Raw genomic sequence first — 61,520 nt, 5'->3', positions numbered from 1 at the left:
TTGTCTGTATCTTTGAGACTTGATTACCTGTAAAGACTCGCATTCCAACCATTATTTTGTAAATTGAGTTTGTGCCTTTATATGCCCTGTTTGTGAACAGAACTCCCACTCACCTGATGAAGGAGCAGCGCTCCGAAAGCTAGTGGCTTTTGCTACCAAATAAACCTGTTGGACTTTAACCTGGTGTTGTGAGACTTCTTACTGCACTCTTAAAGCGCCATATTCTCCTCTTAAAGGGACAGCTCCCTCCAGGGGAACACATTTCAATAACTGCTGCTTTAATACTAACTTATATTTCTTCTCCCATTGCTCTTCTCTGTTGTATATCATTCCAAACATTTAAAATCCAGATGTGTAATTTAAAAGAGACTTATATTGGGCACATTTCCCAACACCAAGTCTCACTTTCCACCGAGGAGGAGCCATTCGGTCCCTCGAGTCTGTTCCATCATTCAGCTAATTCATGACTGATCTGGGTCACCTACCTTGAATCTGTTAATACCCTTTGCCTGGAGAAAATTAATCAGCCACAGTGAGGCCAGCACTGGATGAGGCTGGGAGCTGTACATCTCCCTTTGGAACGCTCCACCCCACTGTGGACTGTGGATGCTCACTCGATGAGCATAGTCCAGGCAGAAATCAATAGAACTTTGGGTGCCAAAGGAGATGGGGATAATGCAGGGAGGTGGAGTTGAGGTAGATGATTAGTCATGATCTTATTGAATGGCAGGACAGGCTTGAGGGGCCGAATGGTCTACACTAGCTCCGATTGAGAGAGCTGTATGCCCTTGAAGAAGTGAAACCAATCAAGGCACTGTTTTGTTTTTAAATCTGTTTGAGTCCAAAGTGACTGAATTATTCTGCCACCTTGTCTCTGTCACTTCTCTGGGCTAATCCCATGATCCAGGAATGTCTCCTTTGGTTAATGTTGTCCCTTGTACTTCTACCTGACAGGGGAGTTGGCACTTCCTCCACAGCCGATATGGCGGATTGGCAGTCACACTTTCGGAATGAAGATGAGGAGGATCCAGAGGAGGCAGAGGAAAACGAAGGTAGGTCAAATGTGAACCCTAGGTTTACAACGGCACGGTGGCACAGTGGTTAGCACTGCTGCCTCACAGCGCCAGGGACCCGGGTTCAATTCCCGGCTTTGGTCACTGTCTGTGTAGAGTTTGCACATTCCCCCCGTGTCTGTGTGGGTTTCCTCTGGGTCCTCTGGTTTCCTCCCACAGTCCAAAGATGTGCGAGTTAGATGTATTGTCCATGCTAAATTGCACCTCAGTGTCAGGGGGGCTAGTTAAGGTAATTGCATGGGGATAGGGCCTGGTGGGATTGTGGTCAGAGCAGACTTGATAGAACAAGGAATTCTCTGCCCACTGAGGTGGTGGAGGCTACCTCGCTGAATATGTTTAAAGCGCGGATGGATGGGTTCCTGATCGGTAAGGGAATTAAGGGTTATGGGGATCAGGCGGGTAAGTGGTACTGATCCACGTCAGATCAGCCATGATCTTATTGAATGGCGGGGCAGGCTCGAGGGGCTAGATGGCCTACTCCTGCTCCTATTTCTTATGTTCTAACATAGAACAGTACAGCACAGAACAGGCCCTTCGGCCCACGATGTTGTGCCGAGCTTTATCTGAAACCAAGATCAAGCTATCCCACTCCCTATCATCCTGGTGCGCTCCATGTGTCTATCCAATAACCGCTTAAATGTTCCTAAAGTGTCTGACTCCACTCTCACTGCAGGCCATTCCACACCCCAACCACTCTCTGAGTAAAGAACCTACCTCGGACATCCTTCCTATATCTCCCACCATGAACCCTATATTTATGCCCCCTTGTAATAGCTCCATCCACCCGAGGAAATAGTCTTTGAACGTTCACTCTATCTATCCCCTTCATCATTTTATAAACCTCTATTAAGTCTCCCCTCAACCTCCTCCACTCCAGAGAGAACAGCCCTAGCTCCCTCAACCTTTCCTCATAAGACCTACCCTCCAAACCAGGCAGCTTCCTGGTAAATCTCCTTTGCACACTTTCCAGCGCTTCCACATCCTTCTTATAGTGAGGTGACCAGAACTGCACACAATATTCCAAATGTGGTCTCACCAAGGTCCTGTACAGTTGCAGCATAACCCCACGGCTCTTAAACCCCTGTTAATAAAAGCTAACACACTGTAGGCCTTCTTCACAGCTCTATCCACTTGAGAGGCAACCTTCAGAGATCTGTGGATATGGACCCCAAGATCTCTCTGTTCCTCCACAGTCTTCAGAACCCGACCCTTGACCTGATGGGCCAAATGGCCTCCTTCTGCACTGTAGGATTCTACGATTCTAACATGCTGTACACCTCTCGATAATAAGAACATTCGAGGCTGATGAGACGGGTTTTTGATAGGAGAGGGAAACAGGCAGGGAAGTGGAGTTAAGGCCACAATCAAATCAGCCGTGATCTTATTGAATGGTGGAGCATTCCTGTTCCTGTTTATTATGTTTAAGTACAACACACTGCGCACGTTTTGATAATTCTAACCCTGACCTGAAACCATAGCCTCAATGAGTGACAGAACAGTACTCACCAGTGCTTCCCCCAGATGTTATATAGGGTGGCACAGTAGTTAGCACTACTCCCTCACAGCACCAGGGATCCGTGTTTGACTCTCGGCTTGGGTGACTATGCGGAGTCTGCACATTCTCCCCGTGTCTGTGTGGGTTTCCTCCAGGTGCTCCAGTTTCCTCCGGAAAGATGTGCTGGTTAGGTGCATTGGTCCTCTGGTTCTTGATCCTTCCACCAATGGGAACAGTTTCTCCCTCTTGACTCTGTCCAGATTCCTCGTGATTTTGAACTTTTCCAAGGAAAACAGTTCCAACTTCTCCAATCTATCCACATAACTGAAGTCCCTCATCCCTGGAACCACCTGGACCTTTTCTGAAACCGTCATATCTTTCCTAAATTGCAATCTCCAGAATTGGACGCAATACTCCAGTTGATGCTGGACCAGTGTTTTGTAAAAATTCATTTTCACTCCCTTGCTGTTGTACTCTGTGCTGTTATTTATAAAGTCCAAGATCCCATGTGCCTTTTTATCCACTTTCTCAACTTGTCCTGCCACCTTCAGTGATTTATGCACATATACACCCAGGTCTCTCTGCTCCAGCACCCACTTTAGAATTGTTTGTTTTATTTTATATTGTGTCCTATGCATTCTTCCTCCCAAAATGAATCAGAAAGAGGCTATTCGGCCCATCGAGTCTGCACCGACCACAATCCCACCCAGGCCCTACCCCCATATCCCTACATATTTACCCACTAATCCCTCTAACCTACGCATCTCAGGACACTAAGGGCAATTTTTAGCATGGCCAATCAACCTAACCCGCACATCTTTGGACTGTGGGAGGAAACCGGAGCACCCGGAGGAAACCCACGCAGACACGAGGAGAATGTGCAAACTCCACACAGACCGTGACCCAAGCCGGGAATCGAACCCAGGTCCCTGGAGCTGTGAAGCAGCAGTGCTAACCACTGTGCTATCGTGCCGAATCATTTCGCGTTTCTCAGCATTACATTTAATCTGATACTTGTCCATTCCATCAGCCCCGTCTTTGTCCTCTTCAAGTTTAACACTATCTCCCTGACAGTTCACAGTACTTCCAAGTCTTTCTTAATTCAATTTTTGCAAACACATTTCCAGCTTCATGACAGGTGGCACCGTGAAGGTATTCCTCCCATGTGACTCAGCCACAACTTCAGAAAGATCTGAATCCTTTCTCTCTCCACAGACACTGCCAGACCTGCTGAATTTTTCCAGCATTTTCCATTTTTATTTCAGATTTCCAGCATCCCCAGTTATTTGATTTTATGAGATGAGTAAAACGCTATCATTAAGAAACCCACCAACGCCTCTATTTTCTGAGGAGACTAAGGAAATACAACTGGAAGAATGCTTTCGATGATGCATCTGTAGAAGTTGGTGAGAGTCGTATGTCCGCCACGACTCTCACCAACTTTTACAGATGCAAGATAGAAAGCATTCTTTCTGGTTGTATCACAGCTTGGCGTGGCTCCTGCTCTGCCCAAGACTGCAAGGAACTACAAAAGGTCGTGAAGGTAGCCCAATCCATCACACAAACCAGCCTGCCATCCATTGACTCTGTCTACACTTCCTGCTGCCTTGGCAAAGCAGCCAGCACAATCAAGGACCCCACACACCCTGGACATTCTCTCTTCCACCTACCAGGATGTTGCCTGGTATGGAGGGTCTTAGCTATGAGGAGAGATTGGGTAGACTGGGGTTGTTCTCCTTGGAAAGACGGAGAATGAGGGGAGATCTAATAGAGGTATACAAGATTATGAAGGGTATAGATAGGGTGAACAGTGGGAAGCTTTTTCCCAGGTCGGAGGTGACGATCACGAGGGGTCACGGGCTCAAGCTGAGAGGGGCGAGGTATAACTCAGACATCAGAGGGACGTTTTTTACACAGAGGGTGGTGGGGGCCTGGAATGCGCTGCCAAGTAGGGTGGTGGAGGCAGGCACGCTGACATCGTTTAAGACTTACCTGGATAGTCACATGAGCAGCCTGGGAATGGAGGGATACAAACGATTGGTCTAGTTGGACCAAGGAGCGGCACAGGCTTGGAGGGCCGAAGGGCCTGTTTCCTGTGCTGTACTGTTCTTTGTTCTTTGTTCTTTGTTCTTCCGTCGGGAAAAAGATGCAAAAGTCTGAGATCATGTACCAACCGACTCAAAAACAGTTTCTTAGAATCATAGAATCCTACAGTGCAGGAGGAGGCCATTTGGCCCATCGAGTCTGCACCGCCAACTATCCCACCCAGGCCCTATCCCCATAACCCCACATATTTACCTTGCTAATCCCCCTGACACTAAGGGACAATTTAGCATAGCCAATCAACCTAACCTGCACATCATTGGAGTGTGGGAGGAAACCGGAGCACCCGGAGGAAACCCACGGGGAGAACGGGCAAACTCCACACAGACAGTGACCGGAGGCTGGAATTGAACCCGGGTCCCTGGCGCTGTGAAGCAGTAGTGCTAACCACTGTGCCACCGTGCACCCCTGCTACCATCAGACTTTTGAATGGACCTACCTCGCATTAAGTTGATCTTTCTCTACACCCTAGCTATGATTGTAACACTACATTCTGCACTCTCTCATTTCCTTCTCTATAAATGGTATGTGCGCAAGAAACAATACTTTTCACTGTATACTAATCCATGTGACAATAAATCAAATCAAACCAGAGTGACACCCCCCCACCCTCCACCCCTGCAGTCTTTCCGGGGCCTTCTCTGAGTGATGTCACTGCAGTTCTAGCAGGTCGTTTAGAAGGTCGTTGAGCCACAGCTATCAATTTTTTTTTACAAAAGAGAATGTATTACATCCACTCACAGAGATGTCCAGCTGTTACAAACACCATAAATCCCTCCTAATACAAAGAAGCGTGTAGTGGTTGGAGAATGATCACAAGCTGCGATTACTCAGTTTTGTCACTGGCCGCTCTTTTCTATCAGTTAAGGTTGTGACGTGTTGATTTATGTTTCAGAGGACGTTCGATACGCAGGCAGGGACAGCTTAGTCTTCCTCATTGATGCCTCGGAGGCCATGTTTGAAATGAATGGTGAGGCCACTTCAGCATTCGACATGACTATTCAGGTAAGAGGAGACCAGTGACAGTGCTGTAGGTGACAGTCGTTAAGTATGTTCAGGGCTGAGGTAGACAGATTTTTAATCAGTCAGGGAATCGAGGGTCTTGGGGATAAGGCGGGAAAGTGGAGTTGAGGATTATCACATCAGTCATGATCTCATTGAATGGTGGAACAGACTCGATGGGCTGAATGGCCTCCTTCTGTTCCTATGCCTGATACTCTAATGGTCCTATAAAACCAGATGTCTGTCTCTCCCTCACATCTCTGAGAGACACACACACACAGTCCCTCTTCTTGAAAACATTCAAGGCACATTTTTACCTCAAAAAAGGTTTTTGAAATTTGTCCTGATGTTTTTCAAAAATACTGCGAAGAAAATCTACCGTACAAAAGGGACGGCACGGTGGCACAGTGGTTGGCACGGTGGCACAGTGGTTGGCACGGTGGCACAGTGGTTAGCACTGCTGCTTCACAGCGCCAGGGACCCAGGTTCGATTCCCGGCTTGGGTCACTGTCTGTGTGGAGTTCTCCCCGTGTCTGCGTGTGCTGAGTGTTTTAAGAACATAAGAAATAGGAGCAGGAGTAGGCCATCTAGCCCCTCGAGCCTGCCCCGCCATTCAATAAGATCATGGCCGATCTGATCATGGTTTAGTTCCACTTACCCGCCCGCTCCCCATAACCCTTAATTCCCTTATTGATCAGAAATCTATCTACCTGTGACTTTAAACATATTTAACAAGGTAGCCTCCACTGCTTCAATGGGCAGAGATTCCCTACCCTCTGAGAGAAGAAGTTCCTCCTCAACTCTGTCCTAAACTGACTCCCCCTTATTTTGAGGCTGTGTTCTTGTTTCCTTTCTAAGTGGAAAGAATCTCTCTGCCTCTACCCTGTCGAGCCCCTTCATTATCTTATATGTCTCTATTAGATCTCCCCTCAGCCTTCTAAACTCCAACGAGTACAGGCCCAATCTACCCAATCTCTCCTCATAAACTCACCCCCTCATCTCCGGTATCAACCTGGTCAACCTTCTCTGTACTCCCTCCAAGGCCAATACATCCTTCCGCAAAGGTCGGTTGATAGTGCTGCTGACTGATTAGACTCTCTCTACTTGCAGTGTGTCCACAGGGTTTACACCAGTAAGATTATTAGCAGCGACCGTGACCTCCTGGCTGTCGTGTTCTTCGGGACTCAGAAGCACAAGAACTCTGTTGACTTCAAGCATGTTTATGTCCTCCACGACTTGGACACACCAGGCAAGTTTATCCCCCAGATCTGGAGCAAGTCTGTTTAAACTCGGTGTGGGGTATGTCCCTCCCTTGGGACTCTGCTCTGTGCAAATTGTGGTGTAGGTACGCAGCTGGGAGCAGTAAAGTGACAATAACCAGGCAATCTGATTCAGTGATGTTGATTGAGAAGTAACTATTGGCCGGAATACTGGGAATACACTTCAGAAGTATTGACTGTAAAGCATTTTGGGACATCTGGGATTGGGAAAGGCGCTATATCAATGCATTTGGTGCCTTTCGGTTGCACTTTTCACATTTACCCACCGTCTTCTCATTGGATCACTGATATGAAGAGCAGGCAACAGGCATGATGGACTGAATGGCCTCCTCATCATCGAATCCTACAGTGCAGAAAGAGGCCATTCGAGTCAACACTGACAACAATCCCAGGCCCTATCCCTGCAACCCCATGTCTTTACCCTGCTAATCCCCTGACACTAAGGGTTAATTTAGCATGGCCATTCCATCTAACTACGTCTTTCAGACTGTGGGGGGAAACCAGAGCACCCAGAAGAAACCCACGGGGAGAACATGCAGACTCCACACAGACAGTGACCGAAGTCGGGAATCGAACCCGGGCCCCTGGCGCAGTGAGACGGCAGTGCTATCCACTGTGCCACCCGTGCCATCATGTATGTAAAATTCGATATTTCCTTGATCCCACTTCCTTTGTCCCTCTGTCCAGTTGGGTTAACATCCTTTCTGCCTCAGCCACAAAACTTGAAAATAAATTTCACATGTTTACAACTCACAATTCTCCAGGACTTGTCTGGACCACAGGAACGGAATGAATATTCTGCAAATAAGAATAGTCTATTTGAAACTCCAGATTTAACGCCCATTCTTGGACCTAATTGCTAATTACCGCAATCTCAGCCGGTCCAGAGCCGCTAAGCGGACGGCTCAAGTCCAGATGAGATTCTGTTTCCGTGGAGCAGAACATGTGTCTCCTCGAGTCCACTTCCACTGGAGGTGTGGGGAACTCTGGCTGGCACCATTTTGCAGAACGGCTCAGACTGAGGTTCAAAACGCACAAGTTTTGGATGCATTGTTTTGAGGTCCTGGTGGAATAGAAATATTGTGGTTACAAATGCAGGTCAGATGCTGGGAACTCTGCGGGGAGTAACTCACCTTCTGACTCCCCCAATATCTGTCCACCATCTACAGGGTACAAGTCAGGAGTGTAATGGAATACTCCCCACTTGCCCGGATGAGTCCGGCTCCAACTTCACGCAAGAAACACGACACCATCCAGGACAAAGTGGTCCACTTGATTGGCATCACATCTACCACCTTCAACACTCTCACTCTCCTCCACCGAGTGGCAGCCGTGTGTACCATCTGTAAGATGCTCTGCAGCAACTCACCTAAGGCTCCTTCAACAGGATAAAGTAGACGTGGAGCGGATGCTTCTGCTGGTGGGGCATTCTAGGACGAGAGGTCATAGTCTTAAGATAAGGGGCAGCAAATTTAAAACAGAGTTGAGGAGAAACTACTTCTCCCAAAGGCTTGTGAAACTCTGGAATTCGCTGCCCCAAAGTGCAGCGGATGCTGGAACAGTGAGTAAAATTAAGGAGGAGTTAGACAGATTTTTTAATTGGGAATGGGTTGAAAGGTTATGGGGAGAAGGCAGGAAAATGGGGATGAGGAGCATATCAGCCATGATTGAATGGCGGAGCAGACCCGATGGGCCAAATGGCCTAATTCTGCTCCTATATCTTATCAACTTATGAACAGCACCTTCCAAACCCATGACTTCTACCATCTAGAAGGAAAAAGGCAGCACATATCTTGGAACTCCGCCACCTGCAAGTTCCTCTCCAAGCCACTCACCATCCTGACTTGGAAATATATCGGCTGTTCCTTCACTGTCACTGGGTCAAAATCCTGGAAGTCCCTCCCTAACAGCACTGTGGGTGTACCTACACCACAGGGACTGCAGCGGTTCAAGATGGCGGCTCACCACCTACTTTCTTGAGGGCAATAAGAGATGGTCTAGCCAGCAACACCCACATCCTATAAAAGAAAAATTAAAAAGCCAAGAGGAGGAGGAGAGTTCTAGCCCCAGGATCCTTAAGTTTGAAAGTGTAAGAGCAGGTTTCTGAGGCCTCTGTCCCTAATAGGTCATCATCCTGTATCTATGTAAAAAGAACATGGGCCATTCCCTGTTTTTTATTCATTTGTGGGACACGGGCGTCGCTGGCTGGGCCAACATTTATTGCCCATCCCTAGTTGCCCTTGGAGGGCAGTTGAGAGCCAACCACAGGCGGTTCTGTGGGAGTGAACGAGAATCCAGGATGGTAGTCTGCCTCCCTGGTGCCGGGGTACTGGATGTCTCCGAGAGGGTAGGAAGCATATTTAAAAAGGAAGGTAGTCAAACGGATGTGATTATACACATTGGTGAAAATGATGTAGGTAGGAAGAGCAGGGGGGTCATACGAGAGAAATTCAGGGAGTTGGGTGCTAAGCTAAAAAGTAAGGCCTCCAGGGTAGCAATCTCTGGACTGCTCCCGGTGTCTAGTGCAAGTGAGGCTCGGAACAGGGAGATTCTACAGTTGAACGCGTGGCTAAAGGACTGGTGCAAGAGGGAGGGTTTTTAATTCATAGATGACTGGGAAATCTTCAAGTCAGGATGGCAACTGTACAGAAAGGATGGGTTACACCTTAACTGGAAGGGAGCAAATATCCTGGCTGGGAGTTTTGCTGGAGTGTTTCGGCAGGATTTAAACTAGTGTGGCAGGGGGGTGGGGAACAAAACAGTAGGTCAGTAAATACTGAGGCTGGGGTTGAGCTGGGGGCCAGGGCAAGGCTAGCTAAGAAGAGGAGCACTCTGGAGGAGGATGACCTGAGTGGGCCTGGAGGTCTGGAGTGCATCTGCTTCAATGCGAGGAGCGTAACGGGTAAAACAGACGAACTTAGGGCCTTAATGCTTATGCGGAATTTGGATGTGGTTGCGGTGACGGAAACTTGGTTAAAAGAAGGACAGGACTGGCAGCTGAATATTCCGGGGTATAAGTATTTTAGGCGAGACAGAGGAGGGGCTAAAAAAGGTGGGGGAGTAGCGATATTAGTTAAGGAGCATATTACCGCGGTGCAGAGGGTAGACAACTTAGAGGGGTCATGTACTGAGTCGCTGTGGGTGGAACTCAGAAACAGGAAGGGTGCAGTCACTATGCTGGGGGGTACTACAGACCACCCAACAGCCCACGGGAAGTGGAGGAAAGGATATGTCAGGAGATTCTGGATAGGTGCAGAAAAAATAGGGTTGTTGTAGTGGGGGACTTTAATTTCCCTGGCACAGACTGGAAAGTGCTTAGAGCTGGGGGTCCGGACGGGGAGGAATTTGTAAAATGCGTACTGGAAGGTTCTTTGGAACAGTATGTAGATAGCCCGACTAGAGAGGGGGCTATACTGGACCTAGTTCTGGGAAATGAGCCCGGTCAGGTCGTCAAAGTTTCGGTAGGGGAACATGTGGCAAATAGTGACCACAACTCTGTTAACTTTAGGATAGTAATGGACAAGGATGAGTGCTGTCCTACGGACAGGGTGCTAAATTGGGGGAAGGCTAACTATAGCCGGATTAGGCAGGAATTGGTGGATGTTGATTGGGAGAGGATGTTCGAGGGTAAGTCCGCGTCTGGCATGTGGGAGTCTTTTAAGGAACTATTGATAAGGCTGCAGGATAGGCATGTGCCTGTAAAAAGGAAAGATAGGAAAGGTAGGATTCGAGAGCCGTGGATAACCAGGGGAATTGAGGATCTGATTAAAATGAAAAGGGAGGCGTACGTTAAGTCCAGGCAACAGAAGACAGATGGAGCTCTGGAGGAATACAGAGAGAGTAGGAAAGAACTCAAACGGGGAGTTAGAAGGGCAAAAAGAGGTCACGAGATGTTCTTGGCAGGCAGGATTAAGGAGAATCCTAAGGCATTCTATTCATACGTTAGGAACAAAAGAGTTGTCAGGGAGAAAATCGGACCTCTCAGGGACAGAGGAGGGGAATTATGCTTAGAACCCAAGGGAATAGGGGAGATCCTAAATGTATACTTTGCATTGGTATTCACGAAGGAGAGGGGCGTGTTAACCGGGAGTGTCTCGGAGGGAGGTGTTGACCCGTTAGAGAAAATCTCCATTACAAGAGAGGAAGTGTTAGGTTTTTTAGGGAACATTAAAACTGACAAAGCCCCAGGGCCTGATGGCATCTATCCTCGACTGCTCAGGGAGACGAGAGATGAAATTGCTGGGCCTCTGACAGAAATCTTTGTCGCTTCTTTGGACACGGGTGAGGTCCCTGAGGATTGGAGGATAGCGAATGTGGTCCCGTTGTTTAAGAAGGGTAGCAGGAAATTATAGGCCGGTGAGCTTGACGTCCGTGGTAGGGAAGTTGTTGGAGAGGATTCTTAGAGACAGGATGTATGTGCATGTAGAACGGAACAATCTCATTAGTGACAGACAGCATGGTTTTGTAAGAGGGAGGTCGTGCCTTACAAATTTGGTGGAGTTTTTTGAGGAAGTGACAAAAACGGTTGATGAAGGAAGGGCCGTGGATGTCGTCTATATGGATTTCAGTAAGGCATTTGACAAAGTCCCACATGGCAGGTTGGTTAAGAAGGTTAAGGCTCATGGGATACAAGGAGAAGTGGCTAGATGGGTGGAGAACTGGCTTGGCCATAGGAGACAGAGGGTAGTGGTCGAAGGGTCTTTTTCCGGCTGGAGGTCTGTGACCAGTGGTGTTCCGCAGGGCTCTGTACTGGGACCTCTGCTATTTGTGATATATATAAATGATTTGGAAGAAGGTGTAACTGGTGTAATCAGCAAGTTTGCGGATGACACGAAGATGGCTGGACTTGCGGATAGCGAAGAGCATTGTCGGGCAATACAGCAGGATATAGATAGGCTGGAAAATTGGGCGGAGAGGTGGCAGATGGAGTTTAATCCAGATAAATGCGAAGTGATGCGTTTTGGAAGAAATAATGTCGGGAGGAGTTATACAATAAATGGCAGAGCCATCAGGAGTATAGAAACACAGAGGGACCTAGGTGTGCAAGTCCACAAATCCTTGAAGGTGGCAACACAGGTGGAGAAGGTGGTGAAGAAGGCATATGGTATGCTTGCCTTTATAGGACGGGGTATAGAGTATAAAAGCTGGAGTCTGATGATGCAGCTGTATAGAACGCTGGTTAGGCCACATTTGGAGAACTGCGTCCAGTTCTGGTCACCGCACTACCAGAAGGACGTGGAGGCGTTAGAGAGAGTGCAGAGAAGGTTTACCAGGATGTTGCCTGGTATGGAGGGTCTTAGCTATGAGGAGAGATTGGGTAAACTGGGGTTGTTCTCCCTGGAAAGACGGAGAATGAGGGGGGATCTAATAGAGGTGTACAAGATTATGAAGAGTATAGATAGGGTGAACAGTGGGAAGCTTTTTCCCAGGTCGGAGGTGACGATCACGAGGGGTCACGGGCTCAAGGTGAGAGGGGCGAAGTATAACTCAGATATCAGAGGGACGTTTTTTACACAGAGGGTGGTGGGGGACTGGAATGCGCTGCCAAGTAGGGTGGTGGAGGCAGGCACGCTGACATCGTTTAAGACTTACCTGGATAGTCACATGAGCAGCCTGGGAATGGAGGGATACAAACGATTGGTCTAGTTGGACCAAGGAGCGGCGCAGGCCTGGAGGGCCGAAGGGCCTGTTTCCTGTGCTGTACTGTTCTTTGTTCTTTGTTCACATTGCTGTGGCTCTGGAGTCACATGTAGGCCAGACCAGGTAAGGACGGCAGATTTCCTTCCCTAAAGGACATTAGTGAACCAGATGGGTTTTTCTGACAATCGACCATGGTTCATGGTCATCAGTGGATTCTTAATTCCAGATTTTTTTTAAATTGAATTCAAATTCCACCGCCTGCCGTGGCGCCATTCGAACCCGGGTCCCCAGAACATGAGCTGAGTTTCTGGGTTAATAGTCTAGCGATAATACCACTGGGCCATCGCCTCCCCTGGTGTGTTTAATAGATTGATGTTCTAATCTGACTCTCTCTGTCTGGGCTCAGGTGCTAAGCGAGTACTGGAGTTGGACCAGTATGAGGGGGAGAAGGGGAACAAGTCCTTCAAGAAGAACATAGGCCACAGTACCGATGACTCGTTGAGTGATGCTCTCTGGGTCTGCTCCAATCTCTTCAGTGACGTCACGCTGAAACTGAGCCACAAGCGCATCATGCTGTTCACCAACAATGACAACCCACATGCTAAAGACAGCTCCAAAGCACGACTGACCAGAACAAAGGCCAATGACCTGCGAGAGACAGGTAGGCAAACCACTGTTACCATCAAGCATTTGTCAGCGACTGGTTCAAAGACGTTGAATCACAAAGTCCTCACTTAAGATTGCAGTTGCATTGCCGTGAAGTGCAACTTTATGTGAAACAACTTTAAACAAATCAGGTTTTCCCATTGAAACCAATGTGAAAGCTGTCTTTAGAGTCTGTAGGACATTTCTCAACATGATAACCTGTGAGTGAAAATATTTAATGTTGCTGAATTACTATAGCGGTCGATGGAACAACTTTTGAAATGAAATCAATTTAAAGATATAAATATACTTCGCTCCGGTTTTCTGCCCATCATGCTTGCCGAATCTCCCACGTGCCACACATTCCACTCGCTGACCCTCCCTGTCGTTGCCCCTCCAGCTCCCCGCCTCTTCCACTCCCTCACCTTTCCTCTTGCTACCAGCCCTCTGGCTTATGGCTGCCGCCCCCCCCCCCCGATCCTTGACCCTCTGGGTCACTGCAGACCCTCTTCCTCAGCTTGTCACCTGAGAGCAGAGATTTCAGAGGGTTATCGGACTGGGGTGCAGGTCGCAGAGACGGGGAGGGCTGAGGCAATGGATGGATTTGACAAGATTGAAAATAGTGCTTCGCACAAAATTGGAGCGTAAGTAGGCCATTCGGCCCCTCCCGCCTGCTGTGCCGTTCAATGAGATCATGCCTTGTACGTTTGTGTTTCAAATTCCACATTCCTATCTACCCACAATAATCTTTGATTCCCTCGCCAAACAAGAATCTCTCTACCCCTGCCTTAAAGATATTCAGTGACCCCCCATTGCCTTCTGAGACAGAGGCCGGAATTTTACCGGCACGCCTGCCCTGATTCCAGGGATGGGCAAGGCTCGGAGAACGGCATTCTCCGTTAGTCTCGGGCGGGATCGTACGAACCTCGAGTGGACGTGCCAGTAAATTCCGGCCAGAGAGTTCCAAAGTCATGCAACCCTCTGAAAGAAAAAAATTCTCACCATCTCTGTCCTAAAAGGGCGACCACTAATTTTAAAACTGTGCCCGCTCGGTCTGGACTCTCCCACAAGAAGAAACATCCTTTCCATGCCCACCTTGTCCAGACCATTCAGGATCTTAGTTACTTCAATCAAGTCACCCCTCACCCTTCTAAACTCCAGTGGAAACAAGCCCAGTCTGCCCAACCTTTCCCCATAAGATAAACCGCTCGTTCCAGCTATCGATCCAGCAAACCCCCTCTGAAACGTCTCCAACTCATTTACACACTTCCTTAAAATCCCATGGAATCCCTACAGTGCAGAAGGAGGCCATCGAGTCTGCACCAACCACAATCCCACACAGGCCCTATTCCTGTAACCCCACATATTTACCCTGCTAATGCGCCTGACATTAGGGACAATTTAGCATAGCCAATCAACCGAACCTGCACGTCTTTGGAGTGTGGGAGGAAACCGGAGCACCCGGAGGAAACCCACGTAGACACGGGGAGAATGTGCAAACTCCACAGACAGTGACCCAAAGCTGGAATGGAACCCGGGGGTTTGTGGCGCTGTGAGGTAGCAGTGCTAACCGCTGTGCCACCATACCTTCAATAAGACAAAAACTGCACACAGTATTTGAGATGCGGTCTCACCAATGCCCTGTGTAACTGAAGCACACCATCCTTACTTTTGTGTTCAATTCCTTTTGTAATAAGGAATAACATTCTATTAGCCTTCTCATTTACATGCTGTACCTGCATACTAACTTTTCGTGATTCAAGCACAGGAACACCTAGATCCCTCTGCACCTCGGCATTCTGCAATTATTCTCCATTTAAGTAATGCTGATTTTTTTATTCTTCCTGCTAAAGTGAACAACTTCACATTTTCCCACATTATACTCCATCTGCCAGATTTTTGCCCACTCAACCTATCTGTATTCATCTGCAAACTCACGTCCCCTTCACAACATACTTTCCTATCTATCATTGTACTGTCTGCAAATGTATCTCCCATGCCTTTGCTTCCCTCATCTAAGCCATTGATGTAAAAGGTTGAGGCCCCAGCACAGACCTCGACAGGACTCTGCTCATCACCTCCTGCCCTGCCAATCAGACAAAGACCCATTTATACATACTCTCTGTTTTCTGCCAGCCAGCCAGTCTTCTATCTAGGCTCAAATGTTACCCCCTACATCGTGAGCTTTTATTTTTCACAATAATCTTTGATGCTTATCAAATGCTTATGAGAGGCATGGACGGAGTGGATAGTCAGATGCTCTTTTCTAGGGTAGGAAAGTCAGGTACTAGGAGACATAGGTTTAAGGTGCGTGGGGGAAAGGTTTAGAGGAGATGTGCCGAGGAAATTTTTTTTACACAGAAGGTGATGAATGTCTGGAACGCGCTGCCCGGGGAGGTGGTGGGAGCGGGTACGATTGCGGCATTTAAGGGGCAACTAGACGAATACATGAATAGGATGGGAATGGAAGGATATGGGCTCCGTAAGTGCATACGGTTTTAGTTTAGACAGGCATCATGATCGGCACAAGCTTGGAGGGCCGAAGAGCCTGTTCCTGTGCTGTACTTTTCTTTGTTCTTCTTGCTTTGCTTTCTGGAAATTGAAGTACAGCACATCTACAGGTTCCCCTTTATCCACAGTATATGGTACTCCTTCAAAGAATGCCATTAAGTTGGTTAAACATAATTTCCCTTTCACAAAATCATGCTGACTTTTCCCAATTACCTTGGGATTTTATAAGTGTCCAGCTATAGCCTCCTTCACAGAATCATAGAAACCCTACAACACAAAAAGAAGCCATTCGGCCCATCGAGTCTGCACCGACCACAATCCCACCCAGGCCCTACCCCCACATCCCTTCATATTTACCCACTAATCCCTCTAACCTACGCATCTCAGGACACTAAGGGCAATTTTAGCATGGCCAATCAACCTAACCCGCGCATCTTTGGACTTAACAATCAATTCTAACAATTTTCCCACGGCAGATGTCAAGCTAACTGGCCTATAATTTCCTGTTTTTGGCCTCCCTCCCTTCTTGAATAGAGGGGTTATATTTGCCACTTTCCAATTTGATGGAAACTTTCCAGAATCTAGAGAATTTTGCAAAATTAACACCAATGTATCTACCACCTCATTTGTTCAAGACCCTAGGATGAAGTCTATCAGGACCCGGAGACTTGCCAGCCTTAGCTCCATCAGTTTGCTCAAACCACTTCTCTAATGATTGTAATTTCACCAAGTTCCTCTCCCCTTTCCACCTCCAGATTTACAGATATTTCTGGAATGTTTATGTATTCTCTCCAGTGAAGACAAAATCCAAATATGTGGTCATTTTGTTGGCCATTTTCCTATTATCTACTATTGTCTACCCATTGGGCGACGTGGTGGCACAGTGGTTAGCACTGCTGCCTCACAGCACCAGAGACCCAGTTTGATTCCCGGCTTGGGTGACAGCCTGTGTGGAGTTTGCACGTTCTCCTCGTGTCTGCGTGGGTTTCCTCCGGGTGCTCCGGTTTCCTCCCACAGTCCAAAGATGTGCAGGTTAGATGGATTGGCCATGCTAAATTGCCCCTTAGTGTCCAAAAATGTGTAGAATCATAGAATCCCTATAGTGCAGGAGGAGACCATTCGGCCCATTGAGTCTTCACTGACAATCCCACCCAGGCCCTATCCCCATAACCTTATGTATTTACCCAGCTAATTCTCCTGATACTGTAGGTTAGGTGGATTAGCCATGGTCAATGCATGGGGTTACAGGGATAAATCGATTGGGTGGATCTGAGTAAGATGTTTTTTCGGAGAGCTGGTGCAGACTCAATGGGCTGAATGGTCTCCTTCTGCACTGTAGGGATTCTATGGTTCATTCTCACTCTCTAGAGGACTCACTTAACTTGCTATTTTCCTGTTTAAACACCTGTAGAAACACATGCTTTAAGTTTTCACATTTCTAGCCATCTTCCTCTCATAGTCTAATTTCTTTCTCCTGATTAACCTTTGGTCATTCTCTGCTGTTCTTCACATTCTAACCAATCATCTGGCCTGCAGTTATATGCTTCTTTTTCCTTAAGTTTGACAGTTTCCTTAACTTCTTTAGTTAACCACGGAAGTGGGTCCTCCCCCTCCAAATCTTTTTAATAGTAGAAATTTACTTATTCAGAATATTCTGAAACAGCCCCTGAAATGTCTGCCACTGGTTGTCTATTGATCTGTCCCCTAGCCTAATCTCCCAGTTCACTTAGCTAGCACAACTTTCATGCCCACATAGTTGCCTTTATTTAAGTTTAAAATACTAGCCTTAGACCCACTCTTCTCCCTTTCAAACTAGTCAGTTGTGTTGAAGCAGGGTTAGACAGTGTAGTGGCCAGACCAGTGTTGTACTGTGCATTGGAGCTTCATCGAACAATCCCTTCACTGCTTCCACTGTCCTGATTGTCACCTGAACTGAAGCGTGGTTCTGTAGGGATGGCCAGAAGGCTGTTTCCCAACATGGGTTGGTGTCCTGCCAGCCAGCATCCAAAACGAAAGGAAGGGTAAGACCTGCAGTCCACGCCAGCCTGCCCTGTGACGTGATGGTACGAAGACCGGAACTGAACACTTCTTCCTCTCTTTCCTCATTCTATCCCCCCCGCCCCCGCCCCCCCCAGTCATCGACATAGTCTGCTAATCAAGGCAAATAAACAGGCCCAAAGTCAAACCCGTCAGGCAACCAAAACCAGTCTAGGAGATCACAGATCAAATCTGATTTTCTGTACTTCACAATCTTTACCCTCGTCAAGAACTGGGTCCAGCTCCAACTTAAAGAATCTGAGAAACGTTGCAGGGAAAATTGCCGATCATTTTTGTCAAAAGACTGGGCGGAATTTTCCCGTCCCGCCCACCACGGGAATCGTAGCGAGCGGGACATGGACCCTTGGGGGTGAGCGTGGCTGGAAAATCCCGCCCATCATCTCGCGAGCAATAATAACAGAAGCTTTGCCTTTTGCTGCTATGCTGTGAATGGCGTGTCTTTGTCTCTGCCCTTGTCTGTGTACAGGGATCATCCTTGACCTGATGCATCTGAAGAAGCCTGGTGGGTTTGACATGTCTCTCTTTTACTGCGACATTGTCAGTGTATCAGAGGATGGGGATGCAGCTGTGCAAGGCGAGGGGTCAGCCAGGTTGGACGATCTGCTTCGGAAAGTGTGGGCCAAGGACTACAAGAAGAGGACCGTCACCAGGTCAGCAGTCACTCAGAGTAGCACCGCGTCTCCTGGGTCCTCGGAGAGTTTCTAATGTACTCCCTGCGGACCTTGGCAGACAGAACGTCCGTGTTCATGTACACAATCTGCTCAAATGTACGGACGATCTTCATAGATTAGGCACTCAGGGCATGTTTCCACTCGCAGGGAAGAGCGAAACCAGAAGCCGTCAACACCAGGTAGTGACCAGGCCAGGAATGCAGGAGAAATTTCATTACCCAGAGAGTGATGGGAATGTGGAACTTGGCTCCCACAGGGTTGTAATGAATGGTGTAGCTGCGTTTAGGGAGAAGCTGGATGAGCATGAGAGAGAAAATCATTGGCCGGTTACGCTGATAACGCTAAAGGGAGAGGGGAGGGAGAAAGTTCATGGGAAGCGGAAATACTGGCATGCAGCTGTTGGGCTGAATGGCCTGTTTCTCTGCTGCGTCTCTTATTTTGAAACATCATAAAGTGCATCATGTTACTTTGACAGGAATCGGCCATACAAAGAATATAGTACAGCACAGGAACAGGCCCTTCAGCCCTCCAAGCCTGCATCGACACACGACGCCTTTCTAAACTAAAGACCTTTCGTCTCTACATAGCAAATTCCTCCATTCCCAGCCTTTTCATGTATCTATCCAGATGCCTCTTAAATGTTGCTGTTGTATCTGCTTCTACCACCTCCTTTGGCAGCGCGTCCCAGGCACTTACCACCCTCTGTGTAAAAAAACTTGCCTCTCACATCTCCTTTAAACTTTCCCCCTTTTTGCCTTAAACCTCTGTCCCCTAGTAATTGGCATTTCTACCCTGGGAAAAAGACTCTGACTATCCATTCTATCCACGCCTCTCATAATCTTGTAGACTTCTATCAGGTCGCCCCTCAGCCTCTGACGTTCAAATGAAAACAAATCAAGTTTGTCCAATCTCTTCTCATAGCTAATACCCTCCAAACCAGGTAACATCCTGGTAAACTTTTAATGTGGCGACCAGAACTGTATGCAATATTCCAAACATGCCCTAACGAAAGCTCTATACAGCTGCAACTTGACCTGCCAAATTTTGCACCCTATGGCCCAACCGATGAAGGCAAGCATGCCATACGCCATCTTGACCACCTTATCCACTTGTGTTGCCACTTTCAGGGAACTGTGGACCTGTACGCCCAGATCCCTCTGTATGTTAATGCTTCTAAGGGTCCTGCCATTTACTGTGTATTTCCCTACTGCATTGGACCTTTCAAAATGCATCATCTTTGATTTGATTTGATTTATTATTGTCACATGTATTGGTATACAGTGAAAAGTATTGTTTCTTGCGCACTATACCGACAACGCATACCATTCATAGAGAAGGAAAGGAGAGAGCGTAGAATGTTACAGTCATAGCTAGGATGGAGAGAAATATCAACTTAATGCAAGGTAGGTCCATTCAAAAGTCTGATGGCAGCAGGGAAGAAGCTGTTCTTGGGTCAGTTGGTACGTGACCGTATCTTTTGGTGGAAGAGAGAATGTCCGGGGTGTGTGCGGTCCTTAATTATGCTGACTGCTTTGCTGAGGCAGCGGGAAGTATAGACAGAGTCAATGGATGGGAGGCTGGTTTGCGTGATGGATTGGGCTACATTCACAACCTTTTGTAGTTTATTGCGGTCTTGGGCAGAGCAGGATCCATACCAAGCTGTGATACAACCAGAAAGAATGCTTTATATGGTGTATCTGTAGAAGTTGGTGGGAGTCATAGTGGACATGCCAAATTTCCTTAGTCTTCTGAGAAAACAGAGGCGCATTTGTCTGGATTAAATTCCATCTGCCATTTCTCCGCCCAAGTCTAACCAGACTATCTATATCCTGCTGCATCCTCTGACAATCCTCCTCACAAACATTGGTAAACATAGCAACTATTTTCCACACACACTTGAACAGTGAGATAATGACCAGATCTGTTTTTTGGAGGTTAATTTGACAGGACAGAGCTTCCCTGCTCTCCAAAGTAAAGTTTATTTATTAGTCACAAGTAAGGCTTACATTAACACTGCAATGAAGTTACTGTGAAATACCCCGAGTTGCCACAGTCCGGCGCCTGTTCGGGTCAATGCACCCTAACCAGCACATCTTTCAGAATGTGGGAGGAAACTGGAGCACCCGGAGGAAACCCACGCAGACACGGGGAGAATGTGTAAACGCCACACAGTGACCCGAGCCGGGAATCGAACCCGGGTCCCTGGCGCTGTGAAGCAGCAGTGCTAACCACTGTGCCACCGTGCCATCCTCCATGTGGTGCTGTGGGATATTTTACATCCAACTGACCAAATCGTCAGGACCTTGGCTTAAACCCCACCGCCCCCCATCCCTTAACTGCTGCCTTCTTCAACCGCTTAATGTGCATCAGAATGTCTTTGAGTTTCAGCCCCTGTTAAACTCTCTGTTCCGGTGCCGCTTGTATTTGATGTCCTGTTTTTTTTGTGTTTTGTTTTGGCCAGGCTGAACCTGAAGCTGGGAGAAGGCGTGGAACTTTCAGTCGGAGTTTACAATCTCGTGCGGAGTGCCAGGAAACCCAGTGCCGTCCGCCTGTACCGGGAAAGCAACGAGCCCGTCAAAACCAAAACCCGCTGGTTTAACGGGGAGACGGGCAGTCCGCTCCTGCCCAGCGACACCAAGAAGGCCCAGGTAAAGGACGGTGAACCTATACCGTGCTGAATTAAAACGTCAACTCCTGCCTGTCCAAAGGCAAAACACTGCGGATGCTGGTAATCTGAAATACAAACAGAAAATGCTCTTTCTTAATTCATGAACGAGATGTGAGTTATTGTGCATCCCTAATTGCCCTTGAGAAGGCGATGATGAGGCGTTTTCTAAAACTGCTGCACTCTGCGATGTGAAGGCACATCCACAGTGCAGTTTCATCATGACTTTTGACACAACTGAGTGGCTTTCTAAGTCAATCAGAGGGTAGTTGAGAGTCAGCCATGCGGTTCTGGATCCTCAGACAGGCCAGACCGGATAAGGACGGCAGATTTCCTTCTCTAAAGAGCATTAATGAACCAGATGGGTTTTTACAACAATCGGGTAATTTCATGATCACAGACTAATTTCCCCTTTATTATACAGCTCTGGCGAAGGGTCATCCAGACTCGAAACGTTGGCTCTTTTCTCTATTCACAGATGCTGCCAAACCTGCTGAGATTTTCCAGCATCTTCTCTTTTTCTCCCCCAGTTGCTGTGGTGTGGTTTGAACTCGTGCCTCTAGATCGATGGCACGGTGGCACAGTAGGTTAGCACTGCTGACTCACAGCACCAGGGACCCGGGTTCAATTCCTGGTTTGGGTCACTGTCTATCTGGAGTTTGCATGTTCTCCCCATGTCTGCATGGGTTTCCTCCGGGTGCTCTGGTTTCCTCCCACAGTCCAAAGATGTGCGGGTTAGGTGGATTGACCATGCTAAATTGCCCCTTTAGTATCAGGGGGACTAGCTAGAGTAAATGCATAGGGTTATGGGGATAGGGCCTGGGTGGGATTGTGGTCGGTGCAGACTTGATGGGCTGAACGGCCTCCTTCTGCACTGTAGGGATTCTCTGATTCTATCATTAGTCAAAACCTCTGAATTACTCATCCAGTAACAGAACTCCCCTGTTATTGTATCCCTTGTGCGTACTGTACAGAGAGAAACAAGAGTTAATGTTTTAGGTCGATGACTTTTCTTTACAACTAGCCCGCGTTAGACATGCCACAGGGTTCAAACAGGTACAGAAGGAAGGTATGCACGGAGGGCTGGAAAGAGTGAAAGGGGAGGCAGCAGAGATTAAATAACAGAAGAGACAATGGTGCAAGGCAAAGATAGAATGGTAATGAGATGAGTAAATAAAGAGAAAAAGAACTTGTATTAATTAAAATAGCGCCTTCCACAACTTCAAGATGGCCCAAAGCACTTCACAGCCAATGAAGTACTTCTGAACTTTCCTGCAGACAAAAGGAATATGCCCAAGCCTTGCACCTGTTTTGAATTATCTGGCAGCTTGAGGAGCCTATAGCTCCCCATTGCTTTCTCCATGGCAAGACCTCGGTCAATCAGAGTCGACTTGTCAACCAATCAACACCCTTTTCTCCTGTGGTATAAATTGTCACAATTGTTTGAAATTTGACCTTCTGGGGTTTGTCCTGATGAGGGCAAGACAAAAAACTTCGACAACCTGTCTCCTTGTTCAGCATTGGTTTCGAAGTTTAGCCACTGCTGTAATGTAGGAATCTTTCTACTTACATTTGACTCTCTCCATCCCTTTCTTCCACAAACTGATTCCCTCCCTGTAACTTGCTTTTTTATTTTAAAATAAGGATCAGTACGAGGTATCATTTTTATTTTCTGCTCTGTCTTTAACTTGTTACCTGTTTAAAGTTAAAAGTTTATTTATTAGTGTCACAAGTAAGGCTTACATTAACACTGCAGTGAAGTTACTGTGAAAATCCCCTAGTCGCCACACTCCGGCGCCTGTTCGGGTAACACTGAGGGAGAATTTAGCACGGCCAATGCACCCTAACCAGCACGTCATTCGGACTGTGGAAGGAAACCGGAGCACCCGGAGGAAACCCACGCAGACACGGGGGAGAACGTGCAGAGACTCCACACAGACAGTGACCCAAGCCGGGAATCGAACTCGCGTCCCTGGCGCTGTGAAGCAGCAGTGCTAACCACTGTGTCACCGTGCCGCCCCGTTTCTGGGATACGCATCACCCTTCTTCCAATGTCCTGAATATTTTGTACCATCGTAATCCAGACATCCAGTGGGAAGAGTCTTCCATCCCTTTGCTCTTTTTATACCGAGATTAACTTTCCATTTTTCAGTCAGACCTTCACTGGATTAGCTCTTTGAAGAAGAGGCATACGGACCCGAAATGTTAACTCTGCTTCTCTCTCCGTGCACCTGCTGAGCTTTTCCAGCATTCTCTGTTTTTATTTCAGATTTCCAGCGTCCATAGTATTTTGCTTTCACTTCATTGAGTTTATCTGCTTGATGTGGTTACATGACCATCTATATTGATGGAATATTCCACAAAATATGTCCAGCCTAATGAACAGAGCGTGCTTGAGCCTCTGTGTTATTTAACAAAATAACACAGAGGCTGTGTTACTCATGACGGTGATTGCTCATATCACACAGTGTGACCTAATCCAGAAGAGGACCGTTCGGGCGGCACGGCGGTTAGCACTGGTGCCTCACAGCGCCAGGGACCCGGGTTCGATTCCCGACTTGGGTCACTGTCTGTGTGGAGTCTGCACGTTCTCCCCGTGTCTGCGTGGGTTTCCTCCGGGTGCTCCGGTTTCCTCCCACACTCCAAAGATGTGCAGGTTAGTTGATTGGCCATGATAAATTGCTCCTTAGTGTCAGGGGCACTATCAGGATAGATACATGGGGCTACAGGGATAGGGGCTGGGTGGGATTATGGTCGGTACAAACTCAATGGGCTGAATGGCCTCCTTCTGCACTGCAGGGATTCTATGATTGCCCATCCCTAATTGCCCTTGAGAAGGTGGTGGTGAGCTTCCTTCTTGAAACGCTACAGTGCATGTGGTGTAGGTACACCCACTGTGCTGTTAGGGAGGGAGTTCAGGGATTTTGACCCAGAGACAGTGAAGGAACAGCCAATATATTTCCAAGTCAGGATAGTGAGTGGCTTGGAGGGGAACTTGTAAGTGATGGTCTTCCCAGGTATCTGCTGCCCTGGCCCTTCTAGATGGAAGTAGTTGTGGGTTTGGAAGGAGCTATTGAAGGAACCTTGGTCAGTTCCTGCAGTGCATCTTATCGATGGTACACACGGCAGCCAATGTGTCCGTGGTGGAGGAAGTGAATGCTTGTAGAAGGAGTGCCAGTCAAGCGGCTGTTTTGTCCTGGATGGTGTCAAGCTTCATGAGTGTTGCTGGAGCTGCAAGTGGAGAGTACTCCATCACTCCTGACTTGTGCCTTGTAGATGGTGGACAGGCTTTGGGAGGGTCAGCGGGCGAGTACTCGAAAGATGTTGCTCTTTCATATAATTTAAGCCTGTTCTTGTTCTTTTTGGTTCCCAGGTTTATGGACAGAGGCAGATTGTTCTGGAGAAAGAGGAAACCGAGGAATTGAAGAGATTTGATGGCCCAGGCTTGGTTCTCATTGGTTTCAAGCCATTGTCACTCTTAAAGAAGCACCACCACATCAGACCCCCACAGTTCATTTACCCAGATGAGATGCTGATAACAGGTAACCCTCAGCCGCTGTTACTGCTGCCCTTTGGCCAAGTGGGCATGGCTCTACCCAGGGTATTTATAGAGCACAGGGTCCAAACTTCATCCCCCTTCTCCTCAGTTAGCTGATGGTTCACAAGACAGATTCATGCAGATAATGATGGGAAACCCTGCAGTGGCAGCGAGAAGTGTTAAAACGTTAGGAGCTAATGTTCCAGCATGAAGGAATCCTACTGGAGAGAGAGAGAGTGACATTTTATATATTTACAATGCAGCCGTAATAGAGAGCAGATGCAAATATGTTATCAGATAGAATACCCCTCCTCTCGAATCCCTCTACCCTAGAATACCCTGTATAGAATACCACTATCCTAAAATACCCTGCATAGAATACCCCTCCTCCAGAATCCCTCGACCCTAGAATACCCTGTATAGAATAACACTATCCTAAAATACCCTGTTTCGAATACCCCTACTCTAGAATCTCTCTATCCTAGAATACCCTGTCTAGAATCCCTCTATCCTAAAATACCCTGAATAGAATACCTCTATCCTAGAATACCCTGTATAGAATCCCTCTATCCCAGAATACCCTGTATAGAATACCACGATCCTAAAATACCCTGTATAGAATACCCCTACTCTAGAATCCCTCTACCCTAGAATGCCCTGTCTAGAATCCCTCTATCCTAGAATACCCTGTCTTGAATCCCTCTATCCTAAAATACCCTGAATAGAATACCTCTATCCTAGAATACCCTGTCTAGAATACCTCTATCCTAAAATACCCCGTATAGAATACCTCTATCCTAGGATACGCCGTATAGAATATCTCTACCATAAAATACCCTGTCTAGAATATCTCTATCCCAGAATACCCCATATAGAATACCTCTACCCTAGAATACCTCGTATAGAATACCTCTACCCTAGAATACCCAATATAGAATACTTCTATCCTCGGATACCCTGTATAGAATATCTCTACCCTAAAATACCCTGTCTAGAATATCTCTATCCTAGCATACCCCATATAGAATACCTCTCCCCTAGAATATCCCATATAGAATACCTCTACCCTAGAATACCCCGTATTGAATACCTCTATCCTAGGATACCCCGTATAGAATACCTCTACCCTAGAATACCCCGTATAGAATACCGCTACCCTAGAATACCCTGTATAGAATACCCCTGCCCTAGAATACCCTCAATAGAATACCTCTACCCTAGAATACCCTGTATAGAATACCACTACCCCAAAATACTCTGTATAAAATATAACTACGCTAGAAAACCCTGCATAGAATACCACTAGCCTAGAATACCCTGAAGAGTATCCCCTATCCTTGGGAGCTGTATCACTGATTGTTTGATGCTACCTGAGCATTATTATATCTTAAGAGATGAGAAGATGAATTTGAGCTCATTGTAACTGGTCCACTTCCTCTCATTACAGCATGCGGTTACATACTGAATGGCGTTAATGTGTTCTCTCCACTGCTCTGGATCATAGATCACGCCAACGATTTCTCACACTTTGAATCGAGGAGTCAGATGCTGAATCCTATTACCCTGGTTAGAAACATAGAAAATAGGAGCAGGAGGAGGCCATTCAGCCCTTCGAGTCTGCTCCATCATTCATTATGATCATGGCTGATCATCCAACTCGATATTCTGTTCCCATCTTCTCCCCCATATCTTTTTATCCTCTTGGCCCCAACCAAGTGCTATATCTAACTGCATCTTGAAAACATTCAATATTTTGGCCTCAATTACTTTCTGTGGTAGCAAATTCCACATATTCACCACCCTCTGGGTGAAGACATTTTTCCTCATCTCTGTCCTAAATGATTTAGCCTGTATTCTTAAATTGTGATCCATGGTTCTGTATGCTGCCCCAAAAAATCCCTGAGTTGCCACACTCTGGCGCCTGTTTAGGTACACCGAGGGAGAATTTAGCATGGCCAATGCACGTCTTTCGGATTATGGGAGGAAACCGGAGCACCCGGAGGAAACCCACGCAGACACGGGTTTCTATGAGATTCCCCCCCCACCCTCATTCTTCTGAACTCTGGTGAATATAATCCTAACCGACTCAATCTCACCTTGGGAGTCAGTCCCACCATCCAAGGAATCAGCCTGGTAAACCTCCGCTCTACAGCAAGAACGTCCTTCCTCAGATAAGGAGACAAAAGCTGCACGCAATATTCCAGGTGTGGTCCCACCAAGGCCCCATATATATGCAACCAGACACCCCTGCCCCGTACTCAAATCCTCTCGCTATGAAGGCCAACATTCCATTTGCCTTTTTCACCGCCTGCTGCACCTGAATGCTTCACTTCAGCGACTGGTGCATGAGGACACCCAGGTCTCATTTCACATTCCTTTTTCCTAATTTATGGCCTTTCAGAGAGTAATCTGCCTTCCGTTTTTGCTCCCAAAGTGGATAACCTCACATTTCTCCAAATTATACTGCATCTGCTGTTCATTTGCCCACTCACTCAACTTGTCCACATCACACTGAAGCATCTCTCCATTTTCCTCACAGCTCACCCAGCTTTGTGTCATCTGCAGATTTGGAGATATTACATTTAGTTCCCTCGTCTAAATCATTAATTTATATGTAGTGAATAGCTGGGGCCCCAGCACTGATCCCAGCGGTACCCCACTAATCACTGCCTGCCATTTGGAAAAAGACCTGTTTATTTCCTACTCTTTGTTTCCTGACTGCCAACCAGTTTTCTATCCATCTCAATACACTACCCAATCCCATGCACTTTAATTTCACACACTGATCTCTTATGTGGGACCTTATCTGAAAGTTCAAATAAACCACATCCACTGGCTGCCCCTCATCAACTCTACTAGTTACATCCTTGAAGAATTCCAGTAGATTTGTCAAGCATGATTCCCCTCGTGTAAATCCATCTGACTCTGTCCTGTCCAGCCGCTGTTTACCAAGTGCTCTGCTATTAAATCCTCCCCCACTACCGACGTCAGGCTGACTGGTCTATAATTCCCTGTTCTCTCTCTGCCTCCCTTTTTAAATAGTGGGGTTACATTAGCTACCCTCCAATCCATAGGAACTGTCCCAAAGGCTATAGAACCTTGGAAGATGAATACCAATATACCCACTATTTCTCAGACCATTTCCTTAAGTACTCCGGGGTGTAGATTATCGGGCCCTGGGGATTTATCAGCCTTCAATCTCAATTTCCCCAACACCATTTCTCTACTAATATTAATTTCCTTCCGTTCCTCCCTCTCCCTAGACCCTGTGTTCCCCAACTTTTCTGGTACGTTATTCGTGTCCTCCTTTGTGAAGACAGAACCAGAGTATGTATTTAGTTGGTCAGCCATTTCTTTGTTCCCCATTATAAATTCCCCTGTTTCTGACTGTAAAGGACCTAGTTTGTCGTTAACAATCTTTTTCATCTCACACACCTAATAGAAATTTTTACGGTCAATGTTTATGTTCCCCGCGAGCTTACTCTCGTACTCTATTTTCCCCTTATTAATTAGTCCCTTTGCTGAATTATAAACTGTCCCAATCCTCAGGTCTACAGTTTTTCTGGATCATTTGTATGCCTCTCCCTTGGACCTTTAACTATCTCTAATTTCCCTTGTAAGCCTTAGTTTGGCCACCTTTCCAGTTTTATTTTTGTGCCAGACTGGATTAAATAATCATTCTTTGAATGTTTGCCGTTGCCGATCCACCATCGTCCCCTTAAATAACATTTCCCAATCTATCAAAGCCAACTTGTGCCTCATATTCATCGTAGTTTCCTTTATTAAGATTCAGGACCCTAGTCTCAAAATCAACTACCTCACTGTCCACCTTGATGAAGAATTCTATCGTGTTATAGGGGATGAAGTAACAATTTGACTTTATCGTCACCACTTGCTAAGCAGCTCAGAGAGGTCAGCCCCCCTGGTCCTTTCCAGCAGCCTTTGGGCCAGCCATGGTGCCAGGTGCTTATTGTTCTGAGCTGTGTTTATGTTTCACATTCCCAACAGAAAGCACCACTTTATTCAGCGCACTGCTCACCAAGTGCCTGGAGAAGGACGTGTATGCTGTTTGCCGCTATACTCCCCGGAGGAACACCCCACCCCGATTTGTGGCGTTGGTCCCACAGGAGGAGGCGCTGGATGATCAGAAAGTGCAGACCATCCCTCCAGGTCAGTGACACTGTCTCTCTCGGATCGCTCACTGACTGGGTGAGTACACTTGATTTGTCTCTCCTTTCTGACTGAGTTATGGTCACACCAGTGCCACAGAATCTCCGGCACCTTTTCTGCCTGACCACATATGATAATTATTCACACACTATTTGTCTATGGAGGGCATCGTAGCTGTTGCCTATCCTACCCCCACTCACCTTCCCCACACACACACACCACATACCACGTGTATACACACACCACATGTGCACACACACACCACACATACACGCACCACACGTACACACACGCACCACACGTACGCACGCACCACACGTACGCACGCACCACACGTACGCACGCACCACACGTACAAGCGCGCACCGCACGTACATGCATGCACCGCACGTATGCGCGCACCGCACGTACACACACATATATACACACAGTAGAGCCTGGCTGATTGTGTGCAGCTCCAATGCAGAGAGGAACTGAAACCAGATATTTGATTTGATTTATTATTGTCACATTTATTAGTATACAGTAAAAAGTATTGTTTCTTGCGCGCTATACAGACAAAACATACCGTTCATAGAGAAGGAAAGGAGAGAGTGCAGAATGTAGTGTTACAGTCACAGCTCGGGGTGTAGAGAAAGATCAACGTAAGAGAAAGATAGCACCACAGCCTGGGCTTGGACTCAGATGAACTAACTTCAGATTTCTATAGTTCAGAGTTACAGCGGATACATGTTACAGTGGGTGGATGAAAATTGAAGATTACATAATAACTGCTGAGAGGAAATTGATCCAATCTATAAAGGAGAAAAGATTGCAGGGCTGGGGGAAAGAGACGCATTGGATAAGCTCTTTCAAAGAGCCAGGAGAGCCATGATGGGCTGAATGGCTTCTATGCAGTGTCATTCAATGAATCATTTACCACCGCTGTAGTCCTGCATTACATTGGCAGTGCAGTGATTTTAGACGTGGGTCTTCACTTGTGGTTTCCTCCCTGGGAACAGTAACCTGACGATAGGCAGAGTTTTTTAAGCGATGTTGATTGAGGGATGAATACTGGCCGAGACACCAGGGAAAACTCCCCTGCTGCTCTTCAAAACAGGGTCGTTAACATCCATCTCCGAGGGATGTGGGGACCGCAGTTTTCTGTCACGTCTGAAAAGCATTAAAGTACGCAAAGAATTCAAACACCCCACGGAGCTGCAATCACCACTCACACACACACCCAGGGACTTGGGTCAATTCCCAGCTTGGGTCACTGTCTGTGTGGAGTCTGCACGTTCTCCCCGTGTCTGCGTGGGTTTCCTCCGGGTGCTCCGGTTTCCTCCCATAGTCTGAAAGACGTGCGGGTTAGAGTGGATTGGCCATGCTAAATTCTCCCTCAGTGTACCCGAACAGGAGTGTGGCGACTCGGGGATTTTCACAGTAACTTCATTGCAGTGTTAATGTAAACCTACTTGTGACACTGATAAAATAAACTTTGAAACTTTAAACTTTAAAACTTTACTAGTCGTAGCTTTGACCTGATTTCTGCAAAAATGCGAATGTTCATCCCAGGTCATCCCATCAAACGCAACTCCTGAGTCGGGCAGAGTGGACGTGTGAAATGCTCACCGATTCCTGGTACAAACAAAACCTTTCCGTCATTTTCCCATTAGGATTCCACCTGATTTTTTTGCCTTACGCCGACGATGTCAGGAAGATCGGCTTTACGGAGAAGCGAGTGGCCAGCGAGGATCAGATCGAGAAGATGAAATCAGTGGTGCAGAAGCTCCGGTTTAAATACAGGTCAGTCGGAGGTTCCAGCGATACTTTCTGCGCCTTTAGGGGATCACTGTCTGTGCGGAGAGTCTGCACGTTCTCCCCGTGTCGGCATGGGTTTCTTCCGGGTTCCTCCCACAGTCTGAAAGGTGTGCGGGATTGGCCGTGCTAAATTGCCCCTCAGTGACCCAGATGTGTAGATTAGAGGGACTAGCGGGGTAAATACATTGGGTTACAGGGATAGGACCTGGGGTGGGATTGTTGTCGGTGCAGACTCGATGGGCTGAATGGCCTCCTCCTGCACTGTAGGATTTCTATGATTTCCCCTGTGCAGATGAACAGGAAATTTCTGCAAATTCTCCTTAAAATAAAATGGTGACCATTTCTATCCCTCTGGATTAGGCCTGAGAGCTTTGAGAATCCGGTTATTCAGCGGCATTTCCGTAATCTGGAGGCACTGGCCCTCGATTTGAAGGAACCGGAAGAAGTTGAAGATTTGACACGTGAGTATCCTGCTGTACAGCTCGTACCCACTGCCCAGCAGCAAAAGGAATTAATTTGATTTGATTTATTATTGTCACATGTATTAACATACAGTGAAAAGTATTGTTTCTTGCGCACTATACAGACAAAGCATACCATTCATAGAGAAGGAAAGGAGAGAGTGCAGAATGTAGTGTTACAGTCATAGCTAGGATGTAGAGAAAGATCAACTTAATGCGAGGTCGGTCCATTCAAAAGTCTGACAGCAGCAGGAAAGAAGGGTGGGTACTGGTAGACAGGAAGGTGGGTTGAAGTGTGTCTACTTCAATGCAAGGAGCATCCGGAACAAGGTAGATGAACTTGGGGCGTGGATTGGTACTTGGGACTACGATGTTGTGGCCATTACGGAGACGTGGGTAGAAAAAGGACAGGAATGGTTGGTGGACGTTCCGGGGTATAGATGTTTCACTAAGTGTAGGGAAGCTGGTAAAAGAGGTGGAGGAGTGGCATTGTTAATCAAGGATAGTTTAACGGCTGCGGAAAGGCACTTCGTGGGGGATCTGCACACTGAGGTAATATGGGCTGAAGTTAGAAATAGGAAAGGAGCGGTCACGTTGCTAGGAGTTTACTATAGGCCCCCAAATAGTAATAGAGATGTGGAGGAAGAAATTGCTAAGCAGATTATGGATATGTGTGGGGGTCACAGGGTAGTTGTCATGGGGGACTTTAACTTTCCAAATATTGATTGGAACCTTTGTAGGTCAAATAGTTTGGATGGGGCAGTTTTTGTGCAGTGTGTGCGGGAGGGTTTCCTGACACAATATGTGGATGGGCCGACTAGAGGTGAGGCCACATTGGATTTGGTACTGGGAAATGAACCAGGCCAAGTGTTAGATTTGGTTGTGGGAGAGCAATTTGGAGATAGTGACCACAATTCGGTGTCTTTTGTTATTGCAATGGAGAGGGATAGGGCCGTACGGCAGGGCAAGGTTTACAATTGGGGGAGGGGTAATTATGATGCGATTAGGCAAGAATTAGGGGGCATAAGTTGGGAACAGAAACTGTCAGAGAAAGGAACTAATGAAAAGTGGAACATTTCAAGGAACAAATACTGGATGTCCTTGATAGGTATGTTCCTGTCAGGCAGGGAGGAAATGGCCGAGTGAGGGAACCATGGTTCACGAAAGAGGTGGAATGTCTTGTGAAAAGGAAGAGGGAAGCTTATATAGGGATGAGGAAACAAGGTTCAGATGGCTCGATTGAGCGTTACAAGTTAGCAAGGAATGAGCTGAAAAAGGGGCTTCGGAGAGCTAGGAGGGGACATGAGAAGTCCTTGGCGGGTCGGATCAAGGAAAACCCCAAGTCTTTTTACTCTTATGTGAGGAATAAAAGAACGACCAGGGTGAGGTTAGGGCCGGTCAAGGACAGTAGTGGGAACTTGTGTATGGAGGCAGTAGAGATAGGCGAGGTGATGAATGAATACTTTTCTTCAGTGTTCACCAACGAGAGGGGCCATGTTTTTGAGGAAGAGAAGGTGTTACAGGCTAATAGGCTGGAGGAAATAGATGTTCGGAGGGAGGATGTCTTGGCAGTTTTGAGTAAACTGAAGGTCGATAAGTCCCCTGGGCCTGATGAAATGTATCCTAGGATTCTGTGGGAGGCAAGGGATGAGATTGCAGAGCCTTTGGCGTTGATCTTTGGGTCCTCGCTGTCCACGGGGATGGTGCCAGAGGACTGGAGAATGGCGAATGTTGTTCCTCTGTTTAAGAAAGGGAATAGAAATGACCCTGGTAATTATAGACCGGTTAGTCTTACTTCGGTGGTTGGTAAATTGATGGAAAGGGTCCTTAGGGATGGGATTTACGACCATTTAGAAAGATGCGGATTAATCCGAGATAGTCAGCACGGATTCGTGAAGGGCAAGTCGTGCCTCACAAATTTGATAGAATTTTTTGAGGAGGTAACTAAGTGTGTTGATGAAGGTAGGGCAGTTGATGTCATATACATGGATTTTAGTAAGGCGTTTGATAAGGTCCCCCATGGTCGGCTTATGATGAAAGTGAGGAGGTGTGGGATAGAGGGAAAGTTGGCCGATTGGATAGGTAACTGGCTGTCTGACCGAAGACAGAGGGTGGTGGTCGATGGAAAATTTTCGGATTGGAGGCAGGTTGCTAGCGGTGTGCCGCAGGGATCAGTGCTTGGTCCTCTGCTCTTTGTGATTTTTATTAATGACTTAGAGGAGGGGGCTGAAGGGTGGATCAGTAAATTTGCTGATGACACCAAGATTGGTGGAGTAGTGGATGAGGTGGAGGGCTGTTGTAGGCTGCAAAGAGACATAGATAGGATGCAAAGCTGGGCTGAAAAATGGCAAATGGAGTTTAACCCTGATAAATGTGAGGTGATTCATTTTGGTAGGACAAATTTAAATGTGGATTACAGGGTCAAAGGTAGGGTTCTGAAGACTGTGGAGGAACAGAGAGATCTTGGGGTCCATATCCACAGATCTCTAAAGGTTGCCACTCAAGTGGATAGAGCTGTGAAGAAGGCCTATAGTGTGTTAGCTTTTATTAGCAGGGGGTTGGAGTTTAAGAGCCGTGGGGTTATGCTGCAACTGTACAGGACCTTGGTGAGACCACATTTGGAATATTGTGTGCAGTTCTGGTCACCTCACTATAAGAAGGATGTGGAAGCGCTGGAAAGAGTGCAGAGGAGATTTACCAGGATGCTGCCTGGTTTGGAGGGTAGGTCATATGAGGAAAGGTTGAGGGAGCTAGGGCTGTTCTCTCTGGAGCGGAGGAGGCTGAGGGGAGACTTAATAGAGGTGTATAAAATGATGAAGGGGATAGATAGAGTGAACGTTCAAAGACTATTTCCTCGGGTGGATGGAGCTATTACAAGGGGGCATAACTATAGGGTTCGTGGTGGGAGATACAGGACGGATATCAGAGGTAGGTTCTTTACGCAGAGAGTGGTTGGGGTGTGGAATGGACTGCCTGCAGTGATAGTGGAGTCAGACACTTTAGGAACATTTAAGCGGTTATTGGATAGGCACATGGAGCACACCAGGAGGATAGGGAGTGGGATAGCTTGATCTTGGTTTCAGATAAAGCTCGGCACAACATCGTGGGCCGAAGGGCCTGTTCTATGCTGTACTGTTCTATGTTCTATGTTCTAAGCTGTTCTTGAGTCGGTTGGTACGTGACCTCAGACTTTTTCCCGACAGAAGAAGGTGGAAGAGAGAATGTCCGAGGTGCGTGGGGTCCATGATTATGATAAGGAATGATAGTGATTATGATAAGATAGTGATTGTAAAGACTAAAAAAGCCCAGCTTTCACACGTAGTCTGTAACAGAGCAGTATATCGGGAATATTTCCCATTGGATTCAGGGCCCCGGGGCGGGTATGAATATTGGCTAATTGTTGAATCCAGTTGTAATGCTCCCTGGGGGGCAGAGAGGGGTTGCTGGGGGCATGAAGAGGGGAGAAATATGGCAAAGTGGGGGGGGGGGGGGGTTAGGGTGGGGGAGCTGGGGGATGCGGAGAGGAGAGTCAGTGTATCAGCAAATGCATACTGTGGCAATTACAGTAATTGCCTTATTGAAGACAGGCGATGGTTATTGACTCAACCTCTGAAAGAGTATAAATGGACACAGCAGGAACAGATCCTGTGGGGGAATCAGAGGAGCTTGTATCTGTACTGAGCTGTATGGAGAATAAACTTGCTGAAGGAAAAAGACCAGCTGCTGTATTATTCCTCCACTGCTAATAAGAGGGAGCTCGGGGGGGGTGGGGTGGGGGGGTGCAGAGCTCAGGGGAGGGGGGGGGCAGAGCTGGGGGAAGGAGCAGATAGGGGGGAGAGAGGGGGAGCTGGGGGGAGAGGGGGAGCTGGCAGGGAAAGGGAGAGCTGGCTGGGGAGGGGGAGCTGGGGGTGTTGAGCTCCAGCTGACGAAGGGGCAGCGCTCCGAAAGCTAGTGGCATTTGCTACCAAATAAACTTGTTGGACTTTAACCTGGTGTTGTTAAACTTCTTACCGTGTTGGAGAAGGGCAGCTGAGGGGAGTGGGGGACAGAGAGAGAGGGGGTGCTGGGGAAGAGAGAGGGGATGCTGGGGGCGAGAGAGAGGGGGTGCTGGGGAAGAGAGAGGGGGTGCTGGGGAAGAGAGAGGGGTTGCTGGGGGAGAGAGAGGGGTTGCTGGGGAAGAGAGAGGGGGTGCCGGGGAAGAGAGAGGGGGTGCTGGGGAAGAGAGAGGGGGTGCTGGGGAAGAGAGAGGGGGTGCTGGGGAAGAGAGAGGAGGTGCTGGGGAAGAGAGAGAGGGGGTGCTGGGGAAGAGAGAGGGGGTGCTGGGGAAGAGAGAGGGGGTGCTGGGGAAGAGAGAGGGGGTGCTGGGGAAGAGAGAGGGGGTGCTAGGGAAGAGAGAGGGGGTGCTGGGGAAGAGAGAGGGGATGCTGGGGAAGAGAGAGGGGGTGCTGGGGAAGAGAGAGGGGGTGCTGGGGGAGGGAGAGGGGTTGCTGGGGAAGGGAGAGAGGGGGTGCTGGGGGAGGGAGAGAGGGGGTGCTGGGGGAGGGAGAGAGGGGGTGCTGGGGAAGAGAGAGGGGGTGCTGGGGAAGAGAGAGGGGGTGCTGGGGAAGAGAGAGGGGGTGCTGGGGAAGAGAGAGGGGGTGCTGGGGAAGAGAGAGGGGGTGCTGGGGAAGAGAGAGGGGTGCTGGGGAAGAGAGATTGGGTGCTGGGGAAGAGAGAGGGGTTGCTGGGGAAGAGAGAGGGGTTGCTGGGGGAGGGAGAGGGGGTGCTGGGGGAGGGAGAGGGGGTGCTGGGGGAGGGAGAGGGGGTGCTGGGGGAGGGAGAGGGGGTGCTGGGGAAGAGAGAGGGGGGTGCTGGGGAAGAGAGAGGGGGGTGCTGGGGGAGGGAGAGAGGGGGTGCTGGGGAAGGGAGAGAGGGGGAGCTGTGGGGGGGGAGAGAGGGGGTTGCTGTGGGGGGAGAGGGGGAGCTGGAGGAGGAGGAGGAGAGGGGAAGCTGCGGGGAGGGGGAGGGAGAGAGGGGGAGCTAGGGTTGGAGAGGGGGAGCTGGGAGGGGGGAGCTTGGGGGGAGGGAGAATTGGGGTGGAGAGGGGGGGAGTTGAGGGTGGAGATGGGGAGTGGGGGTGGGGAGAGGGTGGAAGTATACTGTGAAAGGTCTGACACTGGGAAGTTGCGAAGAACAAAGGGACCTTGGCGTGTTTGTCCATAGATCTCTGAAGGCGGAAAGGCAGGTTAATAGGGTGGTGAAAAAGGCATATGGCACACTCGCCTTTATGAGTCGGGGTATAGATTACAAAGCAGAGAGGTCATGATGGAGTTGTATAGAACTTTGGTGAGGCCACAGTTGGAGCACTGTGTGCAGTTCTCGTCGCCATATTATAGGAAGGATGTGATTGCACTGGAGGGGGTGCAGAGGAGATTCACCAGGATGCTGCCTGGGACGGAACATTTAAGTTATGAAGAGAGTTTGGATTGGCTTGGGGTTGTTTTCTCTGGAGCGGAGAAGACTGAGGGGTGACCTGATCGAGGTGTTCAAGATTATGAGGGGCATGGACAGGGTGGATGGGGAGCAGCTGTTCCCCTTAGTTGAAGGGTCAGTTACGAGGGGACAAAAGTTAAAAGTGAGGGGTGGGAGGTTTTGGGAGGATTTGAGGGAAAAGTTTTTTCCCCAGAGGGTGGTGAGGGTCTGGAATGCGCTGCCTGGGAGGGTGGTGGAGGCGGGATGCCTCACATCCTTTAAAAAGTACCTGGATGAGCACTTGGCATGTCATAACATTCAGGGCTATGGGCCAAGTGCTGGCAAGTGGGATTAGGTGGGCAGGTCAGGGCATTTCATGCATCAGTGCAGATTTGGTGGGCCGAAGGGCCTCTTCTGCACTGGAGGATTCTGTGATTCTGAGCTGGGGGGCAGAGATGGGGAGCTGGGGGGCAGAGAGGGGGAGCTGGGGGGCAGAGAGGGGGAGCTGGGGGGCAGAGAGGGGGAGCTGGGGGGCAGAGAGGGGGAGCTGGGGGGCAGAGAGGGGGAGCTGGGGGGCAGAGAGGGGGAGCTGGGGGGCAGAGAGGGGGAGCTGGGGGGCAGAGAGGGGGAGCTGGGGGGCAGAGAGGGGGAGCTGGGGGGCAGAGAGGGGGAGCTGGGGGGCAGAGAGGGGGAGCTGGGGGGCAGAGAGGGGGAGCTGGGGGGCAGAGAGGGGGAGCTGGGGGGCAGAGAGGGGGAGCTGGGGGGCAGAGAGGGGGAGCTGGGGGGCAGAGAGGGGGAGCTGGGGGGCAGAGACGGGGAGCTGGGGGGCAGAGAGGGGGAGCTGGGGGGCAGAGAGGGGGAGCTGGGGGGCAGAGAGGGGGAGCTGGGGGGCAGAGAGGGGGAGCTGGGGGGCAGAGAGGGGGAGCTGGGGGGCAGAGAGGGGGAGCTGGGGGGCAGAGAGGGGGAGCTGGGGGGCAGACAGGGGGAGCTGGGGGGCAGAGAGGGGGAGCTGGGGGGCAGAGAGGGGGAGCTGGGGGCAGAGAGGGGGAGCTGGGGGGCAGAGAGGGGGAGCTGGGGGACAGAGAGGGGGAGCTGGGGGGCAGAGAGGGGGAGCTGGGGGAGAGAGAGGGAACCGGGGGGAGAGGGGGAGCCAATGGGGTGCTGTGGGGGAGGAGGAAAGGTAGAGAGGTGGAGAAGGGGGGCTGGAGAGGGAAAGCCGCGGGAGGGGAACAGGGGGAGAGGGGGGGATGCTGCGGGGGAGGGGGGGGGAGAGGAAGCTGGAGAGGTGCAAATAAATGACTTTGATAGAGGAGCGTAATTGGGGAAATCGTCTTTTCCCCACACAGTGCCAAAGAATGATGTTATGGACAGGAGAATCGGACAGCTGGCAGAGGAGTTCCTGGAGCTGGTTTATCCCCCGGGCTATAACACAGGTGCAAAGAGCCAACAGAAGAGGAAGCTCAGTGAGTACTGCGGCAAGGGGAGCAAATTAAACGTTGTGTCAGTAAATGCTTCGCGTGGGATACAAGTGAGCCACACGGACACGGAAATCTCTGCTCAATTCTCTCAGAACTGAACCAGCTGGTCGCCAAAAGAAACAAAGAATTGCATTTCTTTAGCGCCTTTCCTCAGGACATTGTAAAACACTACAGTCAGTGAAGTGTAGTGGCCGCTGTAATTTATTACAACCCTGTTAGGAACATTTATAGAGAATTAACTGACCATAATTACCTGACAGAACTAGATTTCAACTTTTTCAAATAAAAACATACTTTATTGTATTTTAGACTTAAACAAAGCACTATTAACTCAACACTGCAGTTTATCATTCCTCATGCCTGTGAACTCAGTTCAACTTTGTGCTCCCTGCCCAAGAATTCCCCTATACGTGGCAAGAATATTGAAGGTGCATTCACTTCTGTAGAAACCAGCCCGTGAGGTATGCCATAGCCCTCCAGAATTCACTTTATCGTTCCTCCCTGTTAGTTATTTCCTGAGGAAAGATTTTATGGGGATCCTGCCCATTGATTTTTGGCAAAGCAACCTTCCAACCTTGATTTAACATCACACGACTGTGGAGGTTCAGCTCCTTGTTCTGGTGGCTGGCAGGTACCCAACTTGCTCCTCAGAGCTTCCAAGCAATTCTGTTGACTGCTTTCGGCCTCAGGGTTCTGGGGTGGACCACTGTAGATAATCCAGGGAACAAATAGCTGTTTTATTATACAGGACAGATGCAAGAATATCAAATTTCAAAGAGCAGCAATTAAAGATTATCAGTCGGGCTCGTAATGTGGCCCATTTACGCCTGCTAGAAATTACGTGTATTCATATGGAGGGACCTGTCCTCTACAGGCAAAAGGAACATGTCCAGGCACTGCCTTTTTTAATTAAATGTAAGCATGGGGAGGGGGGGGGTCAATAGTTCCCTAACGCACCCACCATGGCAATACCTCAACCAATCAAAATCGATATGCTGACCAATCAGCACCCTTTTTTTGGGGGAGTATAAATTGTTACTCCCTTTGAAATTTGGCATTCTTGTGTCTGTCCTGATGAGTGCAAGATGAAAAGCTTCGACAGCACGCCTCTGTTTTTGCAGCGGTATTCAAATCCAGAGGGAAAATGTGGGTTCAAATGCCCACCATGACTGTCTGAGAATTCTAAGCTAGTGTTTGTTTTTTAAAAGCTTGATCAATATAAAGTAGCTCCCGGTAAAAGTGACCCCAAAGCCTGTCAGAAAAATCCAACGACCGAGCTCATGTCTATTATGGAAGGGGGTGGCACGGTGGCACAGTGGTTAGCACTGCTGCCTCACAGCGCCAGGGACCCGGGTTCGATTCCTGACTTGGGTCACTCTCTGTGCAGAGTCTGCACGTTCTCCCCGTGTCTGCTTGGGTTTCCTCCGGGTACTCCGGTTTCCTCCTACAGTCCCGAAAGACGTGCTGGTTAGGGTGCATTGGCCATGCTAAATTCTCCCTCAGTGTTACCCGAACAGGCGCTGGAGTGTGGCGACTAGGGGATTTTCACAGTAACTTCATTGCAGTGTTAATGTCAGCCTACTTGTGACGAATAAATAAACTTTAAACTTGCTGTCTTTACCAGCCTGTCCTCCTGTTGATTCCAGTCCCAATGTGGCTGACAGTTGAACGTTCTCTGAATTAACTTGGCAAGTCCCACGCAAAACTGCCCTATTCATGGCAACTAAATGCCAGCGATGCCCGCTCCTCCAGAATGACGATTGTTTTACTGTCCCTTATTAACAATGAACAGGTGTAAAGTAAATTTAAAAGTAAAGTTTATTTATTAGTGTCGCAAGTAAGACTTACATTGACACCGCAGTGAAGTTACTGTGAAAATCCCCTAGTTGCCACACTCCGGTGCCTGTTCGGGTAACACTGAGGGAGAACTTAGCACGGCCAATGCATCTAACCAGCATGTCTTTCAGACTGTGGGAGGAAACCGGAGCACCCAGAGGAAACCCACGCAGACACGGGGAGGACGTGCAGACTCCACACAGACAGTGACCCGAGCCATAATTAACTGAAGTGGAATTGCACGGTGCTGTTTCTTATTAGCCGAATATTCAAGAGTGGGGCCATTGTTTGTCTTCGGTACTTCGGAGATTTGTCACGGTGACTGTCTGAAGAATGAACTGCTGTTCTCTGTGATCAGGCGACGCAGCCGGGGGAGCCGAGAAGAGGCCAAACGTGGAGGTGTCGCTGGGGAAGGAGGTGGTCAGGCAGTACCTGCGGAGCGGGACGCTGGGCAAGCTGACCGTGCCGGTGCTCAAGGAGGTCTGTAAACAGTACGGGCTGAGGGGCAGCAAGAAGCAGGAGCTGATCGACGCCATCACCGGTCACTTCGCTGAGAACTGACCGCGGTGGAATTCAGGCCATGGCCTGGGGGGGAGCGGGGGGGTGGGGGGGGCTGCGGGTCGTGTACGAGCAGCGGAGACTGCCGGGTTTAGCTGGGGAAAAGACCCAACTGGCCTTCCCAACTGAATCAAAACACCACAGGAACCTTCAAACTGTGACCCCCGCCCCCCCCCCCCCCACCGCAGCGAGCAGCCAGTATCCAAATCAGCTCTGATCCAAATATAACAGAACCAGGACTTGCTCTGACTCCGTGATTCCGACCATCTGCGTAATGAGGAGAGCCCAGGCTCTCCTTCCGAGGCCTCCAGGATATACAGGCCACCTCGCTGACAAGGAACTCAGAAATCTGCCCCCGGGATATTTTTGTACCTGTTGAATTTGTCACAAGTTTATTTTGTACTTTGTGTTTTACAGGCCACCTGTAACCTACTCACATCCAACAAAACCCAGTCCTGGGAAAGTCACTGCCACGTCTGAATATTATTTTCCTCCCTGTTATTTTTACCGGGGGGTTGGTGAGGAAGCCCCGGACTTGGTTATGGCAGAAAGGTACCTGTTAACAACCAGCTGGCACCGCCCAAGGGTAGTATACTGATCTTTGGCTGCGCTCTTTACACTTGTAGTTCTAGTGAGTGGAGAGAGAAATAGGCAGCACGGAGCTGCAAAGGTTAACCTAAACATGCAAGATCCATGTGCGGGCTGGGTGGATTGGCCATACTAAATAGCGCCTTAGTGTCAGGGGGATTAGCAGGGTAAATATGTGGGGTAACGGGGATAGGGCTTGGGTGGGATTGTAGTCAGTGCAGACTCGATGGGCCGAATGGCCTCTTTCTGCCCTGAAGGGATTCTATGATTTTTTTTAACAACGGTACAAAGTAATAACGAGGTTTTGGGACCTCGCTTTGATGGGAACAGTTACCGTATCAGATCAGTAATCTCTCGCTGGAAACGGAGGCAGGCCATTCAGCCCCTCGAGCCTGTTCTGGGTGAAGGCAGTCAGGGTTACTCTGAGGTGAAAAGTTCAAATCAAATACAAACCATCTCTTCTCGCATTTCCCTCGCACGCTAACCAACCTTCAATCCTGATTTTGGCTGTCTGTATTTTTATATAAGTGACAAGATTAAAGAGTTTACTGGGGATGATTTTTTTTGGGTACTTCCTGCCTGTTTTGTTGCCGCTCCTGTGTGTTTTTCTTCTCGAAACTCTATGGCCAGAATTTTCCCGTTCCGCCCGGCACGGGAATCGGAGCGGGCGAGGGGCGGAACGCGAAAAGGTGCGTTGACCTCGGGTGGGATTTTACGGTTTCAGGACGAGTGAGTCTGTAAAATCCCGCCCTTTCTTATTTACTTCCTCTCTCGGACCTCAGAGTCCTGAGATTCCACATCACCATCTCCAGACCACCACCATTGCTCACTCAGTGTTTAATTGAACCAGACTCTGAACATTTTTTTGTAGCTTCCTCAGAGCTCCATCATAGTTGCCTTGAGTTCCACAGCATCACTCTCAGAGCCCCATCGCAGCTGCTTCACAGCATCACTGCAACTCCCTCGCAGCACCCCTGCAGCTCCCTCGCAGCACCACTGCAGCTCCCTTGCAGCATCACTGCAGCTCCCTCTCAGCACCCCTGCAGCTCCCTCGCAGCACCTCTGCAGCTCCCTCTCAGCACCACTGCAGCTCCCTCACAGCACCCCTGCAGCTCCCTCACAGCACCCCTGCAGTTCCCTCGCAGCACCACTGCAGTTCCCTCGCAGCACCTCTGCAGCTCCCTCTCAGCACCACTGCAGCTCCCTCGCAGCACCACTGCAGCTCCCTCACGGCACTGCCTGCAGCTGCTTCACAGCACCACTGAAGCTCTCTCTCAGCACCACTGCAGCTCCCTCGCAGAACCACTGCAGCTCCCTCACGGCACTGCCTGCAGCTGCTTCACAGCACCACTGCAGCTCCCTCTCAGCACCACTGCAGCTCCCTCTCAGCCACACTGCAGCTCCCTCGCGGCACCACTGCAGCTCCCTCACGGCACCACCTGCAGCTCCCTCGCAGCACCTCTGCAGCTTCCTCCTTCTAGTTCCATAGTAATGATGTTCACCTCCTATATTGAGGACAAGACATGCAGCCGCTGGTGATTATACCCGAGCAACGAGTCTGGCTCCCAGGAGGAAATCTTCCATTTATATGTTTCTAAGATAACTGTTTAAAGAAGCGGTTGTGTACGGGTCAGGACTTCATAATATCAAGAAGTTAAAATAATTCACTGTTTTGTTGAAGTAAAATATTTGAGAATCTGTTTCTGTTTTTCTGATACGGCTATTGTTGGGAAATTGGGATTTACCCAGCGGCAGCTGGATTCAGTGTCATGACAGTGAGGGGCAAACTCCGCCCAGTGTGATTCTGAAGCTCCATTATCATGAGAATCATAGAATCCCTACAGTGCAGAAGGCCATTCGGCCCATCGAGTCTGCACCGACAACAATCCCACCCAGGTCCTATCCCCATAACCCCACATATTTACCCTGCTAGTCCCCCTGACACTAAGGGGCAATTTAGCACAGCCAATCCACCTACCCCATACATCTTTGGAGTGTGGGAGGAAACTGGAGCACCCGGAGGAAACCCACGCAGACACAGGGAGAATGTGCAAACTGCACACAGACAATGACCCAAGCCAGGAATCGAACTCAGGTCCCTGGCGTTGTGAGGCAGCAGTGCCAACCACTGTGCCCATCGTGGCATTTATCTGGCATATCTGAGGGAGGGGGTTATTCGCTCCAGGCTCACCAGTATTAATTTATCGCACTCTCACTTTGGGACTGGAGTCTGCTGACAGAACCCTGCTCCAGGGTTTGGGCACATTAGGCTGGCACTGCAGGGCGATACCAGGGGGATGCTGCATTGTCAATGGTGCCATTCCCCCAATGGAACATCAATTCTGACCATTGTCTGGTTTCAGGGCAGCATCGAGATCTATGATTCAAACACAGTCACCCGGTGGTACACTGGTTGGCACTGCTGCCCCACAGCGCCAGGGACCCGGGTTCAATTCCCAGCCAGGGTTACTGTGTGGAGTTTGCACATTCTCACCATGTCTGCGTGGGTTTCCTCCTACAGTCCAAAGGTCTGCGGGTTAGGTGGATTGGCCATGCTAAATTGTCCCTTAGTTCAGGGGGATTGGCTCGGGTAAATACATGGGGTTATGGGGATTGGGCCTGGATGGGATTGTGGTTGACTCAATGGGCCAAATAGCCTCCTTCTGCATTGTAGGGTTTCTATGATTCATACCCACTGCTGTAAGGAACTTTGAGTGCGACAAAGATGTTAACAGCAGGGGACAAATTGTAGAAAAATGGAGATTTATTAAGCATCAAGGATGTTAAATAAGATGGGCAGTAATTGACACAGGTTTATGTGCCCCTGTTTTAGCTTTGGACAACAGCACACACAAAAACCTGGACTGCTTTTCATGGAGTCGTAGAATCCCTACAGTGCTGAGGGAGGCCATTCCGCCCCCGCCCCCGAGCTTGGACCACAGTGTTTAAACTTATACAGACGTGCTCTCTGACAACGCATAATTAATTGTCAGGCATGATATTCTCAGTGTCCTACCCAACAGTCCGCCCTCTGCCAACTCCAAAATAAAACCGATTGGTCACTGATACATCTGTGCACAAAATAACGACCATATTCATTTTTATTTATTGATGGGATGTGGGTGTCGCTGGCTAGACTAGCATTTATTGCCCATCCCTAGTTGCCCTTGAGAAGGTGGTGGTGAGCTGCCTTCTTGAATCGCTGCAGTCCCTGTAATGTAGGTACACCTAAAGTGCTGTTAGGGAGGGAGTTTCAGGGTTTGACCCAATGACAGTTAAGGAATGGTGATAGAGTGCAAGTTTGGATGGTGTGTGGTTTGAAGGGGAACTTGCAGGTGGTGATGTTCCCGGGTATCTGCTGTTATCCGAGCTGATTTTGATTTAATTTATGATTGTCACATTATTAGTATACAGTGAAAAGTATTGTTTTTTGCACGCTATACAGACAAAGCATACTGTTCATAGAGAAGGAAAGGAGAAAGTGCAGAATGTAGTGTTACAGTCATAGCTAGGGTGTAGAGAAAGATCAACTTAATGCAAGGTAGGTCCATTCAAAAGTCTGATGGCAGCAGGGAAGAAGCTGTTCTTGAGTCGGTTGGAACGTGACCTCAGACTTTTGTATCATTTTCCCGAAGGAAAAAGGTGGCAGAGTGAATGTCTGGGGCGTGTGGAGTCCTTAATTATGCTGGCTGCTTTTCCAAGGCAGCGGGAAATGTAGACGGAGTCAATGGATGGGAGGGTGGTTTGCATGATGGACTGGGCTACATTCACAACCCTTTGTAGTTTCTTGCGGTCTTGGACAGAGCAGGAGCCATACCAAGCTGTGATACAACCTGAAAGAATGCTTTCTATGGTGCATCTGTAAAAGTTGGTGAGAGTCGTAGCTGACATGCCAAATTTCCTTAGTTTTCTGAGAAAGTAGAGGCGTTGGTGGGGCTTTCTTAACTATAGTGTCGGCATGGGGGGACCAGGACAGGTTGTTGGTGATCTGGACACCTAAAAACTTGAAGCTCTCAACCCTTTCTACTTCATCCCCATTGATGTAGACAGGGGCATGTTCTCCTTTATGCTTCCTGAAGTCGATGACAATCTCCTTCGTTTTGTTGACTTTGAGGGAGAGATTATTGTTGCCGCACCAGTTCACCAGATTCTCTATCTCATTCTTGTACTCTGTCTCGTCATTGTTTGAGATCCGACCCACTATGGTGGTTTCATCAGCAAATTTGAAAATCGAGTTGGAGGACAATTTGGCCGCACAGTCATAGGTGCATAAGGAGTATAGTAGGGGGCTGAGAACACAGTCTTGTGGGGCACCGGTGTTGAGGATGATCGTGGAGGAGGTGTTATTGCCTATCCTTACTGATTGTGGGCTGTAGGAAGTTCAGGATCCAGTCACAGAGGGAGAAGCTGAGGCCCAGACCACGGAGTTTGGAGATGAGTTTTGCAGGAATAATGGTGTTGGAGGCTGAGCTGTAGTCGATAAATAGGAGTCTGACATAGGTGTCCTTGTTATCTAGGTGTTTCAGGGTTGAGTGCAGGGCCAGGGAGATGGCGTCTGCTGTGGACCTGTTGCAGCGATAGGCAAACTGTAGTGGATCCAGTCAATGGAGTGTCAGTCAAGCGGCTTGCTTTGAGTCCTGAATGGTGACAGGCTTTGAGGAATCGGGAGCTGAGTTCATCGCCACAGCGACTGACCTGCTTTTGTAGATGCAGAACGTGGCTGGTCCAGTTAGGTTTCTGGTCATTAGTGACCCCCTCATGATAATAATGGAGCATTCAGCAATGGTAATATTTGAATGTCAAGGGAAGCAGCTGAGATTCTCTCTCATTGGGAATGGTCACTGGTGCTGGATGTGCAAGTGTTACTGTTAGATTTGCCTCCATGTCCCTTTTCCAGTCTTGTCCATTACTTGGTGCCCCTCAGTGACACCATCTGAAGACATGATGCCAGGCTCCACAATATGCTGATGACATCCAAGTCTACCTCATCACCCCCTCTCGTGACCCCTCCATGGTGTTATCGGACTGAACAACAAAGAACAGTACAGCAAAGGAACAGGCCCTTCAGCCCTCCAAGCCTTCGCCAATCACTTTTACCGATCTAACCAACCGCTTATATCCCTCTATTCCCCGTTTGTTAATGTGTCTATCAAGATAAGTTCAATAAAAAAAATCTGGAATTAAGAATCTACTGATGACCATGAAACTAGAGTCATAGAGGTTTACAGCATGGAAACAGGCCCTTCGGCCCAACTTGTCCATGCCGGGCCACACTTGGAATACTGTGTGCAATTCTGGTCACCCTATTATAGAAAGGATATTATTAAACTAGAAAGAGTGCAGAAAAGATTGACTAGGATGCTACCGGGACTTGATGGATTGAGTTATAAGGAGAGGCTGGATAGACTGGGACTTTTTTCTCTGGGGCGAAGGAGGCTGAGAGGTGATCTTATTAGAGGTCTATAAAATAATGAGGGGCATAGATCAGCTAGTTCGTCAATATCTTTTCCCAAAGGTAGGGGAGTCTAAAACTAGAGGGCATGGGTTTAAGGTGAGAGGGGAGAGATACAAAAGGGCCCAGAGGGGCAATTATTTCACACAGAGGGTGGTGAGTGTCTGGAGCAAGCTGCCAGAGGTAGTAGTAGAGGCAGGTACAATTTTATCTTTTAAAAAGCATTTAGACAGTTACATAGGTACGATGGGTATAGAGGGATATGGGCCAAATGCAGGCAATTGGGATTAGCTTAGGGGTTTTTTAAAAAAAAGGGCAGCATGGACAAATTGGGCCGAAGGGCCTGTTTCCATGCTGTAAACCTCTATGACTCTAGTCCCAATTGCTTGCATTTGGCCCATATCCCTCTAGACCCATCTTACCCATGTAACTGTCTAAACGCTTTTTAAAAGACAAAATTGTACCCGCCTCTACTACTACCTCTGGCAGCTTGTTCCAGACACTCACCACCCTCTGTGAAAAAATTGCCCCTCTGGACACTTTTGTATCTCTCCCCTCTCACCTTAAACCAGTGATTCCCAAACTTTTTTCACTGGGCCGCACTTTCGGAATAAAAATTTCCTCGCGCCACACCGAATTTTTTATTGATAAGAAATACATTAAAAAAAAACAACTCCTAGCAGTGCTTAATTCATAACATAGAACACAATTACTTTATAATATGATCATGGGACATCCAGAAAGTATAAAACAATGCTTGTTTAAACCATGTTTAACTGTTTCTTTGATTGTCCTTGAATCTTCCCACCACTCTTGCCATCCTCTCTCGCCGCACCAGTGTGGCGCGCCGCACCCTTTGGGAACCACTGCCTTAAACCTATGCCCTATAGTTTTAGACCCCCCTACCTTTGGGAAAAGATATTGACTATCTAGCTGATCTGTGCCCCTCATTATTTTATAGACCTCTATAAGATCACCCCGAAGTCACCTACGCTCCAGAGAAAAAAGTCCCAGTCTATCCAGCCTCTCCTTATAACTCGTCAATTGTTGGAAAAACACATCTGGTTCACTAATGTCCCTTTAGGGAAGGAAATCTGCCGCCCTTACCCGGTCTGGCCTACATGTGACTCCAGAGCCGCAGCAATGTGGTTGGCTCTCAACTGCCCTCCAAAGGGCAGCGAGGGACGGGCAATAAACGCTGGCAGCCAGTGACGCCCGGGTCCCACAAAGTAAAAAAAAAAGCACAACCTTGTGTGATTTATTTTGTTGTGATGTGTTGGTACAAAGGCCCCAAATAAGCCCCAGTGTCAGGGTTGAAAAGGGCTCCCTCCAATCCTTTATTATTGTCACAAGTAGGCTTACATTAATACTGCAATGGAGTTACTGTGAAAATCCCCTAGCCGCCACACTCCAGTGCCTGTTCGGGTACACTGAGGGAGAATTTAGCACGGCCAATGAACCCTAACCAGCATGTCTTTCGGTCTGTGGGAGGAAACCGGAGCACCCAGAGGAAACCCACACAGACACGGGGAGTATGTGCAAACGCCACACAGACAGTGGCCCAAGCCGGGAATCGAACCCGGGTCCCGGGTGCTGTGAGGTAGCAGTGCTAACCACTGTGCCACCCCCAAAAATAAGCCAAATTTCAAAAGTCAATCCCCTCATGGTCTGTATCATCCTGGGGAATTGCCCTGGACTAACCCCATAACCTGGTGTTCTGTCTGTGGGAGGGTGCCTGGAACTGAACTCCATGAGGTGTGGCCAGCGTTCTGTGTGAGCGCTGTCGTAATTCCGTGCCCCGGATGGCGCACTCCAAATCCATGAACTTGAACCTGACAACTGCGGATACACACCTCACCATGGTTCAGTTACTGCTCCTGCTAAACATTAGGCTGTATGATTGACTGAAGAATTAAATCCTTTTACAGGAGTCAGTGCCTTCAAGCTGAGTCGTGCTATCGAGGCTGTCGGCGGAAACTTACGGTAATCATTTCTCTTCCCAAAACTGCACTTTGATACATTTTGAAATGACCAATTGGGTTCTGCTCCTGGTGCAGTTGCTGAATGCACCACGTGTTGTGTTGTTAAACTATAAACACGAGTGGGGTGGCTCTGGGGAGGGTGGTTAAAACTGATCTCTGTGCTGCCCATTATTCAGCCTTTACGAGGCCTCTTAAACTCCCAAGATGGTGTCAGTGACATGTGTACACTTGCAATGGGAAGAATGCAGGGCACCATATTTGTAAAGGTATTAGTATCTAGGGGCAGCGAGGTGGCACAGTGGTTAGCCCTGCCACCTCACAGTGCCAGGGACCTGGGTCCAATTCCCAGCTTGGGTCTCTATCTGTGTGGACTCTGCATGTTCTCCCCGTGACTGCGTGGGTTTCCTCCGGGTGCTCTGGTTTCCTCCCACAGTCCAAAAGATGTACTGGTTAGGGTGCATTGTCCGGCCTGGCCAACTCCATTGCAGGGATAGTCATGTCCTCTGCAATTTTCACAGAGTCAGGCCAGGGTTTAACGAGCTGTGGCTCAAAGTGTCTGAGAGGAGTCACAAATCCCAGTGTGTATGAGGGACCTTTGAAAAAGTGAATTTCCAGGGCCCTCTTCATGCCTCTCCCCCCCACCCCCCATGCCACTGTAAGACTCCTGGCATTAAACGCGACTGGGAGACTGAGCAGAGACCATGCAGAGCAGGCTTCCCACTGAATGTCTCCTTCAGCATTCAGACATTGGGTAGATGCAACATGTACTGCAGTAGCAGCTGAGATGTCCGCAGTCAGATGCGACATCACGGTTGCTGAAGGTAGCTATGTATTTTGTGTTGCCGTCACGCTCTGCACAAAACCATGTGCCACGTTGGTGCCAGACTCCTCCATGCTCTTTAGCAGACATTCCCCTGTTCCAAGCATTTGGATGTTTACACCCACCAGCCTTCTTCTGAAGCCTGGCCCAGTGAAGACCTCACCTGAGTCCTCAGCAGCAGATCTGATGTCCTCCAGCAAACTGGCATCTATGCTACCCTTGCCCCCTGCCATAGTCCCTGAGCAATAATGCCCAGTGTCTCATCATGTGCAGGTCCGTCTCTGTCCAGATTACCCTGATGGGGCAGTACAGCGGTCAGCACTGCTGCCTCACAGCGCCAGGGACCCGGGTTCGATTCCCAGCTTGGGTCACTGTCTGTGCGTAGTCTGCACGTTCTCTCCGTGTCTGCGTGGGTTTCCTCCCACAGTCCGAAAGACGTGCTGGTTAGATGCATTGGCCATGCTAAATTCTCCCTCAGTGTACCTGAACAGGTGCTGGAGTATGGCGACTCAGGGATTTTCACAGTAACTTCATTGCAGTGTTAATGTAAGCCTACTTGTGACAAATAAGTAATAATAATCTGGTGGCTGCAAGTGTGTAACCGAGTAGTGCAGCACAGGAATAGGCCCTTCGACACACCAATCCTGTGCTGACAGGTCAAAGAGATGACTGAAAAGGATGTTATAAAGGTGACAGGATCATTAATGTCCTTTGAGTGTTCCTCAGGGTATAAAAGAGAGGGAGGAGACATGAAGAGATTAAGGAATTGGGGCGGCACGGTAGCACAGTGGTTAGCCACTCCTGCCTCACAGCGCCAGGGACCCGGGTTCGATTCCTGGCTTGGGTCACTGTCTGTGTGGAGTCCGCACGTTCTCCCCATGTCTGCGTGGGTTTCCTCCGGGCGCTCCGGTTTCCTCCCACAGTCCAAAGATGTGTGAGTTTGGTTGATTGGCCTTGGTAAATTGACCCTCACGTCAGGGGCATTAGCAGGGTAAATATGTGGGGTTATGGGAATAAGGTGTGGGTGAGATTGTGGTCGGTGCAGACTCAATGGGCCGAGAGGCCTCCATCTGCACTGTAGGGATTCTATGATTCCATGGTGATTCTATGAATTCAGTGAGAAGTCAGCACAATATTATGCAGCTCACATATTCTGATTTAATGAGTATCATTGGCAGGTCACGCACTGTGTCATCTGTGGCTCAGTGGGTAGCACTCTCACCTCTGAGTCAGGAGGATGAGGGTTCAAATCCCACTTGGGGATCTGTGCACAAAGTGCAGGATCACACAGCGGGACACTGCGGAGATGCTGTCAGAGGTGCTGCACAAGCTTTGGTTCAAAATGTTAACCTGAGGCCCCATCTGTCTGCTGGGCTGGATGTGAAATATCCCATGGCATTATTGTGAAGAGCAGTGAGAGAGCTCTCTCCAGTATATCTATACTACAGTCGGCACCGCAAAATCTGGTCATTATCATATTGCTGGGAGCTTGCTGTGCGCAAATTGGGTGTTTTTCACTAAACTACAAATTGACTATTGTTCGGGTCCCGGGTCAGAACCCCAAGGTATATTCTGAAACGAGACGAGACCCCAACAATTTTCTATTTTGATATAAATGTGAGAACAAATAACATTACAGCACAGGAACAGGCCCTTCGGCCCACTAAGCCTGCGCCGATATGCGGTTTCTATTCCCCTGTTTGCCCTCCGGTCATGTGTCTATCAAGATACACCTTGAACGTTGCTAATGTGCCTGCTTCCATCACCTCCACAGGCAGCGAGTTCCAGGCACCCACTACTCTCTGCGTGAAAAACTTCCTCCACACATCTCCCTTAAACTTTCCCCCTCTCACCTTGAACCTGTGCCCCCTTGTAGTCGACCCTTCTACCCTGGGAACAAGCCTCTGACTATCCACCCTATCTGTGCCTCTCATAATTTTGTAGAACTCTATTGGGTCACCCCTCAGCCTCCGTCTTTCCAGAGAAAATAATCCGAGTTGATCCAACCTTTCCTCATACCTAAAACCCTCGAGACCAGGCAACATCCTGGTGAACCTTCTGTGCACCCTCTCCAAAGCATCCACGTCCTTCTGGTAGTGTGGCGACCAGAACTGCACACAATATTCCAAATACGGTCTAACTAGAGTTTTAAGAGCTGTAACATAACTTGCCAACTTTTATACTTGATGCCCTGGCCGATGGCTGTACGCCTTCTTGACCTTAAAGGAAAGGATATTTCTTTTCAGGAGTACAGTTTTGTGAATTGTTGTGGGAAGGTTTGTCGAAAGCAGGAATCACTGCAGCTGGAGTAGGGTAAAGTAAAAGTAAAGTTCGTTTATTAGTCACAAGTAAGGCTTACATTAACACTGCAATGAAGTTACTGTGAAACTCCCCCTAGTTGCCACACTCCTAACCAGCACATCTTTCGGAATGTGCAGGAGTTCAGGAATGGGAATTTGGGAATCTCTCCTCCGTTGGCGATGGTGGTGTGACAGGAATCTTCCTCATGCAGTTAGTGAGTAGGATCTGGAACTCACTGCCCGAGAGTGTGGTGGAGACAGGAGCAGCCGAGGCTTTCGGAAGTGAATTCGATCATGGTCTAAAATGAAACATTTCACAGAGCTACAGGGACATGGGGGTGGGGGTGGGGAGTGGCACTCTGTAAATTGCTCCTTCAGAGAGCCAGGGTGATAGGGTGAATAACCTCACTCTGTGCTGTCACCATTCTATCAGTGACCCTTGCCCTCCAGCTATGTGTTCACTGAGCAGTGGCCGTCCCTCCTCGGAGTCAGAGGTTTGTGGGTTCAAGTCCCGCTCCAGAAACTCTGTCTTTTCTCTTGTCACACTGTTGGATTTGATGAGAGCCAGGGTTCGAGAGATCAATGCGCCAGTCTCTCCTGTTACTGGTTCTCAGTTAGAGAGTGTAGGCGAATGCTGTGAATGAGCTGTGCTCCTAGCCTGCTCCTGATTGTCCAATCTGGGCTGCCGTGGGCCAAGCCCAACCCTGGGAGCCAAGTCTCAGGTAGCTATGGAAATGCAGTGTTCTCACTGTGAGATTAATATGAAGCATTCATATTATGAAGCATTCATGAAGCATTCTTCGAAAATGTGACGAAACACATTGACGAAGGGAAAGCGGTAGATGTGGTTTATATGGATTTTAGCAAGGCGTTCGATAAGGTCCCCCATGCAAGGCTTCTAGAAAAAGTGAGAGGACATGGGATCCAAGGGGCTGCTGCCCTGTGGATCCAGAACTGGCTTGCCCAAAGGTCTTGCACCTCTGCAAGATGTGCCAGATCATCGACACAGATGCCATCATCTCGCGTGAGAACACCATCTACCAGGTACACGGTACCTACTCTTGCAACTCGGCCAACGTTGTCCACCTGATACGCTGCAGGAAAGGATGTCCCAAGGCATGGTACATTGGGGAAACCATGCAGATGCTACGGCAACGGATGAATGAACACCGCTCGACAATCACCAGGCAAGACTGTTCTCTTCCTGTGGGGAAGCACTTCAGCGGTCACGGGCATTCAGCCTCTGATCTTTGGGTAAGCGTTCTCCAAGGCGGCCTTCACGACACACGACAGCGCAGAGTCGCTGAACAGAAACTGATAGCCAAGTTCTGCACACATGAGGACGGCCTAAACCGGGATGTTGGGTTTATGTCACACTATCAGTAACCCCCACAGCTTGCCTCCTGGACTTGCTGGCTGTCCTGTCTGGAGACAATACACATCTCTTTAACCTGTGCTTAATGCTCCCTCCACTCACATTGTCAGTATCTTTAAGACCTGGTTGGTTGTAGAGATTTGCATTCTAATCAGTATTCTGTAACTTGATTTTGTGTCTCTGTGCCCTGTTTGAGAGCAGATTTCCACTCCATCTGATGAAGGAGCAGCGCTCCGAAAGCTAATGGTATTTGCTACCAAATAAACCTGTTGGACTTTAACCTGGTGTTGTTAAAACTCTTACTGTGATTGCCCAAAGTAGGCAGAGAGTGTGTATAGATGGGTCTTTTTCTAAATGGAGGTCGGTCACCAGTGGTGTGCCCCAGGGATCTGCTCTGGGACCCTTGCTGTTTGTCATTTTCATAAATGACCTGGATGAGGAAGTGGAGGGATGGGTTGGTAAGTTTGCCGACGACACGAAGGTTGGTGGGGTTGTGGATCGTCTGGAGGGATGTCAGAAGTTACAGAGAGACATTGATAGGATGCAAGACTGGGCGGAGAAGTGGCAGATGGACTTCAACCCAGATAAATGCGTAGTGGCCCATTTTGGCAGGTCAAATGGGATGAAAGAGTACAATATAAAGGGAAAGACTCTTAGTACTGTAGAGGATCAGAAGGACCTTGGGGTCCGGGTCCATAGGACTCTAAAATCGGTCCTGCAGGTGGAGGAGGTGGTTAAGAAGGCGTATGGTGTGCTGGCCTTTATCAATCGAGGGATTGAGTTTAGGAGTCCGGGGATAATGATGCAGCTATATAAGACCCTCGTCAGACCCCACTTGGAGTACTGTGCTCAGTTCTCGTCGCCTCATTACAGGAAGGATGTGGAAAAGATTGAAAGGGTGCAGAGGAGATTTACAAGGATGTTGCCTGGATTGAGTGGCATGCCTTATGAGGATAGGCTGAAGGAGCTCGGTCTTTTCTCCTTGGAGAGACGTAGGATGAGAGGAGACCTAATAGAGGTATATAAGATGTTGAGAGGCATAGATCAGGTGGACTCTCAGAGGCTTGTTCCCAGGGTGGAAATGGCTGCTACGAGAGGACACAGGTTTAAGGTGCTGGGGGGTAGGTACAGGGGAAATGTTAGGGGAAAGTTTTTCACATAGAGGGTGGTGGGCGAGTGGAATCGGTTGCCGTCAGTGGTGGTGGAGGCAAACTCAATAGGGTCTTTTAAGAGACTCCTGGATGAGTACATGGGACTGAATAGGATGGAGGGTTATAGGTAGGCCTAAAAGGTAGGGATATGTTCGGCACAACTTGTGGGGCCGAAGGGCCTGTTTTGTGCTGTAGTTTTTCGATGTTTCTATGTTTCCATGTTTCATTCAGGTAAAGGTTAATGGCTGCACTCTGGACTTTGGCCAGCTAAGTTCAAATCCCAGTCCACAGTTAAAGTTAAAGTTTATTTATCAGTGTCACAAGTCAGGCTTACATTAACACTGCAATGAAGTTACTGTAGAAATCCCTGAGTCACCACACTCCGGCACCTGTTCGGGTACACTGAGGAAGAATTTAGCACGGCCAATGCACCTAACCAGCATGTCTTTCGGACTGTGGGAGGAAACTGGAACACCCGGAGGAAACCCATGCAGACACGGGGAGAATGTGCAAACTCCACACAGACAGTGACCCAAGCCGGGAATCGAACCCAGGTCCCTGGCGCTGTGAGGCAGCAGTGCTAACCACTGTGCCACCGTGTTACCCCGAACACAAAGATGCAGTGCTGAGGGAGTGCTGCGCTGTCACAGATGCCATCTTCTGGATGAGATGTTAGACCAAGCCCCATTCGGCCATACCAAATGGATGGAAAATGCCATGGCTGCTTCCTGAAGGGCAGCATTTACCTCCCCCGCCCCCCCTCACCCGCTCCCCCCCCGCCCCCCCCCCCGCCCCCCCCCCCCCCCCCACCGTCCCCCACCCGCCCCCCCAACCAACTCTGTTCATTTATCACACTGAGGTTTGTGAGAATTTGCTCTGCACAAATTGGCCGCTGCATTTCCTGCAGCAACCGTAGCGACTACACTTCAAAATTATCTCCAAGTGCTTTGGGACGTCCTGATGCCGTGAAAGGTGCTATATAAATGTAACTTCTTCCTTCTTTGGACAGATTCTGTTCCTTTGCATCGAGAATGGTGTGGAGGGCGGCGGGGGCGGGGAGCTGGGGGGGGGGCGGGGGGGGTGGGGAGTGGGGGGCATGGGAAACCATTGGCTAATGTGAGGGCTGGAGGCTGAAGGGGGTGGGGTCAGAAAGAGGAGAAAAGATCCCCGGCAGGAATGAGGACAAAGCAGCAGATAGATGTCCCACTCGTCTGAGGTGGTGACCATCCAGGCTGTGAAACCCCAACTGAGGGAAGCACATTTCCGAAACACGACATAGAACGGGGAGAGAGAAACCGGCCAACGGCCAACCGAGTCTTTGGAAGGAACCAGGTGGGAATAAATCGAATCCAGTTCGTTGTGAGAGTCCTCAGGTTGTTAACAGGTATCACCAGCCTCTCACCAGAGGTAAGCCAGGAGAGTCAGAGAAGGATTACAAAGAACAAAGAAAATTACAGCACAGGAACAGGCCCTTTGGCCCTCCAAGCCTGCACTGACCATGCTGCCCAACTGAACTAAAACCCCCTACCCTTCCGGGGACCATATCCCTCTATTCCCATCTTAGTCATGTATTTGTCAAGACGCCCCCCCAAAAATCACTATCGTATCCGCTTCCACCTACCTATCCCGGCAGCGAGTTCCAGGCACCAACACCCTCAGTGTAAACACTTGCCTCGTACATCTCCTTTAAACCTTGCCCCTCGCACCTTAAACCTATGCTCCCTAGTAATTGACTGTTCCACCCTGGGAAAAAGCTTCTGACTATCCACTCTGTCCATGCCTCTCATAATCTTGTAGACTTCTATCAGGTCTCCCCTCAACCTCCATCGTTCCAGTGAGAACAAACCAAGTTTCTCCAACCTCTCCTCATAGCTAATGAAAAATTAATGAAAAATGGCAGATGGATTTTAACCCTGATAAGTGTGAGGTGATTCATTTTGGTAGGACAAATTTGAATGCGGATTACAGGGTCAACGGCAGGGTTCTGAGGAATATGGAGGAACAGAGAGATCTTGGGGTTCATATCCACAGATCTCTGAAGGTTGCCACTCAAGTGGATAGAGCCGTGAAGAAGGCCTATAGTGTGTTTGCGTTTATTAACAGGGGGTTTGAGTTTAAGAGCCGTGGGGTTATGCTGCAACTGTACAGGACCTTGGTGAGACCACATTTGGAATAGCGTGTGCAGTTCTGGTCACCTCACTATAAGAAGGATGTGGAAGAGAGTGCAGAGGAGATTTACCAGGATGCTGCCTGATTTGGAGGGTAGGTCTTATGAGGAAAGGTTGAGGGAGCTCGGGCGAAGGAGGATGAGAGGCAACTTAATAGAGGTTTATAAGATGATAAGGGGGATAGATAGAGTGGACGTTCAGAGTCTATTTCCTCAGGTGAATGTAGCTGTTACTAGGGGGCATAACTATAAGGTTCATGGTGGGAGATATAGGAGGGATGTCCGAGGTAGGTTCTTTACTCAGAGAGTGGTTGGGGTGTGGAATGGACTGCCTGCTGTGATAGTGGAGTCGGACACTTTCGGAACTTTCAAGTGGTTATTGGATAGGCACATGGAGCAAACCAGAATGATAGGGAGTGGGATAGCTTGATCTTGGTTTCGGACAAAGCTCGGCACAACATCGAGGGCCGAAGGGCCTGTACTGTGCTATGTTCTAATGCCCTCCATACCAGGCAACATCCTGGTAAATCTTTTCTGTACCCTCTCCAAAGCCTCCACATTCTTCTGGTAGTGTGGCGACCAGAGTTGAACACTATATTCCAAGTGCGGCCTAACTAAGGTTCTATAAAGCTGCAACATGACTTGCCAATTTTTAAACTCAATGCCCTGGCCAATGAAGGCAAGCATGCCGTATGCTTTCTTGACTGCCTTCTCCACCTGCGTTGCCACTTTCAGTGACTGTGTACCTGTACTCCCAATCCCTCTGCCTATCAATACTCCAAAGGGTTCTGCCATTTACTGTGTATTTCCCATCTGTATTAGACCTTCCAAAAAGCATTACCTCACATTAAATGTGAAGATGTGTTAATGCGAGTTTGAAACAATATTGCTGACAGCTCCAGCAAGTGGCAGCAACACAGTCACAAACACTGCAAAGGAAGATATCAGGGTATGGAACTCAGGACCAAGGGGTCAGTGATGCTCGGGACACCGGGGTCGGTGCTCCTCGGGACCCCGGGGTTGGTGGTCCTCGGGCCCTGGGGTCGGTGATGCTCGGGACCCCGGGGTCAGTGGTCCTCGGGGCCGTGGGGTCAGTGGTCCTCGGTCCCCCGGGGTCAGTGGTCCTCGGGTCCCCGGGGTCAGTGATGCTCGGAACCCCGGGGTCGGTGGTCCGTGGGCCACAGGGTCAGTGGTGCTCGGGACCCCCAGGTCAGCGGCCCTTGGGACCCCGGGGTCGGCGGTGCCCGGGACCCCGACGTCGGCGGTCCTTGGGACCCCGGGGTCGGTGATGCTCGGGACCCCGGGGTCAGTGGTGTTTGGAACCCTGTGGTCAGTGGTCCTCAGGACCTCGGGTTCAGTGGTCCTCGGGACCCCGGGGTCAGCTGTGTTCGGGACCCCGGGGTCGGTGGTCCTCAGGACCCGGGGTCGGTGGTCCTCGGACCCCGGGGTCGGTGATGCTCGGGACCCGGGGTCGGTGGTGTTTGGGACCCCGGGGTTGGTGGTCCTCAGGACCCCTGGGTCGGTGATGCTCAGGACCCCAGGGTCAGTGGTCCTTGGGACCCCAGGGTCGGTGGTGTTCAGGACCCCGGGGTCGGTGGTGCTCGGGACCCCGGGGTCGGTGGTGTTCGGGACCCCGGGATCGGTGGTGTTCGGGACCCCGGGGTCGGTGGTGTTCGGGACCCCGGGATCGGTGGTGTTCGGGACCCCGGGATCGGTGGTGTTCGGGACCCCGGGGTCGGTGGTGTTCAGGACCCCGGGGTCGGTGGTGTTCGGGACCCCGGGGTCGGTGGTGTTCGGGACCCCGGGGTCGGTGGTGTTCGGGACCCCGGGGTCAGTGGTGTTCGGGACCCCGGGGTCGGTGGTGTTCGGGACCCCGGGGTCGGTGGTGTTCGGGACCCCGGGGTCGGTGGTGTTCTGGACCTCGGGGTCGGTGGTGCTCGGGACCCCGGGGTCGGTGGTGCTCGGGACCCCGGGGTCGGTGGTGTTCGGGACCCCGGGGTCGGTGGTGTTCTGGACCTCGGGGTCGGTGGTGCTCGGGACCCCGGGGTCGGTGGTGTTCGGGACCCCGGGGTCGGTGGTGTTCGGGACCCCGGGGTCGGTGGTGTTCGGGACCCCGGGGTCGGTGGTGTTCGGGACCCCGGGGTCGGTGGTGTACGGGACCCCGGGGTCGGTGGTGTTCGGGACCCCGGGGTCGGTGGTGTTCGGGACCCGGGGTCGGTGGTGTTCGGGACCCTGGGGTCGGTGGTGTTCGGGACCCCGGGGTCGGTGGTGCTCGGGACCCCGGGGTCGGTGGTGTTCGGGACCCCGGGGTCGGTGGTGTTCGGGACCCCGGGGTCGGTGGTGTTCGGGACCCCGGGGTCGGTGGTGTCGGGACCCCGGGGTCGGTGGTGTTCGGGACCCCGGGGTCGGTGGTGTTCGGGACCCCGGGGTCGGTGGTGTTCGGGACTCCGGGGTCGGTGGTGTTCGGGACCCTGGGGTCGGTGGTGTTCGGGACCCCGGGGTCGGTGGTGTTCGGGACCCCGGGGTCGGTGGTGTTCGGGACCCCGGGGTCGGTGGTGTTCGGGACCCCGAGGGTCGGTGGTGTTCGGGACCCCGGGGTCAGTGGTGTTCGGGACCCCGGGATCAGTGGTGTTCGGGACCCCGGGTCAGTGGTCCTCGGGACCTGGGGTCAGTGGTGTTCGGGACCCCGGGGTCGGTGCTGTTTGGACCCGGGTTCGGTGGTGTTCTGGACCCCGAGGGTCGGTGGTGTTTGGGACCCCGAGGGTCGGTGGTGTTCGAGACCCCGGGGTCGGTGGTGTTCGGTACCCTGGGGGTTGGTGTCTTCGGGACCCTGGGGGTCGGTGGTGTTCGGGACCCCGGGGTCGGTGGTGCTCGGGATCCTGGGGGTCGGTGGTGTTCGGGACCCTGGGGTCGGTGGTGTTCGGGACCCTGGGGGTCGGTGGTGTTCGGGACCCCGGGGTCGGTGGTGCTCGGGATCCTGGGGGTCGGTGGTGTTCGGGACCCCGGGGTCGGTGGTACTCGGGATCCTGGGGGTCGGTGGTGTTCGGGACCCCGGGGTCGGTGGTGCTCGGGATCCTGGGGGTTGGTGGTGTTCGGGACCCTGGGGTCGGTGGTCCTCGGGACCAGAAACCCAAAGCCAATCAGGTTCCTTTCCCCAGAGCTATTGACAGGGGAACCAGCCAATCACGTGCACCCGGAAGCAGCATTAAACCAATCAACTGCTTCCGGGGGCGTGGCTCCGCTCTGGTCCAATGAGCGGCGAGCGGGGACTGTAGCAATCCGAGGCAGCAGCCAATCAGCAGGCGGCGGAGGGGAGAGTATCCATTGTGCGGGCCGAGCGGCTCCAGCTGATTGCCGGACCCGGGAAAAGGCGCTGAGAGGCGGGGAGAGGATGAGGGGGCAGCCGGGGTCCCCGGTCCTTTCCTATCAGAGTCTGGTCCACACTGTGGCCGGGGCTGCGGTAAGTGCTGCTCCCGGAGCCGGGCTCCCAGTCCCTGGATTATAAACCCAGTCCATGTCCCTGCTCCCAGAGCTGCCCCCACACCAACCTGAACCAGACCCTGTCCCTGATCCGGGCTGGGGCAATTCCAGTTACACCCACACCCTGTCCCTGCCCCAGAGCTGCACCCACACCAACCTGCATCCAGTCCCTGGGGTTATAAACCCAGACCCTGTCCCTGATCCAGGCTGGGGCAACTCCAGTTACACCCACACCAACTTGCACCCAGTCCCTGGAATATAAACCCAGACCCTGTCCCTGCTCCCAGAAAGAGTTTTAACAACACCAGGTTAAAGTCCAACAGGTTTAGTTGGTAGCAAATGCCATTAGCTTTCGGAGCGCTGCTCCTTCGTCAGATGGAGTGGAAATCTGCTCTCAAGGAGCAGCGCTCCAAAAGCTAATGGTATTTGCTACCAACTAAACCTGTTGGACTTTAACCTGGTGTTGTTAAAACTCTTACTGTGTTCACCCCAGTCCAACGCCGGCATCTCCACATCAAACAGGGCACAGAGACACAAAATCAAGTTACAGAATACTGATCAGAATGCGAATCTTTACAGCTAATCAGGTCTTCAAGATATCTTTAAGACCCTGTCCCTGCTCCCAGAGCCAGGCTGGAGCAACTCCAGCTGCACCCACACCAACCGGAACCCTGTCCCTGGAAAATAATGATGTGGAGATGCTGGCGTTGGACTGGGGTAAACACAGTAAGAAGTTTAACAACACCAGGTTAAAGTCCAACAGGTTTATTTTGTAGCAAAAGCTACACAGCTTTTGGAGCCCCGAGCCCCTTCACCTGAAGAAGTGGCTCGGGGCTCCAAAAGCTTGTGTGGCTTTTGCGACCAAATAAACCTGGAACATAAATACAGATCCTGCATTATAAACCCAGATCCTATCCCTGGACAATAAATCCAGACCCTGCCCTTGCTCCCAGGGCCAGGCTGGGGCAACTCCAGCTGCACCCTGTCCCTGGATTATAAACCAGACCCTGTCTCTAAATTATAAACCGGACCCCCGCCCCTAAATTATAACCCGGAACCCGCCCCTAAATTATAAACCCACACCCTGTCTCTGGATTATAAACCCACACCTGTCCCTGGATTATAAACCACACCCTGTCTCTGGATTATAAGGCCAGACTCTGTCCCTGGAATATAACCTCCACCCACAGTCTGTGGTCTTTCTAAAGCTTGGTGGAGGGGGGGGGGGGGGGGGGGGGGGGGGGGGCGGTGCGGCGGAGAATCTATGTTGGAAAATAGTAAAGGTGAATTTCAAGTCATTTAACCTGAGCCTGAGTGGGTGTTACTGCGTGTGCTGGGAGCCCTGTGGCTGACTCGCCCTCTCTGTCCTGACAGCATTAGTTGTCAGGTTGGAAGCTTTTCTTTAGGTGAGAGTTGCTGCCTCCCTCTCTCTACTCCACTGGCCCGAGTTTACCCAACCAGAGCCAATACTGTTCTTCCTGGATCAACAGCTGTCACACAGGCGAGATATTCCGCTCCGGCTAGTCACGGGGATTATTTCTGGGTCACTGGTTTTCTCTGTGTGGCAACCTGCTCATGTCCGCTGTGTAAATCCTCCCGTAACGCTCACTGAGCTCCAATGACAGAGCCTTAAATAGCACTGACCCACCCACCTGAAATCCTGTGGCCCTGACCGCAACACCCTGCACACCGAGGACAGCCCCCACCATCAAATCCCTACAGTGCAGAAGGAGGCTATTCAGCCCATCAAGTCTGCACTGTCTCACTGAA

General features: G+C 49.8%; 1 protein-coding gene across 2 annotated transcripts; it reads left to right on the top strand.

Annotated features, from left to right (window-relative positions):
* Positions 1–926: 926 nt before the first annotated feature.
* On the top strand, positions 927–40,462 carry LOC144486465 (X-ray repair cross-complementing protein 5-like). Of its 2 annotated transcripts, none has more exons than XM_078204499.1 (12): positions 927–1,052; positions 5,567–5,676; positions 6,784–6,922; positions 13,000–13,254; positions 18,274–18,457; positions 20,940–21,126; positions 24,517–24,685; positions 28,690–28,851; positions 30,507–30,636; positions 31,012–31,112; positions 37,910–38,026; positions 40,236–40,462. In XM_078204499.1, the coding sequence occupies exons 1-12, from the start codon at positions 983–985 to the stop codon at positions 40,436–40,438; spliced, it is 1,827 nt and encodes a 608-aa protein (XP_078060625.1). In that variant the 5' UTR covers positions 927–982; the 3' UTR covers positions 40,439–40,462. The 2 variants fall into 2 exon arrangements, with proteins under 2 accessions (XP_078060625.1, XP_078060626.1); XM_078204500.1 differs by having other exon boundaries at positions 961–1,063; positions 5,569–5,676.
* The last annotated feature ends 21,058 nt before the right edge of the window (positions 40,463–61,520 follow it).

The sequence above is a fragment of the Mustelus asterias genome, unplaced genomic scaffold (genome assembly GCF_964213995.1).
Source record: "Mustelus asterias unplaced genomic scaffold, sMusAst1.hap1.1 HAP1_SCAFFOLD_350, whole genome shotgun sequence".
Taxonomy (NCBI): domain Eukaryota; kingdom Metazoa; phylum Chordata; class Chondrichthyes; order Carcharhiniformes; family Triakidae; genus Mustelus; species Mustelus asterias.
Note: the sequence above shows the minus strand (reverse complement) of the source record. Positions and strands in the feature narration are given on the sequence as shown.

Excerpts from the sequence above, each read along its gene's own strand:
- LOC144486465 (XM_078204500.1), top strand. The coding sequence starts at position 983 with ATGGCGGATTGGCAGTCACACTTTCGGAATGAAGATGAGGAGGATCCA. Across the intron at positions 5,677-6,783 it reads CATTCGACATGACTATTCAG|TGTGTCCACAGGGTTTACAC; the intron begins GTAAGAGGAGAC and ends CTCTACTTGCAG. Across the intron at positions 21,127-24,516 it reads GCGACACCAAGAAGGCCCAG|GTTTATGGACAGAGGCAGAT; the intron begins GTAAAGGACGGT and ends TTTGGTTCCCAG.